The sequence below is a fragment of the Eucalyptus grandis genome, chromosome 8, assembly GCF_016545825.1.
Source record: "Eucalyptus grandis isolate ANBG69807.140 chromosome 8, ASM1654582v1, whole genome shotgun sequence".
Lineage (NCBI taxonomy): Eukaryota > Viridiplantae > Streptophyta > Magnoliopsida > Myrtales > Myrtaceae > Eucalyptus > Eucalyptus grandis.
In genome coordinates, this window is record NC_052619.1 from 6,333,245 (window position 1) to 6,405,333 (window position 72,089).

Consider the following 72,089-nt stretch of genomic DNA (forward strand, 5'->3'; position numbering starts at 1 on the left):
AGAGGCACATTTTGAAGTTGTGACGGAGGTGTCTCAAGTATGGTCTATTGTAGTCTGGGGTGTATAAAAGGATTGCCAATAAGGACTAGTTTCTTTGACTTCAGCCTTAAGCCACTGACCATACACCATACTATCCCTTCAAATTTTGTTGCGTCGTAGGGGATCGTCTTACAGTAGGTGGCATAATGACCTAACTTCTGGCAAGAATAACAAAAGTGGGAGAGATGCTCATAGCTGAAATCAAGCCTAAGTAGCTTCCCATCCATACGAATCAACTTTCCTGATCGTAAAGGGTCCTGCAACTGTAGTTCAACCCTTGCACGAACTGTCCTAGGAGCTGTTCCCTCTTTAGTATCAACTCGGACTTCAATTACCCGACCAATATCTTGTGCAGCTTTTGCTATCATCTTCTCAGTCGTCCATTCCAATGGTAGCCCGAAAATTTGTACCCAAAAGGCACACTTTGAGAAATCATAACAATGTAGGGGAGTAGTTGGCTGCCATGGCTTGAGGATAAAAAGATGGCCTGAAAAAAGCCAAGGACCGCCAGCCAGTACACGCTGTTTGTCAGTAGCCGAATGAAATTTGACTACATAGAATCCATCTTCTCGCTATGAAAAGTCTACTCGCTCAGTTTGCCAAGCCTTTTTTAATGTATTCTGGAAGGCGGGGTAATTTATGGATGGGTTTGACAGAATTCATCCCACTAATGTTAAGCTACATTCTGCCAATTTTTCAGGAGGTAGTTCTTCATCCCAAACATCAAATTTCTTCTCAGTATTAAGTCTACCCAATCTGGAGCAAAGGGCAGCCAAGCGCACAGAGTCGCTATGCTCTTCCGATTCCATCCCACAGTAAGTATATCAAGACAGGAGCTATCAGTAGTCTAAATGAGAGCAGCGTAGTGAGTAAGAAGAAGCCCCCGACACAATACATATAATGCGCCAGATTCTCGAAAGCCCACATGCAGAATCGAAGACTGAAGAAGCAGAATTGTATATTAAAAAACAGAGGACGTGAAACTAACCAAGAGCAATCCGATAGAAGTGGAATCGAAACTCAGGGCCCATCTTCATTTACAATGATCGCGACTAGAATTGTATATTCAAGAACAGTCGAAGGCAGTTCGTGAAGTCAAAACCCATCGTCAATTCCGAAGAAGTCCGTAATCGCTCGAAGAAGGGAGATTTAGTAATAGTAGAAGACAAACCCATGGGTAAGAAAAGGCAGAATTCAGATAGAAAAAAGGATCGTGATGATATGGTTTAGGGTTAGGGTTTTAGCATCCATGGCTAGCAAAACGTAGGAAATTCTCTTCATTTCGAGAGAAAAGGGACTCTTCATTTTCGAGAGGAACAGTTATAGCGTGTCTTAATTGCTCCACACTTTGCATTACAGCATACTTAAACTATCAAAATATGCCAATTTGCCAAAAGGAAGAAGAGAAACTTTCTGTCTTACTTTGTAAATGATATTCAATCTCAGGCACGAGCTCAAGGTTATGCCCAGAAGGAGAAACATAAGATCCAGTTTAAACTCAGAACAGATACAGGCTTGTTCAGCAGAGTTCACTGAATTTGTAAAGAGAATCCATCTTCTGGAGGAGCTCAATACCAAATCTAGCAACTGGCATAATATTGTACAGCAAATGACATACCGACTCTGTTCTCTAGCCCGACTTCAGCTTTCATTAATTAAGGATTCATCTGCATGAAGAACCATACAGCTTTATCTTCATATGAAAAGTCCTGAGTTATTTTACAAGCACACAGATAAAGGCGTCGATGCATTAAATCGAGCATGTGTAAGTGCTTGGTTTCAGCCTTTCTTCGGCATGGCAGCGAGCCTAGTGTACATACTCGCCATGGATTGGTATCCTCTCACGTCACCTGATCGGAGTAGGTTTCCTGCAAACAAAGGCAAGTAAATCATGCTATACGTAACCCTAGCCCCATACTTTTGATATCCTCCATGTGTTGAGCCTTCAACATAATAAGAAATTTATTTAAGTAACAACGAAGATTATATTGACATGACCAAACCATCAAAATCATGCAATACGTAACCCAATCACTACGTTTTACTAGTTTCTTGTGTTGTTCTGTAACCTGAAAAGGACTTGTCTCTTGAACCACATTTAAACACTCAGATTCCCTTGCAGTTGCACCCCATTCTACTCTTCAGCATTTGGACAGGATATCAAGGACACCACCTCAAAAGCTCTAGTTGCCCACACATACACACAACACACTAAATAATGGACTCATTATTTCCTTTTTTCATAGGTAGAGTCTCAGTACTCTATTCACATCAAAGCATCCATTAAATCTGGAACCACCACTGACAAAGCAAACACAACACTGGACAGCTATCTTGCAATAAGCACATCAACATACAAGCTCACAGAATGTCACACAAGTGAACAGATGTTCTCAAGGAGCCTAATTCCCATCAAAGATGATTCCAAGAGCTCAGCAGCAACATGAGCAAGAGAGCTGCCTAGAGAGAAATAAAAGGAAAAGAGAGGCTGGCCTCACCACACATGGTTGAGCAGAGTAAAGAGTTGTATTAAGGACAGCAGTAGAAGAACATGGCTGATTGACGCAACAGTGGATTCATGCAGAGCAGGCAGTCCTGCCCAGGGGCCCCACATTCTCATCTGAAGGATTACTTCAGAAAAATAGGATCTCTTTTCTAACACACTACGACCATTACAAGCAGGACCAGGACATCAGGAAAAAATAATCATCAACTGTTACATTGAACAAGTACAAGCATTTGTTCTTTATTACCATTCTCTGTCACTTCATCGTTGAAATTATCTCTTCTATGCCATATAATATATTGGCCAACCAGAAGGCAATCAACAAACCCCGATAATGCTTGACTGCATGAATAATTAAGATGAATAGCTCTCAAGGTTCCTAACAGATAGAGTTTGAGTTGAAATCGAAGCATTATATCATACCTAATTCATCTAATCCCCAGAATCTCGTGCATAATTGACAAAACAACAGAATGTGTTTATATCAATACTCAATTGAGGCAAAGACATCCAACTGTTATCACTTGTCCCAGCACTACTGTCCTATGTATCTGATCCAACAAATTGACCATTGGAAATAAAGACTGAGTTGAAGTATCGTTTGAGATAGGATTAGGAAACAAAATGTGGAAAAGGAGGAGCATGAAAGATTCCCACTGAAACCTAACACTCTCTCAATACTTGTCAAACGATCACAGAGATCTCACCCTTGTTATTTCCGGAAAAGTTCAATCAAAGACACTCTTGCACCTCCTTCTAAAAGCAGCCTATCAAGAATCCCTGCAAGATGTGAAGGGCACTCCTCTTTGGCACTGATATAACTAGTCTATGTCAATATCAAGGAGGATGGAGTATGATTGTTCTCATATGAACTAAGCTATAAAGTTTTGTTCTTTTCCTTCATATTTCTCTTTTTGGCTGAGGGGAGGAAATACTACTCCAAAAGTGCAACGGCTTCTTGTTCTTGTTGTTATGGTATTCACAGTGTGGGAAGGTGGAGTGAACCCCGTCAAGATTTTTATACTGGGAAAGGTGACTCTACCAACTGTTGGCTCTTAGCCCTGACTCTGCATAGTTTAAATGTAAGTGAGACAACATTCAACTAGATATTATTAAGGAAGCAACACTGCCACATTTTATCATGAAACAGTGAACATGGAAGCATACGAGTATGCACTCCTTGCAAGAGGTGCAAGCAACAAATATTAAACATTACACCAGGTCATTTAGATAATAGGCATTACAAAGACTTTAGACCAGAAAATTTCTAGTTGAGGTTTATGTACTAACGAAAGAATAATAAGTTTTTAGATACAGATGTTATATCTTTAAAAAAAAAAAAAAAAAACTCACTGATACCTGAATCGCAATTTAGTGGGCTGTCAGGCTCAGGGTGGGCCATGAGAGCTATTATAGCCCTGCAAACAGACTGAAGTGTCCAGGCAGGACTCCATGCATTCTTCAGAATATCAAGGCATATCTCCCTGTCTGTATAAAGTAAATTAAAATGTCCATCTATTAGTCAAACAAACACTTACAGCATCTCATACTTATGCATCAGGTATCTCTGTTGACTTTCCCAAGCTAGTAGCTATCAGAAAATCTATTCATGCAGAGATTCTCTGGAAACAGAATTTGGAATAAAACAGGTCAAGATTGGTTCCTGATAAAGTGTCAAAGAAATCTCCAATTCTCAGCTTCTGCACCTCTATCTATTTTTCAAGTGCCAGATAAATCAAAACCCTAAACTACCAACTCGAAACAGAATTTGTGTGCCTTGTTGGCTTCCCTTTTCTTCTTCTTTCGGCACCCTCCCACTCATTATGCCTCTGTTTCATTATGAGTGTATGTTTTGGTGCCATTTTTGTTGAAATTATTGGTTATAGCTTAATATGATTACCTTCACCAAAAAAAAACTCTTTCAAGTTTCTGATTCTGAACATAATAGATATTGACGAGAAGAAACATTGATCGCCAGACAACACAGTAAATCAGTTCACCCTTCGACCTATTAGCATGTACTGCAACTAGTTCCAACCAAGTTATCATCAATAAGCTTTCCTATAAAAAATTTATACCTTGAAGTGCACGTTGGGGTGAAATATCTTAGTCAGGAAACGAACTTGAGGCGGCTGCAGTGGATACTGCTCAGGTATAGCAAAGGCGAGCTGGAAAACACCACCCTCAAAAGGAGTCTCCGATGGTCCCTAATAAAAGAGAGAATCACCATATCTTTTATATGAGCAACAGCACCATTTCCTTGACAATTACCCCCATCAGCCATTTAATCTCACCTTGATAAGAGCAGTCCACTTAAATATGTTTGAGTCATCGCAAACCAACTGAATGTCCGGATCAGCTCCCTTCTCTCGCTGCACCTCTTTGTATTCCTTGAACAGCCTCGCCCTCGATGTCTACAAATACAAGCACATGTCGACATTAGGATCCACAACCAACCTGGGGTCATAAAGAAAAAAGCAGAAAGCAATTCCTCCACGTATATAATTGCAGGAGATCAAATCTGCTGCTTCATGAGATAACCGGCATCGCAAAATGACTTACTCAGTACATAAATATGATAACCTAGTGTAAATTTCACCATAAGAAAGAAAAATTTTCAAGAATGATCACATTCTGGGTTCATCATTTTGAAAACAATAGACTTCACTTCCCATCGTGTGTAAACAGCAGAACAAAGAGCCGGTAGCCGTGAGTAATCAGTAATACCTGCATTTCGATATATCCTCCCAAATTAAGTCTGCTACAGGAAATCTGACTTCCACCAAATTCAACTGAAAAATTGAACAACAGTGAACCAATATATAAAAAAACTCAGGAAGAAACGAAAATCATGCCTCATGCTGTCTAACATTTGGGTATATATCGCGCGCATTCTTGCCACTCCCAAATCACTTCCCTCTCATATCCGGGCAAATTACTCCAAGAATCAAGCACGAAACTGTTCCGCGAGCACAGACCCGCCTACCACCATAACGAAAGCACTCAAAGCCAATCTTTCAAGCATACCCAGCGAACATTTGGGTATATAATTCGTGCATTCTCACCGCTCCTAAATCACTCCCCCCTCCTATCCACGCAAATTTCTCAAGAATCAAGCACGAAAATTTACCGCGAGCACAGACTCACCTACCACCGCAACGAAAGCAATCAAAGCCAATCTTTTAAGCATACCCAGATAGCAAATTTGTTGCTTTTGATCAAATATCGATCGAACGATTTCTGGGTACTGAAGAACCGAACCATAAACGAACAATTCGCGGTCAACAAAGAGATCGGAAAGCTCGTGATCGAAGAAAATATACCTTGTCTTCGACAAATTGCGATTGAAGTCGAAGGGGCTTCTAGCTCGGGACGAGGAGGAGGAGGAGGAGGAGGAGGAGGTCGATGGTCGCAAGGCTATTCCGCAAGGCAATACACGCGAAGTCGAATGACGACTGAGAATCAGAAATGGACTCCCATCTGAAGCTTTTGGTCTCGTGTCTTTCTTGAGTTTTTTTTATTTATTTATTTTTATACATATATATATTTTTTTTTTTATCATATGACTTTTTCCGACCAACAAAAAAAAAAAATTCACACGGCCTTTTCTTTCTGTTTCATAAATAGTTTTCCTTTTTTTTTTGCATCAGTAAAGGTGCATTTCATAATAATTCTTTCGATTCTTTTTTATTCTCGTTTTCTAATAATTTATAAGCATTTTAAGGCATTTTGTAATTATCTAAAATTTTTATTCGGAATAGAATTGCGTTTGGCACAATGCTCAAATTTTTTAATTCGAACTTATTTCTTTTAATTTTTTACTAATTTTATTACTTTTTTGATTCTTTTCTTTCTTTTCTTCTTCAACCTTTGGCTATTGACCTCGTCGAGCATCGCGCCCTCGCAACACCGTCCCTCTTCGATCGAGCCTTGGTTGGGCAAGGAGAGGCAAGGTCAACCTCGCGATGGCCTATCAAGGTTGAGCCCCACCTTCAGCTGGGCGAGCTTGGTCGAGCCTCGTCAGACTAAGCAAGGCTTGTCGGTGGTTGGACGAGCCTCTAGCGAGCTTTCCGGACATCGCCCAACCGATTGTTGATGACTCGGCGATGGTGGATGGCGGCAGTTTGATGACGGTGGCGGTGGAAGAAGAAAAGAGAAGGAAGAAGAACAAGAAGAAAAGAAGAAGAGAAAAGAGAAAAAAAAAGTTGGGTTGGCTTGATTTTGGAATTATTCTCAAGAAGAAAAAAAAATAACTTTTTTTTACTCTTTAATTATATTCCAAATCTATTCTCAGAACAAAAAACTTACTAAACCGATTTCAGTTTCAAATCCATTCCTAGAAACTAAAAAGTAGAGTTAAACACTATTTGACAAGTTGTTAAACACGCCATAAATAATGTTTGAGAAAAATGAAACAGCCTTTGGATTAATACCACAAAAATTTAAGTTGGTACACTTATTATAAATTTATCCCAAATTAAATTTTGATTGCCAAAAATCATCAACTAATATATTTGTGACAAAATTATCTTCTATTAGTTTTTCTTAAATTTTATCATCAAATTAATGAATTAGATGATACATAACAATCAATGGGTATATTTTTACCAAAAAAAAAAAAAAAACAATCGATGGGTATATTAGTTTAGGGTCTTACCCTCCGTTTGTCATACAAATGTATCGATTTTTGGTTTTTTATGATATTAATTTAATTTAACAAAAGTTAATAAATGATAAATTTTTTACTAATGTACCTATTTGGGATTTTTGGTGGAAATTTATTATAGATGTATCAATTTGGAGCTTTTCATGATATTAATCTTTCTTTTTCTCATTAGAATACAATTTTTATTGATATGGATAAAATATATTACTTCAAAGACAAAAAACAAAACCAACATAATACTCTATTCTTGAGATGACTAATAATGCAAAAACCAAGAAGGGGCTGAATTTTTTTTTTTTTAAAGTTAGAACATCTCATAAAACGGCAAAAAAAAAAAAAAAAACAACTTTTGCAAAAGAGACAGTTATATAGGTGCAGAAGTTTTTATACATGGATAATAAAAAAGATAAAGAGATGGATGTTATTGCAAGATAGATTTTATGGTGTCCCCGCCTTCTACTTACAAACACAACCATCTCTTACAGCACTATAATCACCTCTCTTCCAAAATTACAAGAAATACAACCTTCACAGAGAATCGCCATGGAAAAAAAAGATAGTTTTGCATAAGTGAAAGCTATACTTCAGTAATTTCAAACATTTTTTTTTGGGAAAACTATCTTTTTTTTGTTCGAAAACTTCAGTAATTTCAACTGAAAAAAATATCTATACTTCAGTAATTTCCCACTCATTAACATGATTATCCTAAAAGGATTATTTAAAAAAAATATCATTTTGATTAGACATGACTTTTTCATTTCTATTTAGCAAACACAAATAATATATAAAGAGACCGAAGCGTGAGAATATATAAAATTGACTTATCAAACATGTACTCTTACATTAAATTTTGATACCAGACGTGCTTTTGTAAGGATAGGAATAAAAGCTCTTATTTCCACTTATTTAGTTTCAGCTATGGTCATGAACCAGGGCTATGGACGTCGTGACCTCCATTGATTCATTCCGACGGAGATCTGCGATCACGTGAGGCGGCGAACTCCATAGCCACGGCTGTGGGAGGTCGGCTCCATCGATCACGAAGCCATTTTTGGCATTGCCTAGGGCCTGACGGAGCAATCCGCGATCCAGACCAAATCGCACCTGCATTTGGGATGAGTGGAGGCTGATGTCCTGCTTGAAGACCGTGGAACGTCACCGCTACGGCCGCCAAAAGCGTTGGTCTGGCATTGGCCCACCACCAGCATCCTCGTCCTGTGCAGGCGGGCATGTTACTTCGATTTTCATTTCGGCATGATCTATGCGAGGCGAGGATGGGAGTATGTTGGGCTGGAATGCCTCCATTCCCAACTGTATATCCAATGAATTTGAGGGGTTACGGTAATCTCATTAGTGCCAGCCCAGGCTTTCCTTAAAACATTAGCTACGCGGCTCGACTCGAGCACTCCTCCGACAAAACCCTTCCATTCAAAGCCATCTCAGCATCCTCATCATCAACTTGCTCCAAGTCCAAAATGAACCCCACCCGCCCACCCGCCCGTCTCTCCCCCACAACAAAGAAGATCGTCAAGCAGAGACGCTTGGGATGTTAAAGCGAACCTCTGCAGCCATCCTGTAATGAGAAGAAGAAAAGCAAACGGTTCGGCAGAGAATCAACTCCGAAATATCGGGGAACTGTCAATACCGGCAAATGGTTATAATTTCTAGCTTACAGAAAAAAATGTTGAAATTTGGAGATAATACACAAATGGTTGTCGTAATTTCTAGCATATAGAAGCTCAGTTAGTAAAAATCCCTTGACGTTAATCGCGTAGACGTGCTCATGTGGTTTATAATGAAATTCTGGTCTTTCGCATGTTCCTTCTGAAGGATTAGAAATTTAGAGTTGATAAGAAGAAGAAGAACGAATTGGAGTTCATTGAAATCTGTTTCTTAATTTGGCACAAGAGTCCAGCGAAGAAGAAGAGCGAATTGGAGTTCATTGAAATCTGTTTCTTAATTTGGCACAAGAGTCCAGCGTGCACCATTTCTAGTATTCAACTGAAAAACGAAATTCCTACCAAAAGTCAAGGAGCAGCGGTCTAATTCGGTAACCATTCATGATAAACTTCGAGTGGAGATGTGTGTGCACCATTTCTGGTATTCAACTGAAAAAACGAAATTCCTACCAAAAGTCAAGGAGCAGCGGTCTAATTCGGTAACCATTCATGATAAACTTCCAGTGGAGATGTGTGGATCCTATATGATTGTCCTTAGATTCCGAGCTGGTAGCAAAAGTTGCAGGCAGGTCGGTGCAATCTTGTATGTCTAAACAACATTCAGTTTCCGATACCGGATTACTGCATTTTCTTGCCAAAACGTAATTGCTTCTTGGCAACTTCTCAGATCCATACAAAGATGTCTAAATTTTAAACATTTTGAAGCTATTTTTTCGCTAGACATTGTTCACATCCAAGACTGCTCGGTTTCGGTTTGCTGCTTTTATCAGTTTATCAGGGGACTCTTTTGTCCTGATGCATTGCTTGGGGTTTAATTAGCCAAAGCTTGAGCTTCATACTTAATGGATGACTGAACATGTTATTGTTACTTCTCAGTTATTTTATCAGATCAATGGCAGGTTTGGGAGCTTATGGGATGCTACTTGATCAATGAATTTTTGATCTTCAACTCAAGAAAAATTCCTTCCTGCATGACCCTGTTGCGATCGACACATTCTCATGATTAAAACTTCCGTTGCTACTATTTCTAGCCTCCGAAATCACACTTCCATGGGTAATTGTGCGAGTTATCCGTGGAATTCACGAAGAGCATACACAATATTAGTGTGTTGCGACGCTGATCTCCTCTCACCGTAAGAATCGTTTCTAATGGTTCGTCTGTCGAAAATGTATTTGACACGTCGGAGTCGATGCTTATGCCCAGATGCTGAGGTTACACACTGAAACATAGCTGTCTAGATTTGGAGATTTGGTCGGTGTGTGCAGACAAACTCATCTGATTCTTGAATGACGTCGGTCGAAAAATGCTCCTCGAGTCTCAATTCTTTTCTTATCATTGAAAACTCGCGATGCCCCCCAGTCCCTTTTAATTGGTCCAGCAAGAAAATCACATTGTAATCAATTTTTTCAGTCAAACCCGCACTCATGTAGTTCTACACGAGAGACCTCACCTGGAGGCGATTCAAAATATAAGGAGCATGACACAATCTTGAAGTGATCCGAGACATGATAATGTTCTAATTTAATCATACTCCAAAAGGATTTAAAAATTACGAATTAACTAATACAACATCACGATATCAAAGCTTGCAAATCAAGAAGTAGAATTCTGATGGATGAATATTTGAACGAGACATGGACCGGCATATGACATCACATTCGTTGCCAACTTATCTCGCGATCATGTAGGGCAAAACTGAATTGATCAGGCAATCTTGTTATGTCAGTTCCACGAATGTCCAATCTCCTTAAATTCTTCAAATTCTGCATGTCATGAGGTAATTCCGCAATTCCCGTAGATTGTAAATCCAACTCAATCAATGACTCTAACATTATGATTGAATCAGGGATTTGTCTCAACAAGTAGCATCCTTGTAATAACAGGTGTTGTAGATACACAAGGTCTCCCATGGATTTGGGTAACTGTTTAATCCCTAAATAAGATAGGTTCAAATGAGTCAACGCTCTTAACGCTTTAAGGAGGCCCCTAAATTTTGGTAATTCTTCAATCCCCGTATGAGATAGGTCCAGTTGAGTTAACAATGGCATATCCATGAATTTTGGAAATTCTCTAATCCCTGAATGAGATAAGTCCAACTGAGTTAACCTAGAAAGGAAGCCAAATGATTTTGGTAATTTTTCAATCCATGAATTAGATAGGTCCAATTGAGTTAACGACGGAAGAAAACAAATGTCTTCAGGTAATCTTTCAATCCCAGAATGAGATAGGTCTAGCTTAGTTAGCAACTTAAGAATTCTCCTACCTAGTGAAAATTGAGCAAGTCCTTCACAATATGAGGCACACAGAGTCTCCAGTTTTGCCAAACCACCTCTTGGTATTGGAATCTCTTGTATAGCAGTGTCATTTATGAGAAGCGCCCTCAATTCTTTCATTTTGCCTACTCCAGTCGGAAGCTTCTCTAGACTCTTGCAACCTGAGACACTTAGAGTTTGTAGCTCCATCAAACCACATCCCGACATCGGAATCTCTCGTATAGTAGTGTCATTTATGAGAAGCTCCCTCAATTTTTCCATTCTACCTACTCCTGTAGGTAGTTCCCCCAATCCCCCACAACACGAGGCATTTAGAGTCTCCGGCTTCATCAAACCTTTCCCCGACATCGGAATCTCTCGTATGGCAGTGTCATTTATTAAAAGCTCCTTCAATTTTTCCAATCTACCAACTCCAATGGGTAGCTCCTTTACTCTCCTACAACCACTGACATTCAAGGAAACGAGGGACTTGTTGTTCCCAATAGAAGGATGAATCTCTTCTAGATTCTCACATTTTTCAAGAATCAAAATTTCCAAGTTGTTGAAAGCAAAGAAGTCAGGAGTTCTTCTTAAAGATGGACAACTTGAGAGGTCGAGAACTTTAAGCTCCGTTGCCATCTGAAAGAAAGAGAGGTTACCTCTAAGATTAGACGCTGCAATGCTTGATTTTTCAATATCCTTGTTTCTTTAATTTATAAAAAAAAAAAATGTTTCATAACTCGGTTCGCATGCTGTCATTGCGATGATTCTCCATTACTTCACGTTTGTTTTATTTAAATGTTTCTTAAGTAGTAGTGTTTTTCAACGTACCCATTGCATAAAGAATGTTAGTAATACACAAGTGCTAACTATATCTTCTTATTGTATTAGGCATACCTTCCAATTTGACTGAAATAAATATCAACTGGTTAGCACTTACAAAAATAACAGATAGTTCGCCCTCACAAAACTATAATAAAGCAATGCACTTATTTTGAAGTAGTGGGGTCAAATTTTGCTTCTAAAATAATTATCCTGCCTATGATAATTCAAATAGTATTTTGTGCAAAAGCAGTTGTGTTTGTGCGATCGTCACCAAACAATAACTAAGTAGTTGAAACTTTTCATTTCTCATGTAAGAAGATTGACATAGAAATATAACAAGAATTGCCATAGAGACATACTTTTACAAGGAGAAGTTATCTTAGAAGCCATAAACCATTTAGATTAAAAAAATCAGGATGTGAATACTGTAACTATATTTTTAATAGATTAGTTGAAAAAGTATGCCTAATGTTATGCATGATTGGTTGTTAGGATACTATTAATTTAAGATTTTAAGGGGTGAAATTTTTTAGTATATTTAGAGTCTGTTTGGTAACATTTCGTTTCTAGAGAACAATTTCTTTTTAGAAATAGTATTTTTCTATTTCTATTTCGAAACAATTTTTGAGTAAAAAAAATGCGTTTGATAATTACACAAAATTTATATTCTTGAAATAAAAAAGAATAGGAATGCGTTTGGTACAATTTACAAATTTTTTGTAATGTAGAATTTCTTTTTAATTTTTTAAATGTTTTTTCTTTTTTTTTTTTCTTATTATTCCTGCCGCCATTGATTGTCGCTGATTGCTGCGCCTTGGGCCGCAGGGGGTGGCAGAGGGGTCAAGGAGGAAGAAAAGAAAAAAAGAAAAAAATAACTTATTTTTAGAAATTGTTCCCAGGAACAAAAAGCTACTTTCTCTACTTCTTGTTTTTGTTCCAAATATATTCCTCGACCAATTTTCTATTCTGGAGAATAAAAAAATTAGTTGACATTATCAAACAGTTTCTATTCTTTTTTTTTTTTATTCCGTAGAAAAAAAGAATAGAAATTGAGAGAAATAGAAACATTACCAAACGAAGCCTTAGGTGCCTATAAAATCCTCTTATATCTAAAGGAAAATCCTGAATTTGAGGAAGGATATTAATCTTTTCCAAAAGAAAGAAAGGAGAATTTGTGTAATTGACCCTTGGATAACACACGATTATTCATAAGAAATATACCTTCTTTACATCTTACCTTGATTGGACCCCATCCTTCCCAATCCTCTGAAATCTCACTCCCTGACAGATTGAGCACAACTAATTGCTTCAAATGAAAGTTGGCCACAACAAAATTTGAGGGACAACGCTCCCAATGAAGCCATCTAAGTTCACTAAGCGTGTTCTCGAAATCTCCGGTGAAATTTGCACCGCATACTTTAAGGAACCTCAAGTTGGTCAGTCCTTTAAAGTTTTCACTTGTGTAGCTTCTTTTGGAGTCATATTCGTCGAGACAAATGGCCCGAATCATATTAGTGCCCTGCGGATAAGCAATATTGTGGAGCACAAGTTTTAAATGATGAGATGAAGCCAACTGTACATGAGAAAATACATACTAATTTCAATTTGTTGTGATACAATTATAGTGTAGGCTTCTCACTTCAACATTGTGAAATGATAAATTGTGGTTGTATGTTATTTATCCAATCTCTATAAAAATGTGAGGCTCAAAGGGGGTGTTTCCTGACTTTTCCTCCTCCAATTATGCCCTTCGCAATTTCCACCTTTTGAATTCCCTAAAATTACATCCTTTCAAAATTACAATAAAGTGTCTCTCTTCGTGCACACGCTACTTCTAATATCTATCAAACTTACCATTAAATAGGTATCAAAATTAGAATATGCTAATTGTTGAATCCCTCACGCCCATTCTCTTGTTCTGCTGCACCTTTTTGCAATTCTCAATAGCAAAATAAAAACTGGAATGTCATCCCAAAAGGCACCACGTTTGAAATTCCTTTTTTTTTTTTTATTATTTTTTTCTTTCATAAGTGTTTTTCTTTGTACATGGAAGTAAAATTGATCATAGATTATATGTGATAAAATGATTTTCACTCCTCAATTTAATACTATAGATGTTTGATGTTTTCTTTTCATTGCCACGTTGATTTTGTTAAGGTGAGATAGTAGTCATCTAAATGTTTGATCAATTTGCCCATAGATTAAAGAGATCTTGCTTACAGAAAAATTGGATGTGAAATTTGATTAAATTAAATACTTAAGGAACTTAAGTCTTTCGCATTCTTCTTTGTTGTAACCAAATATTTTAGGCGCTCAAATTTGTGTTTTGTTTTAGGTGATGAATTGCACATTGAGCACAAATCGTAAGGCTCATAATATGGAAATTTCTTTGGATGCTCGAATTTTAACTTCAAGCTTTTATTCTTTCAGATGAGACCATACTTAATTTTGCCTCAGAAGTTTCATGTATTTTTCAATAATTTTAAGATACCTTTTTTTTAGTTCTAAGCAATGTTGTATTCGTTGGTTACATTTTCATTTGTGCAAAAAATCTGCTCGCTGAAAAGCATCAGTAGCATGTTATTCAACAAACTTGGTACTTCATCATATTATTTTGCATCTCAATATTTATATTCATTTTTTTTTTAAAATTCAGGATGCTCATGACATTCGGACATGCTTGCTTGATGCTTGAACAAATCATCCATATGTTATGATTGCTTTTAGTTGTGTACTTTTAACCTTTTAGCATGATGAATCATCACAAAAGATTCAGAATCATTGTTAGTTACATGACAATAAAAGTTAAAATTAAAAGTATTGGAATGATTTGCTGGCTTGAATTTACCCACTTTTTACAGATATATCGCATATTAATCTCATTAAAGAAAAATTTGATCTGTTGCTTTTTCACCAATGAATATTGCTTCATAAATATATGGGACGAAGAGCTATCCCTAATTGTGCATTCGATAATAGTAGGATATAAGGATGTCATTAACTATTATTATGAGAATACGTGGTTTTAAAACTTAAGCGATGATCATCTAAAATAAAAATAAAAATAGAAACAACATTATTTCTAATCCTAAAATTGAATGATTAAAATAAAAAGTAATATGAAAATATTATGTTAATATTACTTGATGTAAACATATTGTTATGTTTTTTAGTTTTATTACTAATTATCGTTCTTTTTATAAATTTCTAAAAGATTTGTCAATGTAAGGTTATTTATCTTTAGAATATAAACTTCAACGAAGTAATATTAACATTATATTTCCATATTACTTTTTAGTTCAATAATCCAATTTTAGGATTATAAATAATGTTGTTTCTGATTTTAGGTCATACCTCAAACCACTTGATCTCCACATTAAATAAGTCCATTACTTACTTTTTTTTTCTTTTTTCTTTTTATAGTGATGACTTCTCCCTATAACTGTTTTCTTCTTTATATCGCATGGGAAGAATGTTTAGATTCTCTATTTTTCTAGTGTTGTAGACTGGTGCTATGCACAAGATTTTGCCTCAGACGTACTTAATTTCTTTTTCTAAGCAATGTTTACATTATAATTAATCCATGCGTTTTCTAATGTAATGTAATATCTTATAATTCTAGGATTAATTATAATGTAAATATATGATCAACTTAATTTGATCAGTTTACGTTTTCTATTGTAATGTAATATCTTGTAATTTTGAGGGTTAATTATAATGTAAATATGTGATCAACTTAATTTGATCAGTTTACGTTTTCTACTGTAATGTAATATCTTGTAATTTTGAGGGTTAATTATAATGTAAATATGTGATTAACTTAATTTGATCAGTCCAAGAAGAAAGAACGCATGGATCATAAGAAGAATATGAGATGGTGAGTTGCATGAGTATGTTGCATGATGTATCTGGTTACTCACCAATTATTTCATCAATCATTTGATGTGTGTCAAGTTTCTCTGAAAGTGGTTTGTCAAATATTCTATTTTTGTAATTTTGTCGTTGTGACAATACTATAAGGTAACAATAAATATCAATCATCAATAACTAACAAATTGCTCCTCAATTATGTCCCGTAATCAAGCAAGAACAACAATCAATTTTTGCTGGTAGAAGCGGCAAGTTTTGGGGACTCAAGACTGACAAGATTTTTATCACGAACGAAGAAGAGAAGATGGACTCCCATTCGGCATCTACGACAAGTGGAGAAAACTCTTACCTTGTTGTTGTCAAGCACATGTTGGGCTTCCTCATAAATCCATAACCTGCTGCGCTGCTGAAGCTCCTTTTGATGTTCTAGACGAACAATTTCCCTTCCAAAATCTCTCACATGATCATGCATTATTAGCTTGTCATCTTTGTCAATTTCAATTAGGGACCTACCTTTCAATACTTTAATACCCTCCTTTGGTGAAAAACCACAAGAATCCCACATATAAATTGGATTTTGTTTAGATGATCCAATAAAAAGACATGCTATATCCAAAAATATCTGTTGCTGCTCATAATCCAACAATTCGTAAGTCATATGCAGCACATCTTGATTGTTATTATTATTCACATCGTCCTTTAATTTCATCAATGTATCTTTCCATACTTCTTCTCTTCTTTGGCGGAAGGATGAACCTATAAGTTCAAGAATCAGGGGAATCCTCGGTATACGAAGTACGAAATCATAAGATATATACCGATAAGCCTCGGGAGGAGAATTCTTTCCAAATAAATGTCTACTAAATAAGGTCAATGCTTGACTGTGAGTCAACTCGTTTAGTTCGTGCTTGGGGACTGCATTGGCCTTATCAAGAATACCCATGTTTCGAGTAGTTATTATGACTATACTCCCCACTTTTAACCAACTGCCGTCTCCAACCAAGGCATCTAAGTGAATATTATCATCCATATCATCAAGAATAACGAGAACTTTCTTACTTGTAAATTGAGACATGATGCCGATTCCCTCGCAAATGAGCTCTTCTTGTAAGTACTCAATACCCATGCATAGTGATACTTCTCGAATATTTGGTACAAAGCTTAGATGTTCAAAATCACTATAGAGATTGTTCCATAGGTTCTTTGCAACAGTTGTCTTACCGCTTCCACGCACTCCACGGATTCCGATAATCCTTGTATCATTATATTTAGGATCTATTGAGCTCATAATATGTTCCACATGATCATCAATTCCAACCAACTCCATGGGAAGCTTGAAAGTTGTTTTCAACAAGCTCACAACTCGTGCGACAACTAGTTCAATCAGTGCTCCTTTATTCCTGTCAAATAAAACTGAATTTCAGCTATAGGAGGACAATATTTAAATTATTTTCAAGAAAGATCTATTCATGAGAAATTAAATAATGTTTCGGTGAAAAAAAAAATGTACCCTTTGGCAAATTTCTCTGCTTCCCATCCTCTTAAGGAACCGACTTCGACGAGCGCTTTTCTCCATTCCCCTAGTTCCATTTCTTCCTCCCGACCTTCATGTCTAGAGAAAGCTTGTATAGATCTCCCTTCAACAAGTTGCACTTCCGAGGGACTCACTCCATCAAATATGGGCAACACTATTTGCCCACTGCTTCTCTTGCATTTCAACGTGTGAACAAGCTTGCGAAGGCCCGCTTGGTCGGAAACGAAGTGCGGCGTGAAAATGGGGATCGAGATCTTAGATTGCGAAGGACTGTCGAGAATCCCGTCATCCAAATAGGGCATACTGCAGAACGTGTCAATCGCTGCATCGACGAGGCCTTTACGGAGATCATTGAAGAGCTGCCCGCCCCTACCTATCCGGCTCAAGAACACGTCGTGATCATTTCCTTTCGGTTTTTGCGTTCCGCCTCCATAGTCGCCTCTACGAGGAGAGGTCGATGAGGAAGACGCCCCGTGTATCGGATCTTCTGAAGGAGTGGGTTCTTTTCTTTCCATCTCGAGAGAATTGTCCTACTACAAAGACAGTAATGGAGATTGACAGAGCAGAGCCTCAAAAGAAAGCAGGAAACAGAGAAGATGAATATGGAAATTTGAGATCCGGGAATTGCAGAAATGTCTCTCGGAACTCAATTCGGATCTACGATCAAACATAAATAAAAACTCTAGTTCAACTCGTCAGAAGAAAATAGAGCAGTCGAAACAGTAAACGGAGAAGAGCAAGGAACCGCAGGTTACCTGAGGAGTGCCAAGACAACACAGTCCGCCCCGCTGCTGTGATCTCCACGGATTCTTAGCCTTCCATTTTATATCTTCAACACAAGACTCCTACTAACTAAAAAAAAAAAAGATAGTAATTTCTTCCGCAGCATTATGCGGTAGGTGCCTGGCACGTGCTTTTGATAGAAATTTGAGATCCACCGGACCTTCTTCTTTCTGTTTTTTTGTCAACAGCACACTTGACTTGACTTGCTTTGTTCTGTTAATAATATATATATATATATATATATATAGACACATAGGAAAGAAAACCAAATAGCAATACGGATGCTCCTAGTGGGTAATCATATTCTCCACCAACTAATTTAGTATAAATTAGATTGGGGTAAAGCCTATTCTCTTTTCGCAGGATGCATGTGTAGGGTCCACGTCCGATCCAACTTATGATGTCACGAGGGCCTCTTACTTGCGCAGGTCGACGCCTAACGATGACGGCATGTGTACTGATATAGAGTTGTGAAGAAGAAACTTATTTTATTAGTAAATCAGACGATGATCACCAAACTCATGCGGTTACAGCTGTTTAAGGTTGATTGAAGATTAGACGCGGACATTTTGTCAAAGAGTGGAATCGAGGGAGACTCTGTAGCCTAATTTGAAGAGAGCTACAAGAATAGTAGGATCTTTAATATATCAACAACGGCGGAAGAATTTACAATATATAGTTATTGGATAATCGAGGCAATTAACAATTGATTCATAGTAATTATGGAAGGCTTTGTATGTCCTTGCCTTGGGCAAGTTGGATGATAGTGATCATCTTGTTTGCACAAACACCTAATTGAGTTGTGACCATATGTTAAATCCATCTCATATCGTAAATGAGATGATTCTCTTTTTCCTTTCCATGGACTCACAAGGCATTATTATAGCTGGCCCCACTCGAGAGGGTGAAATCGTGGATTCATACTTGGCAACGCAAGTTAATGCCATTCCATCTCCACGCAAATCTTGAACAGTCCGAACTTTGTGATTGACATCCCGCCATAAAATGTAGACCGTGAAATGTATATCGAGTACTTTGTGCAACTCTGTAAATGAACCTTATGAATATTGACCCCCTCTACTTTTGCTCCCAGGGAGACGACCTGTTTTTATTGAGAGAAAACCAGGGGTTCTTTGATTGAGACTTGAGATCCAGCAGGGCTTCGACTTGACATGCTTTTTCTGAGTACAACACGAAAGGTAAAAAGAAAACTAATAAGCCATACTCACATGCTCCTCGTGCTAGCCGACACGAGTCAATGACAAGTCCACACCTGCGCGGAAGCAGTGCTCCCTTTGTTTTGCTGTCTACGAATCAAACAACTTTGCAAAAGGTGATTAGTTCGGCATTTTCATGATGGGAAAGGCCGCTAAGGGCATATTTGGTAACTTGTCAAATAATAGTTGATCATGTTATTCTATTCCTAAGAATAAATTTGAAACAGAAATTCTTATGATAAATTTTTTGTTTCCGCGAACAAATTTGTTCCTGAGAATAGATTTGGAATAGAATCAGTAAGTAAAAAAAGTTACTTTTTTGTTTTCAGAAACAATTCAAGAATCAAGCCAACCCAATTTTTTTTTTCCTTTTTTTTTTTTTTTTTTTGTATTTCTTCTTCTTTTCTTCTTGTTCTTCTTCCACTGCCGTCACCGCTGTCCACTACCATCGATTGGGCGAGGCCGAGCTTGCCCACTAGCCGACGAGACCCTAATCTCGCCGAGCCACCGCGAGGTTGGTGTCACATGGCCAAGGTGAGGCCAACCTTGCGAGGGCTTGACGAGGTCGAGCCCCATCGGCACTGGTGAGCTTGGCCTCGCCAAATTTTGGCGAGACTCCTATTCCAGCCAAGGTTGGGCCGAGCCTCGCCTAGCTACCGACAAGGCTCGGTCGACGAGGCGCGGCCTCGCAAGGGGCCAACGACGCTCAGTGAGGTCGCTAGCCCTTTGTCAGGTCGATCGTCGGTCATCTCAAGGACGGCGATCGGCCAAAGCTTGAAGAAAAGAGAAAGAAAAGAAAATAATAATAATAATAATAAAATTATTAAAAAATTAAAAGAAAATAGTTTGGATTAGAAATTTTAAGAACGGTGTTAAAGATAATTCTATTAGGAAATGAAATTTTGGACGATTCTACCAAATACCTTTAAATGCATAGAAATTATTCTTGGAAATAAAATAAAAAAAATCATATTTTATCAGAAATTATTTTCGGTAGTGGAATGGTTACAAAGCGCACTCTAAATATAGATAAAAGTCCACAAAAACTGCCAAACAGTGTCTACATAGATGACCCACCTGTGTTGGGGATTCTAGGAAAGAGATGAAATTTCCTGACGAAGACATTGATTTCCCCGATAAGACTCGTGACCCAATGCAGTCGTCTCCAGTAGAAATCCGCTTCCTAGAAACAATGTTCAGACCCTAATCTTCCTCGCGTAGTTTCTATTTTAAAGAGATAGCCAAATATAGAGAAAGCATGAAGGAGACGAATAGGAGAAGAACGAACAGAGGATAAAGTAGCCTTAATGGTGATCTCTTAGTTTCTGTTTTTTCAAAGATGCATCTGGACGAATAGATAAAAGAGACGACAGACACGATAACGGACGCTAACGGCGTACTATACAACCTTAGGATGGGTCCTAGTAATTAAGTATGGAAACATCATAATGCAAAGTTACGTTATGATACATTATCATAATCAAGTGCAAACATGCTGTAAAGCAGAAGTAGGCACCTAAAAATTTTCCGAAGATGAATGAAATGAACACTAGCGTAAGTTCCACAGGAAATGGATGAGCCAAGGAGGAGGCGGGCGCGTGATTTCCTTTGCATTACAGAGAGTGACTTGCTTTTTTCGACTCGCCCAATTTGACTAAAAATCAGCTTTAATCCTGCCTTTTAAGAAAAAATAATAGATAAAGTGAGAGCATCTTACGCTTCTTGTGGACTTTCCATGGATTGTCCTCCTGGGTAGGTTACAAATTGGAATCTAAAAGAAAACCAAATAAATTTGTACCTTTTATAAAAAATAAAAAAAAAAATCACCCAGGATGAAAAGATAGACACGGTTTGTCAAAAAATAGAATGTGACAGAGGTTAAATATATTTTAGCCTAATGCTGATTACATCTATTAAAGGTTGAATCCTTAAAGTTGGCTCGGATAGTTGGATAGTCGGATAGTCAAAGATTATTATCTTTGGGAACTAATCACATGTTCAAATCACCAAAACTGCTCTGAGTCGGGGTCATCTACATGGGCAAATGCTTGAACATAACCGAATCATGAGCCTTGCCAAGTACTCCACGAGCCTTCAAGGAGCCGGGGCTCTACCTTCATGCATATGAGTTATGAAAAGGAAATAGAAAATCGTAGCTCCAGAACAGTTCAGCCCCATCAAATTTCAATTGTTATAAGGATATGAGATTGGATTCTTTGGAACAGAAATCCATCATTTATGGAAGCAATATCAGTGTTAACCGAAGTCCTTTAGCTTTTTCGAAGGTTGAATAATTTTCTTTTAGCTAAACGGTTCAATTCTTTCCAATCGGGAGCTGCAAGAAGCATCAAAGAGGTTTCCTCCTCAAAATTTGTTTCGTTGTCTTTTATAATGTCATGCGAGATAATAATGAAATTCTAATGATATTTAATATTAATGATGGACAAATAAATTCCTTTAATTAGCCAAAAAGAACAAGATATCGTTAGATGACTTAAGTAATTTTCCACTTATTATGATGATCATGAAGGAAAGATAACTTAAAAGATTTAATTTCGATTACTTAAGTAAATCGTTGCTCTTACAATCCGACCAACTGAGAAAGAATCAATAGATTCCTTTTGAGGATGTTCATAGTATAGAAATTTGATAAATTGTGATATGTTATGTAAAACACACCAAACCCATTCTTAATTCCCTTTCTAACAAAAAAAAATTAAGTGAGCTTGACTCTAGCTATTTTCAATGAATTTTTTTCCCTTGAAAATTTGTTATCTGGAATAATAGTTTGTGAAGATATACTTTTCATCTATGGTCGTGTAAGCACCACCACCTCCATGGTCGTGGTGGCCGGGCTCTTCTCCAGCCGATGGATTGATTTTGAGAGAGAGAGAGGGAGCCGCAGCCATGGAAGTCGCAACCCCCACTGGAGATCTGCAGTCCCACGAGGGCACGACCTCCATGACCGCGGGTTCAAATTAAATATTTTTAGGGCCTGTTTGTTAATGTTCTTTGTTTCTATTTATGAACAAAATTTCTGTTTTTTTTTTTTTTTTCCAGGGGAACAAAAAAGAATGCAAACGCGCGTTGTTGCGTTTTTGTTAAATCTATTTTTGTTCCCGAACACATTTGGAACAAAAAGCAAACAAAAAACGTGTTTCTTGTTTTCAACAATTTTTAAGAACAAATTTTTCTCTCCTCTCTTTTTCTTCTTTTTTTTTTCTTTTTCTTTGGCGGTCGTCGGCCTCAACCATGGCCTACGGCGATCGTTGAGGGCGGCGACGCCGTCGAGGGTCGGTGACCTCGCCGAGCGTCGCCGAAGCCCCGAGGCCGAGCGTCACCGCCCTTGGCGAGGCTCGGCCTCGCCCGGCCCCGGCGAGGCCGAGCCTCGCCCAACCACGCGAGGCTCTGGCTTGCACGGGGCCGGCGAGCCTCACCGTGGTTGGGCGAGGCCGACACCGGTCAAAAAAAAAAAAAAGAAAAAGAAAAAGAAAAAAGAAAAAGAAAAAGAAAAAAGAAAGAAAAATAAGAAAAATAAAATAAAAATATTAAAAATTAAAAGAAACAAAAAAGAACACAAATTTATCAAATGTGTTTGTTCATTTTTTAAGACGAAGTTTATCAAACGCGTTTTTATTCAAAATTGCCCCCTAACGTAAACACTTTTTTTCTATTTCTATTTATCGAACAATTTTTAAACGGAAATATTCAAACGCGCTTTAATTCTCTTGCAATCAGATGCCTTACTTCTTCTTTCTTTGCCATAATGTGATTTCTGAATTAGCTATATTTTAAAATATATTTTCCTTGTCTCCACAATTTGTCCTTTTCTTCTTCTTCTTCTTTTTTCTCTTAAAAAAAGATAAGTCGATGTCGTGGATAAAGTTTATGTAATGGAATCTTTAACTGTTCAAAATCCATATATCGATTTTGAAGTCCTTGTTATCCACATATTTTGCTAATCACCTAGAAATCGCACTGTAAAGGGTGTAGAATCTGTACATACTTTTCAGTATGATATTCGGTACTCAATTTTAGGATGAGTTGCACTTTCCAATAAAAGTTTACAACTATTTTGAAGAAATTCTGGTCATTGGCGACAGCGAGAGCCCTCACCACCACCTAACATGTCCTTTTTTTTTTGTTTTTTGGCCTGGACCTATCATGTCCTTTGTTTTAGTGTCTACGAATAAAACGACTTTGCAAAGGTGATTAGTTGGACATCTTCATGATGGGAAGGTCCACTTTTGATAGATACAGGTCCACAAAAGATGCCAGACAGAGCCCACATAGACGACCCTTGCATGTGCTGGGGAATTCGAGGAAAGAGATGGAATTTCCTGACGAAGACAGTGATTTCCCCAACAAGACTCGTGACCCAATGCAGTCGTCTCCGACAGAAATCCGCTTCCTAGTAAACAATGTTCTGAGTCTAATCTTCCTCGCGTAGTTTCTGTTTTAAAGAGATAGCCAAATATAGAGAAAGCATGAAGGGGACGAATAGGAGAAGAACGAACAGAGGATAGAGTAGCCTTAATGGCGATCTCTTAGTTTAACGGATGCTACTGTCGTAATATACAACCTTAGGACGGGTCGTAGTAATCAATTATTGAAATATCACAAAGCAAAGTGACGTTATGATACATTATCGTAATCAAGTGTAAAAATGGTGTAAAACAGAAGTATGCACCTAAAATTTTTCCAAAGATGAATGGAACGAACATTGATGCAAGTTCCACAAGAAATGGAGCCAAGGAGGAGGCGGACGCATGATTTCCGTTGCATTACAGAGAAAATGACTTTGCTTTTTTTGACTCACCCACTTTGATGACTAAAAATCAGTGTTAATCCTGCCTTTTAAGAAAAAAATAGTAATATATGAGAGCGCCTTGCACTTCTTGTGGACCTCCCATGGATTGTGCTCCTGGGTGGGTTAGAAATTGGAATATGAAAGAAAACCAAATAAATTTGTACCTCTCTTATAAACAAAATTGTTTTTTTTCTTTTTTACCAAAGATGAAAAGATAGACAAGGTTCTGATGCCGTGGCTTTTACATCCCGACATCCTTTCACTCATTATGATCTGTCATATTGAGTATATGTTCTGATGCCGTGATCTTTTGTACATTTGGCTCTCCTCATTATATTTATTACCTTTCACCAAAAAAAAAAAAAAAAAGAAATGACTAGACACGGTTTGTCATATAATAAAACGTGATGGAGGTTAAATATATTTTAGCCTAATGCTAATTACGTCTACCATAGGTTCGATCCCTTAAAGTTGGCTCAGATAGTTGGGGAGTCGAATATTATTTTGGGAACTTGAATCACATGTTCAAATTTCATTAATACTGCTACTAATCAAGGTCACCTGCACAAGTATATCAACATATTTATATTGGTAATCACCTACAAATCGCACTTTAAAAGGTGTAGAATCTGCTTTTACTTTTCAGTAAGATATTCAGTGCTCAATTATAGAATGCAATTGCACTTTTCAATAAAAGTTTACAACTGCGTTGAAGAAATTCTGGTCATCAGCGACGGCAAGGAGGCTCACCACCACGTAACATGTCCTTTGTTTTGGTGTCTACGAATCAAACAACTTTGCAAAAGGTGATTAGTCCGGCATCTTCACGATGGGAAAGTCCATTTTTGATAGATACAAGTCCACAAAAGATGCCAAACAGAGCCCACATAGACGACCCACCCATGTGTTGGGGAATTTGAGGAAGAGATGAAATTTCCTGACGAAGACAGATAAGACTCGTGACCGAATGCAGTCCTCTCCTATAGAAATCCGGTCTCTGGGATACAATGCTCATGCGCTAATCTTCCTCGCTTAGTCTGCTTACCCAGCAAAGGATGAATGGGATTCAAGCCTCGAAGTGATGGCCAATATAGAGAAAGCATGAAGGGGATGAAGAGGAGAAGAAGGAATAGATGATAGTAATGGTAATGGTGATCTCTTAGTTTTGTAGAAGATGGCCATGGATAAATAGATAAAAGAGACGACGCGGATGCTAATGGACACAATTGTTCGATGATAGCCTTTGAATTCTTATGTTATGAAATTGTTAAATGTTGAAGGATTAATATCATGAAAAATTATAAGTTGTTACATTTGTGATATAAATAAACTAATTATTTGGATCACAAAAAATCATAAGTTGATAAACACATAACAAATTTACCACAAACTTATATTTGAGTCATCTAAGACCCCAAACTAGTACACAAGTGATACATTTTCTTCTTTATTCATTTCTGTCAATTTTTACTGTGAAACTGTTAAAACACATGATAATAACTTAGTTGATCTAATAAGTTCAGGGGAAAATTCATAATTTACTCTCTATTAATTTCTGTGCAAAAAATTTTTACTGTGAAATTGGGGCTGTAAAACACATGACAATAACTTAGTTGATGTAATAAGTTCATGTGAAAATTCATATCTCTCTCTCTCTCTCTCAACTAGCCCTAATTTGAAAACAAATAGGACTCATTCTATTTCTCTTCCTTAAAGCACTCTTACCTTTCTTTGACTTCCCCTTCATCGAGCACACTCCTTCATTTTTTTCTTCGTGTTCGTGATTATGCATCAAAACTCGTTAGAGTTCACTTTTATCTTTGATAATGTTCTCGTCTTTGATTTTTTTTTTCCTCCGCTTGTTATCACCGAATTAAGATGTTCGAATGTTCGATGGCTTCAATTAAAAGTGGTCTGAATAGAAGCACGTCATCTTTCAACTCTATTGATGAAGTTCATCGGAAGATGATCTAGGGTTTTTCATGCTTCAAGGGAGATAGAGAATAGGCCTTATTTGTTTTCAAATTAGGGCTAACTAAAGAAACAAAGAAAGATTTATGGATTTTCATGTGAACTTGTCACGTCAACTGAGTTATTGTCATGCGTCATCCAATTTAACAACTTCATAATAAAATTTGATGAAAACTAATGAAGATAAAATATGTTACACATGTACTAATTTAAGTGATCCAAAAGTTAGTTTTTGTTAAATTTGTCACGGATATACCAGTTTGAGATTTTTCATAATATTAACCCAATTATAAAAAGCAATAAACTAACAAATGGATAAGAATTAAAAAGAGAAGATAAGTACTACCCAATTTAAAACTCTCGATAACAAAATAAATTAACTAACCAATAATCATTTTAGAAAATAAGACATTCCCCCCTTTGTTCTGTGGAAGAATAATTCCAAGGAAAATATTAAGTATCGATACAAGGCGTGAACCATAAGTAGATATTCTCGAACCTATGGCGAAACAAAGTGTAACAGTTGAGAGGAGGAACCTTGATCTTAAATCTGCAAATTTGATTTCGCTTACATTGCACAAGACTTGTAGGTTCTTTTTAAGGCACTGCGTTATGAATCACGCATTTATCCTAGCCTAGCGAGAGTTTAAGAGCATTACCACGGCTCATCGGAAGCGACCATGACTTCCACACTCATAAGGGCGAATCCCATCAGAAGCGTGCGCAACCACCATTTTCGCTCCACTTGTGCGATGGATACGTTACGAACAGTTAAGTTCAATCTTACTTAATGGCGATCTCTTCGTTACAAACAATTTCTTTTCTGGCTAATGACATGGCACTATAATACTCCGATTCCATAGGAGACAATGCAATGCATGTGAACTTCGTTTTAGAATTTCTTCAAGCCCAACTCGAATAATGCCCAAATGAAGGAGAAGAACCACAGGAAAAGAATGCAAAATGCATCGTATGTCATAAATATCCCATTAATCTATCAAATTTCTAATGAAATGCACCGAGAAAGTTGCTCAATTTTCCTACTGTCTATGCAATATCGGGTCTTGTAGTATTCCATAGCATACATAAGACATCCTGTGATCCTAGAATATTGTTCTTGATCAACCGTCTATCGTTATTTTTCACTAACTCAATAGGACCCTAAGGGACATAAGTCCACATTTGGGAAAACCAAATTTATTAAGCACTAATGTGATTGATTCAAAAATATTTTGTTATCTTTTCTAATGACCTTGATTCCCAAAATCACATTCACAGTTTTGAACTCTAAAACAATTTTTATTGGAAGATGTAGTCTCCTCAAAAATTTTCCGAATTCGATCAAAAACAAGTAAATCATCAACATAAATAGTAACAACAATACAACCGTTATTTGCGACTTTTTGCAAAAACACAAATTTTCAGCTTTATTACTTTTAAAGCCAAAATTTTTAATCCCTCACTTGAACTTTTAAGACTAATTGTCTTGGTATTTGTTTAAGCTCATACAGATATTTATTCAATTTAAAGTTTACCGGAAGTGCCAAAACTTGGCATAAAGAGACACTTTAAGGCCAAAAGTTATAAAAGGTATACTTAAATGTCACTTTTTTTTTGAAAATTAGGACAATTCAATGCTATTAGGTGAAAATATAATTGGAAATCCAACGTGGCATTATTTTAAAATATATTGATTTACGTGGCTCGTTGGAGTTGTTTACTCAGCAATGAATGTGTAAACGATGTCGTTTTGCCCCAAAATCAAGCCCTCATTGATTTGCTATTGCTTCTCCCTTTTTAAAAATTTTATTTTTTAAAATTAATTTAATTAATATTTATACTAAATAATAATTTTGGGGGCTTGTAATTGGGCATTTTAAATTGCCACGTGGATAATTTTTTAAAAATTACCACCTCAGTAAATAAATCTGTCAGAAAATGCCAAGTCAATACTCTAGCCGGAATTTCTCACCGTTAGCACTTTCCAACCAATTCTTCACCGATTTTAGCACTTAAATGTACTTTTTGAAACTTTTGATACTTAAGTGTCCCCCTATACAAAGTTTTAGCACTTCCTATGTGCGCGCCCCGCAAACTTTATCTTCTTGACCAATTTCTATAAAACCTTCCGGTTGATCAATATAAATCTCTTCATCTATATCGCCATTAAGGAAGGCAGTTCTAATGTCCATTTGATGAATTACCAAATTATGTATAGAAGCTAAGCCATCGCTATTGTATTGTCACCAGAGATTAAACATCGAAGTTATCAAGTCCTGTTTTACTATACCTTGTAGCCACTAATCCTCCCTTACGTATGGTACAATCTGGTTTTCATTTATTTTTATTTTTTTTAAAAACCCATGTAGATCCTATAGTTCTAATGTTAGGAGGAACATTAGCTGATGACACGTATTATTTTCCTTAATAGCTTTTATCTCAACATCCATTCCCATTTTCCGCGTATGTAGATCCGGTCTAGACTTAGCATCATTAGAACTCTTTGGATCATCCACTAAATCAATAACATAAGTAAAGAAAAGTCCAGAGACTTTTCCATTCTTCTTCTTCTTCTTTTACTCTGTCCAAGTAACTGTTTCTCTTTATTTGGAAAAGAGGCTTTAAAATGAGAAGGATCTTGTTCAATTCTAACTTGCTTTCCTTTATCTTAAGGAACAATTTCTTTTCCTAATTTTTTTATTTCAAGAGACTTAGTATCTTTTATTGTTAAACGCTAAAAAATTCAGCGTCAGTTGCTTCAAAATTAGTATTAGCATTGAGACTTGAAAATATATATCATTTACTATTAAATGCATAATCCATAGAAAAAAAAGGTCTTTTTTCCGCTTCACGTTGAATTCACTGTTCATCCTCTACATACTGGTCCCTCCAAGCATGTTATCGTCTTCTAGTTCCACAAAACTGTTCACGTTCTACTAGTCCATCCAAGCCTTAAGGAACCTCACAACTTTTTCACCTATCTAGCCTTAGATACTCTTCACATCTAATAACTTATTCAAATTCTATGGAAGCAGAGCACTACCAACCTTTAGATGTACTTGTTCCATACTCCATTGGCATATTCGTCTGTGCATTAACAAGCTAATTCTACACAACCAATATGCATATTAGTAGCATTTGATTATATTGTCATTTTCAAAACTTCATAAAGGAAGTCCTCACAGATCTGGAAGTAGATTATTATTATTGTTATTTTTTGCTTTTCATAACCAGAAAAATGACATTGATTGTTCTTACAGTTTCTTTCTTAGCCACAAAACTGATAATTAGGTTTCAGCGCCTCTGAAATTTTTGTGGAATTTCAATGACAATTGCATCTCATTATATTCATGATGATCCCTTTCATATCATGTGATAAGAGGTGTGTTTTTGAAAATTGTCTCTTAGTAATTGGTATTTTCTTACATCTATTAAATAGTAACGTTTTTTTTTAATTGAAAATCGAGTAATTTGGCGATGTTATCAATGTGCTACTTTTGATAGCTCTAGCTAATTGACATCTATTTTAACTGTATAAGTTACTACTGAAAGTTATCATGGAACAATAAAATAAATAAAGGTTTAAGGAGCATTTAAACTTATAAAATGTTGCTCACTGAAAATGGTGTAAAGTATATATGGACAATGTGGAATAACAAAAAAAAATTCCAAAAAACGTTTTAACAAATTAAAAAGCGAGATTTGTTTTTTCTATAAACGAAGGTAAAAATACTTGAATCCTAGCAGCACTCCATGTGCCGCTTGAATATGTTTATCTTTGTTTTTCAATTATAAACAAGAAAATCATTTAACTTATTTTAAGAAAAACATTCTTATTTTAGAAAAACATTCAACTTATTTTTAGTTATTTATATGTTTCTTAATTACAAGCAACCTTTAATAGCGCCCGATGATATATCTTTATTTAACATCATTTTCGTTAAACGATGGGTTGTCACCATGCATGTTTGGGCACTTATGTACTTGAAATTGGTCAAACCATTGGATTAAAGAACGACGATATTCTAATCGTTAATTTCTTCTTCGCGGGTGAAGTATGTCGTTCCCCATCTCCGTGGGCATTTCCCAAAGCAGCTCAACCACACAGGCCGTTTTTGCAAAATATACCTGACACACTGCACGGCTCTTGTAAACCATAGAGTTTGCGGGTCTCATGCGAAACTCATCAAATCCGATGCTTTATATCATCGAGCACCTATGAAATAAAGCATCACTGTTGCCAGAGCATCTTTAGGTACTTTAATATCTTCAATCAACATATGCAATGTTAATTTCATCTCATATCGTAAATAAGATGACTCTAATCAACTTATCATTTTCCTTTTCACGGTCGCATGAGGCATTATTATAGCTGGCCACTCCTAAGTGGGTGGAATCGTAGGTTTATACTTGGCAACACATGTTCATGCCATTCCATCTTTGCGCAAACCTTGAACGATCCGAACTTAGTGATTGACATCCTGATAAAATGTAGACCATAAAATCCACATCAAGTGCTTTATACAACTCTGTAAATGAACCTTATGAATATTGTCGACCCCCTCTTCTTTTGCTCCCACCGAGGCGACCTGTTTTTATTGAGAGAAAACCAGGGGTTCTTTGATTGAGACTCGAGATCCTGCAGGACTTCGACTGGACTTGCTTTTTTCTAATTTTACCACGAAAGGTGAAAAAGAAAACTACTGAGCCGTGCTCACATGCTCCTCGTGCTTCTCGACATGAGTCACTGACAAGTCCACACCTGCTCAGATGCGGAGCTCACATGGTGATTTTATTGAAATGTCAGATTCAGCACGACTTGACTTGTTGACTTGCCTTTGTTATTAATAAAAAAAGTAGGAAAGAGAACAAACGATCAATGCTCATCCTCACGCGGTGGAATACCAACCCCCAAGCAGACGACACTCTTCTCTCTCTACTGCGCGCCTGCTTGAACAAAGTCTGACTGAGTTCTTGCCATCCACCGGTCCAAGAGCCGTCGTGCTAATTGGATTGCACCTGCAGGAAATTATTGCAGGGAAATTATTGGACGGAACGCTGCACGGGAAATTGTTGCAGGGCTGCACGCTGCGGAAAGGAAATTATTGCAGGGAAATTATTGCACGCCTAATTTTCGCAACATTTATTCGGGAAGGTGCGATAACCGGGGGTAACGGGACTGGCAGTCCGCACGCCTAATTAAGATGACTTGGCCGTAAGGCCGCGCCAGGCCAGCAGTAGGCATTTCATCTGTCCCTACGCCAAAGGGGTACAATATCTATTTTTACTTATCCGGCGATAATCAAGACCGAAACCCTAACATAATATCTATCTTTACCACTGTATATTATATTATATTATTTATAATTATTTTATATATTCCTAATAGCACTGTCTAAAAGTCGTTTATTTTGAGTGGAAGTTCAAGTGAATTAACAAGATGCGAAGTTATATATTCATGGTTTATATTAAGTATTTTGAACTTTTTATGATTTAATTATATTTTACTAGTGAATTTTGGCTACACTTTGCTTTTCAATTTGTGTTAAATGGTAGAAGTTTTTGAAGAATAGAGTGGTACTGCAGTTGTTATGGTAATTTGCTAGTCAAGTGATTTCCCATCCCAAGGCAAATCTCTTACTGGTTCTTCTCCTTAAACCCTTAAATTAAGCTAAATATGTATTGGTATTTTAAGGACCTATTTAAGGTTTGTTTTTTTAAATCTAAAAATCTTTATGTTCCCTACATAGAGGGTCACCGAAAGAGTAATTATTGCACACCTAATTTCCCATCCTAGGCAAATCTCTTGCCTCTTTCTTCTCCTTAAACCTTTTAAAAACCTACTTAAATCTGAATCTATCTTTATGTTCCCTACATATAGGGTCACAAAAATGACAATTATTGCACACCTAATTTCACAACATTTATGAGGGAGTTGCAGGACATCTAGCACACACTTGACTTGATTTGCTTTTTCTATCAACTAAAAAGAACAAAACAAAAGAAAAAGGAATGAAAACTAACGATCATTACTCGTTAGAGTTGTTTGTTATGGTGATTGGATAGGACAATGTCATCACTTTGTTCAATTACATTGTTATATAATATTGCATCATAACCAAATTGTTTTTGTTTTGTTTCCTAAGTAGAATCTATTTTATTAACATCTTTTTTTATGTACCCCCAAATATTAGAAATGGTAAACAAAAGAGACATGACGGTATGTTGGACACAACAGATCAGGAGGATGACAGTTCATTGGTTAGTGTTTTGTTATGGAAGAAATAAACAAGCATATACATATAACAAAGATTATATAGCAAAGATAAAACAAATTAAATTTAGGAAAGGATATGATATGTAATTTCTACACATACTAGAGTGCATTTCTTTTTCCTAACGATTATTTTAATAATTGGTGAGCATGCTTGCTGATTAAATTTCTCCCTAAAAAAATTGAATCTAAGGTTTGATTGGGGCTGAAAACAGTTTATTAGTCATTTTTCTTTATTTACCACATTATATCGTAAGTGGGAGTTCTTGGCGGTGGGTTGCTGTACTAGTTACCCATAAAGTAGCTGGTTAATTATTGTTGTACCCTTGGATTACAAAAAATTACCATTACATCTTAGCAAAAGCTTTAGTTTTTATTTTTATATTAAGTGGATTTAGTTTAACTTTTCTCTGTGGTAGTTTGATTGATTTCTCAGTTCACTCTAATGCCAAATTAAATGGATATTTTATTTAACTTCCAGAAGGTACGTTAATTTAATTTTCTTAGAGATTCTTCAATTCCGTGTCTCCAATTTTTCTTTTTTGAAGTGGGAATAATGCTACATAAACTATACTCAAGTCACACATAAAAGAGGATTTATTTTTCCCCTTTTATGACTTTTAATTTTATTGTAATCTTTCCATTAAGTGAATTGACATTTTAAGAGCAATTTTGCTGAATGAAAATTATGTTATACTAACTGGATAAAAAATTTAAGAGCATTTCTACACAAAATTTAAGACTTTATTGCACTTTTTGTAAGTTTTAAAATTCAATTACACTTCTGTGATAAGTTTTGAGAATTTCAGTACACTTATCCCAAAAAATTTGATGCCAGACGTATTTTTGCGAAAATAGAAATATGGAAATTGAAAATGAAAAGTTTTTATTTCTCGATGGATGGATTTTAAAGCCATGGAGGTGAAAATCCGATGGAGATCTGCAGTCAAAACCAAATGGGTTCAAATGAATATTTTTAGTGTCCCCAATAATTAGTAAGTAATGTTGCTTCTGAATTAGCAATCTTTTTAAAATTGGAATAATAACACAAATATTACATGAACTTTACTCCAATTTGCAATGTGGTCCCTGAACTTTTAATTCATTTAATATAGTCCATGAATTTTTAATTTATTTAATGTGATCTCTAGACTTTTTGTACATGTTCAATATAATTCTTAAACTATATGAAAATATTCAATGTTGTCTTTTTATTCATTTAAGTTCAAAGAAACATTTTTATATAGTTCACTGACTAAATTGAACATACACCAAAAGTTTATGGACCGCATTGAAAAAAAATTAAAAATTCAAGAATAACATTAGACATTGGATTAATGTTTTAAGGATCATATTGAATAAATTAAAAGGTTGAGAACCACATAGCACATCAAGTCAAAGTATATGGACCATTTATGTCAATTTTCCTTTAAAATTCATTTTCCTTGTCCTAGCAATTTGTCCTTTTCTTCTTACGTTGACGCTGTGAGCAAACTTTTAAAGGTATTGCGTTATAGATCATAAAGAAAATGACACAAAGAGTCTATAAACTTTTGCCCAATATGTAATATGGTTCTTAAACTTTTAATTTATTCAAATAGTCCAATGTGTTTCTTGAACTTTTAATTTATTTGTAATCCCGAACTTTAAATGCGTGTTCAATAACGAATTTTATGAAAATATTCAATATTGTCCTTCCATTAATGTACTACGAACAACATTGAACATTTTCTTAAATTTCAAGGATGTATTAAAGGTTTACGGATCACATTGTACATTAGCACAAACCAATAAAAGATAATTCCATCATAAGCATTTGAACCACCATTTTTGCTCCACTTGTGCTATGGGTTCATTAAGAACTATTAAGTTCAATCTCACTTTGTGGCGAAATAATATTAGCCCCACTATTTCCATAGTAATCTGCACAAGAAATGTAATAGTTAACATATCGATCAATTGATTAAATTTTCAAAAAAATTACCCTATTAATTCTAAACTTATTATATGAATGTCAATTTTGTCAAAATTTGTCTTATTGCAAATTTAATCCTAAACCTTTACTCAAAATTTCAATGTAATCATTTTGATCAATTTTGATCGGAGATTGCTAACATGACAGTTCAATTATTACCAGTCATCCTACGTTCACACTGCCATTTTAGAGATTTTTTGGCGAAAATTGACTAGATGACTATTTTAATATGTATAATAGATTTAGGACTAATTGGACAATTTGCCCTTAAATTTTCACTAAACTCTCAACTCGTATGCAATACAAACAAAGAGAAGGCTACAATCAGTGAATCCTTAAATGATTGGTGCTAGTCGCATCTCCTTCAAAGCTTTTGATTGGTTTGCACAAATTGATCTCTTTGTAAGAGGATCAGCCAACATCGACTTGATTGGCATGTACTCAACTACAACTTTTACCTTCCTTCACCGTTTTCCCAATATGGTGATACTTCATATGGCTATGTAAATCGTTGCCTTATTGTCACAATAAATCGTTATAGGACGCAAAGGAGTATGCAGAAACGAGAGTATATCTTAATAATCACTCAGCCCAAATAATTGCTTCTTTTAAAGTTTCGCATTAGTTTGTCAAATACCTTCCAATGAGATGCACCCAAAATTAGAAGTAAATCAACTTATTTTTCCTACCGCATGTGCAACATCGGGTATTGTAGCATTCCTAGCATAAATAAGACATCAGGTTATCTTAGTATAGTGTTCTTGATCAGTTGATTTATCATTATATTAACTCAATAGGACCCAAAGGCACACCACTTGGTTCACCATTAGGAAAACCTAATCTACTAAGCGCTTTTTCCTTAAAATGTGATTGAGTCAAAAACATTTTATTTATTATATTTTCTGATTGGCGATGAAAAGCAAAAGGCCCAGTTCTGACTTGACCTTAATTTCCAAAATCACATCCACAGTACCAATCTTTTGAACTCTAAAACAATTATATATGTAAGATGCAGTCTTCTTAACAATTTACGAATTTGATCCAAAAATAAGTAAATCATCAACATAAAAAGTAATAACAACACAACCATTATTTGTGACTTTTGCAAAAGCACAATTTGCAGCTTTACTGGCTTTAAAACCAAAATATTCAATTTCTCCATTGAACCTTTTATACTATTGTCTAGGTGTTTGTTTGAGTCCACACAAAAATTTATTCAATTTACAAACTTTATCTTCTTGACCAATTTCTATATAGCCCCTATGGATATAAATTTCTCCATCTAAATCACTATTTACAGAGGTAGTTTTAACCTATGTAACACCGACACGGACACGCGACACGCGACACGACACGACACGACATGCCGACACGTTATTTCTCAAAAATAGAGAATTTCGACATGTTCCGACACGTTATATATTAAATATATATTTTTTATATAAATGCAAAAATAAATAAATAATAAAAGAGTATATAATTAATTTATACTAAAAATATTAATCCAACATTTGTTAATATCATTCATTGTTTTAATTTGGCAGAAATTGAACGAGAAATTCAAAAATTGCAAACATGAAAGAGTAAACTTGAAGGAACATGTCTTGTTTTCTTATACTTGTCGGAGATTAATGAGATTTTTATAGTCCTAGACAGAGTTCGGAATTCATGATATAGATTAGCTTGGAGCTACTTTGCAAAACAAGGTTCGAGAAAAATGAAAATCCAAGACAAGAACTCTCAAGTATGACCAAAAGAAAAGGAAATCACTAAATTCGCCACGGAAAATGTGAGAGATAACTCACATGCCGATAACATAGACCAAAAGAGATAACTTGCAATCGATGCTTGGAGAGGCGGAAATAAACAAAAAAAAAATTATAACTTTAAGTATGTGGGGGCAACGGAACGACACGACGAGAAAAAGGACGTTCCATCGTCACTCACGGGAAGATCAGATTTATAAGTGAGAAACTTGAGAGCAAGAATTTTCTTATTTCCCCTTATTTTTGTTATTTTCAATATTTTTTCATATATTTACATTCTGGCCCCTCAAGTATTGAAAATTTTTAAAATTGACCCCGTGCGTGTCGGAATCGCGTGTCGGAATTTGGGACTCGCATGTCGAACGTGTCGAGAAGAATTGACCACGTGTCGGATTTTCCGACACTCGTTGACAGCGTGTCGGAATGTGTCGGAGCGTGTCGGACACGTGTCGGAGTGTCGAGACACGACACGAAGACTTACGGAGAGTGTCGGTGCTTCTTAGGTTTTAACGTCCATTCGATGAATTACCAAATTACTTTTGAACCTAAAGCCATCATTTTTCTAATTGTTGTAAGCCTTGTTACCAGAGAATAAACATCAAAGTAGTCAAGTCCTCCTTTTTCACAATACCTTTTAGCCACGAATCCTGCCTTACGTATAGTTCTATTGCTAGGAGGAAGATTAGTTGATGACCCTGTATTATTTCGCTTGATAGATTTTATCTCATCATCCAATGCCATCTTCCATATGTGTGCATCCGTTGTAGACTTGTTTTTCTTTGATTGAGGAAGATTCTTTAGAAAAGAAGGATATTGTTCAATTATAACTTGTTTTCCTTTATCCAAAGAGAAACTTTAATTTCCTAATATTTTGTCTATTCAAGATACTAAGGGCACGTTTGGTAACGATTATGTTCTCGGAACAAATTTTGATCGAAATGATTATTTTTGATTCGTTTAGAACCGATTCCGAGTAAAAGAACGCGTTTGGTAACTATACAAAATTTCGATTCGGAATAGAATTGCGTTTGTACCGTGTTCATTGATTATGTTCCAAATCAATTTATTTTAATTTTTAAATAATTTTTATAATTTTTATAATTTTTTTCCTTTTTTTCTTTTTTCTCCTATTCTAATTCTTCTTTAGGCCGGTTCCGGCCTCGGCGAGGCTGGCCCTTGTCGGCTTGGCCTCGCCGGCAGCCGGGCGAGGCCCGCCCCCGGCCACCGACGAGGTTGGGCGACCCTCGCCGATGGCTAGGCTTGCCTCCGGCGAGCTTGCCGGACCTTGCCCTAACTCGGCGAGCCTCTAGCGAGCTCACTTTGGACCCGATCGCCGAGCGAGCGGGCGACGGCGGCGACGGTGGCGACCGGGCAGCGATGGACGGCGACAGCGGGCGGCGATCGCGGGATGGCGGTCGATGAAGAAAAAGAAAAGAGAAGAAGAAAAGTTTTGATTCTCAATTTTGTTCCCGGAACAAGAATCAATTTTTTTATTTTTTTATTCTTGATTCTCATCCCGGCGATGCAGGGAACAAAAAATCATAATTTGGCACCGTTGGGATGGTTACCAAACATGCCCTAAGTATCTGTTATTGTTAAACGTTCAAAAATTAAGGCGTCAATTGCTTCAAAATAGGATTAGTACCAAGATTAGAAAATCTACATGCTTTACTATTTAATGCATAACTTAAAAAAAAAAAAAAAAAAAAAAGTCTTTTCACCCTTCACGTTAAATTGACTGTTGACCTTCTACATGCTACTTCCTCCAAGCATGTTGTCAGGCTTCTAGTTCCACAAAACTAATCACCTTCTACTAGTCCATCCAAGCCTTAAAGAACCTCTACGACTTGTTCACCCATCTAGCCTCAGATACTCTTCATGTCTTATATCTTATTCACCTTTTATGAAAGTAGAGCAATAATAACCTTTAGATGTACATATCTGTTCCACGCTCCAGTCTCCATCTACATATTTGTTTACGTGTCGATAAGTTGATTCTATATAATCAATATGCATATTAGTCGTCTATGATTATTTGTCATTTTCAAAACTTCATAAGGGAATTTCTCACAAATCTAGAATATTCTATTTATTTATTTATTTATTTGCTTTTCATAATCAGGAAAATGATGTTGATTGTTCTTACAGTTTCTTTCTTAGCCACAAAACTGATAATTAGGTTTCAGAGCTTTGAAACTTTTGTGCAATTTTAATGACAATTGCATCTCATTATATCCATGATGATCCCGTTCATATCATGTGATAAGAGGTGAGTTTTTAAAAATTTTCTTTTAGTAATTGGTATTTGCTTACCTCTATTAAGTAGTAACGTTACTATTATTATTTTTTATATTGAAAATCGAGTAATTTGGCAATGTTATCAATATGCTACTTTTGTTAGCTCTAGCTAATTGACATCTATTAACTATGAGTTGCAAGTGAAAGTTATCATGGAACAATAAAATAGATAAAGGTTTAAGGAGCATTTAAACATTGAAAATGTTGCTCCCTAGAAATAGTGTTAAATAAATATGGATAATGTGGCATAAAAGAATCTAAAAAAAAACGTTTTAATAAATTAAAAGCGAGATTTTTTTTTTTAATAAACGAAGGTAAAAATACTTGAATCCTAGCAGCACTCTATGTGCCGTTTGAATATGTTTATTTATTTATTTTTTCAATCATAAACAAGAAAATCATTCAACTTATTTTTAGTTTTAAATGTTTCTTAACTAAAAACAGCTTGTAATCGCCTGGTAATATATCTTTATTTAACATGATTTTCATTAAACGATGGGTTGTTTGTCACCATGCATATCTGGGCACTTGCGTACTTGAAATTTGGCTACACCACTGGACTAAAAAAAAAGTCGAGATTCTAATCGTTAGTTTCTCCTTCACGGGTAAAGTACGTCGTTTCTCATCTTCGCATCATGGGCCGTTTTTGCGTCATACACCCGATGCAGCCCCAGCACATGTTAACCATAGGGCATGCGAGCCTCATACGAGACTCACCGAATCTGATGCTTTGCCATTATTGGGCGCAGGCGACAATTTCCCTTGAGCATCGGCGTTGCCAGAGAATCTTTAGGTACTTTAATGTCTTCACTCCGTTTACGCAATGGTCTCATCCAAACGCTCTCACGATCTTCGTACCCGTGAATCGTTATGAAGTCATTCTCCTCGCACCTGGTCGTGAAAACAAAAACGAGAAGAAAAGGGCACCTCTGCAATGAAGTCAGTCTCTACTCTGATCATGGGAGAATCACCGCTCATCTTGAAGTGAATGTCGTGGGTCAATCTGGAAGGTCTATCTAGCCACAATCACGAGAGTTTTAAGTACCATTGATGGAAAACAACACCAATGTTTCTTTCCAGGGCAATTTAAAAATATATATATATATAGACAGCGGCCCCAGGAAAGGTCTTGTACCGTAAACTTTGCCAAGTATTGCTAAATCCAAGATTACATAAAATCTAAGAAAACGACGGAGATTCACTTTCGGCGAAAGCATCCTACAAATATAACGATGATACCAAGTACAGGATAATACGAACACCACTAAAAGCCAAGCAATTTACATTTCACAAAATGGAGATCAGAACAGCAAGACGTAGTTTCCCCTACTGATACTGAAGAAGAGTTCCTCTAATGTACACACACCTATACAAACTCACTCATCCAATCTTCACAGACAAGTACATCTTCTGAAGATAAGAGAGCCCATTGTGACGACGGCATGCTCAAAATCAAAAGCCAGTCATCCTGCTAGATCAAAAATCCAAGTATCGTCCTGACAAATTCTTCTCTCAGCACACTCAAATTCTCATAAAATCTGCTGTAGCACCGACTCTAACTACGAAATTCTATAAGAATTATATCAACTTAATGATGCGCACTTATTAACAGTTCTGCCCCGATAAGAGATAAAAGGTCGAGGAGATTTCCTTTTCTTTCCCCTTTACAAAGAATGTACATGATCTCAATGCCAAACAAGTAGTGTCAATACACGGCCACAAACAGAAGAAACTGCCAAATATGTATAACAGAAAATTTTGAAATAAGAAAATCAAAAGAAATCAGCTTAACAAGCAAAACATTGTTGGCAAATACTACTGCTACATGCTACCAGCTCTGCCTGGAGTAGATTTTGCAGACGATTTCACTTTAGCCATATCAACGAGATCTCCAAATAGCTTGTCCTCTGGCTTCGAAGGCTTCATGGGCAGCACATATGATGAAGTGGACACCTGGTATGAAGAGTTCCTTAAGCTACTGTCATCTCTAACCGATAGCCCATACATCCGCTGGTCAAGGTACTGAGCACCTTGTTGGCCATAGCCATAGGCTGCCACCTGGCTGCCATACATTTGCTGGGGATATAAATAAGCCATCTGACCTACTTGCATTGGCTGAGGAACCATCCCATATAAGGACCTCCTTGGATGGGCTGAGGTGGTAAGTCCTACCATTTGGTTTATGGGAACAACCTGGCTATTCAGCAATGGCATGTGGCCACCTGCGACTGGTTGCAAGTACATGCCCATCGCTTGCTCATTCCCATTGGATAAGGTGCCTGGAGATGCAATCCATTCAGTGCAGGTTGTGCATGCAGGACGACCACCTGTGAACCTTGCATTTGTTGGGGTACTGAGTGCCCATCACCTGACTGTTTTCCACTGACTGAGCTTCCCAAGGGGGTGGTGGTAAGTGAATCACTAGTTTGAGCACCTGCGAAACACCACAAAGCTGTAGGCTCAACAGATTGTAAGATTGTTTGTTAGGAGTTCAGCTATGTCCACAAAGAAGAGGTCAACGCCGCCAAAAGGACTTAAGTCTCATAGCAACTCAGTAATCTGAAAAGAATACCAAGCATGCCCCTAGTACATGCCAAATAAGGTTGTACAGTACAAGCCAACCGACGAAATACGCATCACCAAGAAAGTAATGTCAGGTACTGATGAAGAAGCAGAAGTGCACCATAGACAGGAGAGGGAGGCTGTTGCTGCTGCACAATATGGCCATTCCAAACAGGAACAGAGCTTTGAGAATAAGGTGATTGATCATGCTCGTTGATCCGTGTTTGGCATGTTGCCATTAGCATAAACCCCAAGTTGTGGAGCTTGCAGATTCTGCTGCTGTTGGAATTGAGGAGTAGAAGGATTGCTTTGTGTAGTTGGATAGCCACTCTGGGTATTGATAGTATTGGGCTTGTTGTTACTGTCCAAAACACATCGAAAAAGAACAAGTGCATTCTGCTGTGACTGAGATGCAGTTGACTGTGGGTGTCCAACAGGCACTAGTGCTAGTGAAGTCTCTGCCTTTAGGAGAGCTGTAGTCCTCTCCACTGAGAAGGTCCGTTTTTGGATCAAGTTTAGCTGGACCCTGTACCGTCACTTGATGTTGATCTGCAGAAAATCCCACTTCTTATAGCTCAATTGGCCAGAAACTGGTGTTCAATAGTTAAAAATTTAAATCAAGATCATCACCGATCCTCTAATAGTAAATTACTGGTACTTTTAGGTAAAAATGCACATATGTACATGATTTTCAGTTTTACTTCCCTCTCCTGGGTGTTTGCTGAGCTTGGAACTTATTTTGTATCTTATTATTAGTCTATTAAGGATATAACATGCCAATTATCAATAAGTGATTATATAGTATCACATCCACAAGAACAAGTATAATATTCATATTAACTTTCATAAGATAGCACAAAAATATAACAAAATTCAGTTATTAAATATAATATTTATACAAAGTCCGTAATTTAAATGGTTTTATTCTACCACGTAAATCTTTTTCCATTAGAATAGAATTTGCATGAAGTCGTGATAACTTCATTTTACATTCTATTATAGTAAATCCGAATTCTTATGTATACTCATGCTTATCCTGTATCAAATAAATTTCTTTCTGTATAACACTAACAGAACCGATCTTTATGTAAATCTCAAGTAATAAGTGGAGAGAGACAGCAGGTGTTTAACCCAAAAATGGCTGCTCTCTTGTCAATCTAGACTAGCTTTTTAAGTATGATCCTAGCGATCCTATGAGCAAATTGGGAGACATAGAAACACTCGGAACTCAAGAACTGAATGCACAATGTTGGACAGCAATCACCCAAAGTTTAATCAGCCTTTTAGACACAAAGTTTCAAGAGCAAATATTTGAGATCTTAGATCAATTTAAGCCACAAGATAAATGTTTAGTGCAGCATGCTTCAATCATTTTGTACTTGCATGTATATAATGAGCACATGTACAAGATGCATTGGTACATTTCTCCCTTTCTCTCCTTTCTTCTTCTCTCAAGACCTAAATCACATCAATAGTACTACTAAGGATCTGCCTGGTAAAGCTGTGGGCCTGTGTCTGCATTGTAGCACATGTGGTGGTTGTGCTGTGAAGCACTGTAACTTCTATGTTTGGAATATATCCTTACAGCCGCAACACCTCAAAAATGGGCAAGGCAGTTTTCTCGAAACTGTTATAACTGCTGCAATTTTGAGGGCACTACAGCAGTAAAGAGTTTGACAAACAGTCCATAAAAGCTGCAGACACACCTTTTTCACAGCCAAATCTGCTGTGAAAAAAGTTGCACCAGACAAGGTCTTGACAACTGGAGGATCAAAGACAGATGATAGAATTTCACTACGTTTGTTTGCGGAAAATAAATGATTTGGAAAACATTTTCACCAATAGCTTGTTTCGCTTAAAATAATTAGTCAGAAAATGTTCTCATTGTCAACAACAATTTGTGTCTAAACATTTTAAGTGAATGATGAAAAATTTTTCAACCGTTCCTTTAAAGCAATATAAATGGTCATTTCAGCAAAAATTTTCCAAACCAGTCATTTTCATGAAACAAATGGTAGCGCCGATGTATAAATATCCACCAAGTTTTACCAAACAGCAGAAAATTAGCGAAAAATATCCATATCAACTTATCATAAAGTAGCACTGTTCAGTTCACAGACTTCAGCTGAACTTCATAATTTGCCACAGAACAAGTATTTGGGGTTTATATATTGCAATCATGACTAATGAACCAGTTACCTTTCATCAGGCTTTGTGTTGTTATCTGCAGTATCAAGTAGAGGACCTTTGACATCTGTCATGGTGCCAGAAGGTCCCGGCGGGGTTTTCTCAGCCTGAACTGAACTTCCAGAAGCAATGACTTCATGCTTGGCAAGTACACGCTGCAAGTCATCATTCAAAGCTAATCCTTGATGTAGAAGTGATTGTCCCTGGATTACAAGATCAAATTGGAACTAATAAGCCATCCCTTCTTATGAGATTTAGCATGTGCATTTCTGATGACTACTAGGAAGGGTTCCACACCTATGAGTTATGGATTTACCCTGGAGAAAGAGAGAGAGAGTGGGGATATAAACTCACTTAACTTGAACCCGACATAAAGAAAATAATGTTAACTTTGAACCTCCTTCAAGTTTGGCAACCCCAATTTTTCTTTTAAATTTCATTTCAATTCAGGAAGATCAACTGTTGATAGACTCCTTGCAATTGTGCTTTATTTATAATTCTCATCTTCTTAGCTGCACCAAAATTCATTCTTTCACTGGCTGTGAACAATTCCTGTCAGATGAGTGGGGAGCTTCTTTTTATTTAATCTTTTATTTCCTCCCATGAGTAATCAGACAAGATATCTCACAGTTAGCCTTTCAAAGGGCCTAATTCCCATCAAAGATGATTCCAAGAGCTCAGTGGCAACATGAGCAAGAGAGCTGCCTAGAGAGAAATAAAAGGAAACGAGAGGTTTGCCTCACCACACATGGTCGAGCAGAGTGAAGAGTTGTATTAAGGACAGCAGTAGAAGAACATGACCAAACACAACAGTGGATTCATGCAGAGCAGGCAGTCTGCCCAAGAGGCCCCCCATTCTCATCTGAAGGATTCCCTCAGGAAGACATGATCTCTCTTCTAATACTACGACCATTACAAGCAGGACCAGGACATTAGGAAAAAGTAACCATCAACTGTTACATTGAACAAGTACAAGCATTTGTTCTTTATTACCATTCTCTAGTACTTCATTGTTGAAATTATCTCTTTGATGCCATATAATATATTGGCCCATAGAAGGCAATCAACAAACCCGAGAATGCTTGACTGCATGAATGATTAAGATGAATAGCTCTCAAGGTTCTTAACAGATAGAGTTTGAGTTGAAATCGAAGCATCATATCATACCTAATTCATCTAATCCCCAGAATCTCATGCGTAGTGTGGAAACGACAGAATGTGTTTATGAATACTCAATCGAGGCAAAGACATCCAACTATTATCATAATCGCAGCACTACTGTCTATATATCCGATCCAACAAACTGACCATTGGAAATAAAGATTTGAGATGAAGTATCGTTTGAGATAGGATTAGGAAACAAAATGTGGAAAAGGAGCATGAAAGATTCCCACTGAAATCTTACGCTCTCTCTCAATACTTGTCAAACGATTACAAAGGTCTCACCCTTGTTATTTCCAGAAAAAGTTCAATCAAAGACTCTTGCACCTCGTTCTAAAAGCAACCTATCAAGAATCCCCGCAAGATGTCAAAAGGGCACTCCTCTTCGGCACTGATACAACTAGTCTATGTCAATATCAAGAGGAGGATGGAGTATGATTGTGTTCTCATATGAACTACACTATAAAGTTTGCTCTTTTCCTGTAACCAGGTGGTATAGAGGGAATTTCATTTTCTCTTTTTGGCTGAGGGGGAGGAAATATTACTCCATAAAGTGCAATGGCTTCTTGTTCTTGTTGTTATGGTATTCACAAGGTGGGAAAGGTGGAGGAATCCCGAATCAAGATTTTATACCAAGAAAGGTGACTCTACCAACTTTTGGTTCTTGGCCCTGACTCTGCATAGTTTAAATGTAAGTGAGACAACATTCAACTAGATACTATTAAAGGCGACACTGCCACATTTTATCATGAAACAGTGAACACGCAAGCATACGATATGCACTCCTTGCAAGAAGGTGCAAGCAACAAATATTAAACACCAGGTCACTTAGATAATAGGCGTTACAAAGTTTAGTGGAAATTTCTGGTTGAGGTTTATGTACTAATGAAAGAATAATGAGTTTTAGATACAGATGTTATATTTAAAAAAAAAAAAAAAAAAAAAAAAAACTTATTGATACCTGAATCACAATTTAGTGGGCTGTCAGGCTCAGGGTGGGCCATGAAGAGCTATTATAGCCCTGCAAACAGACTGAAGTGTCAGGCAGGACTCCATGCATTCTTTCAGAATATCAAGGCATATCTCCCTGTCTGTATAAAGTATAAATTAAAATGTCAATCTATTAGTCAAACAAACATTTACAGCATCTCATATTTATGCATCAGGTATCTGTTGACTTTCCCAAGCTAGTAGTTATCAGAAAATGTATTCATGCAGAGATTCTCTGGAAACAGAATTTGGAAAAAAAAGGATCAAGACTGTTTCCTGACAAAGTGTCAAAGAAGTCTCCAATTCTCAGCTTCTGCACCTCTATCTATTTTCAAGTGCCAAATAAAACAAAACCCTAAAACTAGCAACTCTTTCAAGTTTCTGATTCTGAACATAATAAGTATTGACAAGAAGAAACATTGATCACCAAACGACACAGTAAATCAGTTCACCCTTCGACCTATTAGCATGCACTGCAACTAGTTCCAACTAAGTTATCATCAATAAGCATTCCTATACAAAAAAAATTATACCTTGAGTGCACATTGGGGTGAAATATCTTAGTCAGGAAACGAACTTGAGGTGGCTGCAGTGGATGCTGCTCAGGTATAGCAAATGCGAGCTGGAAAGCACCACCCTCAAAGGGGTTTCCGATGGTCCCTAATGAAAAGAGAATCACCATATCTTTTACATGAGCAACAGCACCATTACCTCGGCAATTACCTCCATCAGCTATTCAATCTCACCTTGATAAGAGCAGTCCACTTAAATATGTTCGAGTCATCGCAAACCAACTGAATGTCCGGATCAGCTCCCTTCTCTCGCTGCACCTCTTTGTATTCCTTGAACAGCCTCACCTCGATGTCTACAAATACAAGCACCGTTGACATTAGAATCCACAACCAACCTGGGGGTCATAAAAAAGAAAAGAGAAAGCAATTCCTCTACGTATATAATTGCAGGAGATCAAATCTGCTACTTCATGGGATAACCGGCATCGCAAAATGATTTACTCAGTACATAAATATGATAACCTAGTGTAAATTTCGCCATAAGAAAGAAAAATTTTAAGAATGATCACATTCTGGGTGCATAATTTGAAAACAATAGACTTCACTCCCCATGCATGTAAACAGCGGAACAAAGAGCTGGTAACTGTAAGTAATCAGTAATACCTGCATTGCGATATATCCTCCCGAATTAAAAGGCTGCTAGAGGAAATCTGACTTCCACCAAATTCAGCTGAAAAATTGAACAACAGTGAACCAATATATCAAAAGCTCAAAGAAAAAAAGAAAATCATGCCTTATGCTGTCTAACATTTGGGTATATATCTTGCGCATTCTACTCCCAAATCATCTCTCTCATATCCGGGCAAATTACTCAAGTCAAGCACGAAACTGTACCCTCGAGCACAGACCAGCCTACCACCATAACAAAAGCACTCAAAGCCAATCTTTCAAGCATACCCAGCGAACATTTGGGTATATAATTCGTGCATTCTCACCACTCCCCAAATCACTCCCCCTCTCATATCCGGGCAAATTTCTCAAGAATCAAGCACGAAAATGTATATAATTCGTGCATTCTCACCACTCCCAAATCCTCCCTATCATATCCGGGCAAATTTCTCAGAATCAAGCACGAAAATGTATATAATTCGTGCATTCTCACCACTCCCAAATCACTCCCCTATCATATCCGGGCAAATTTCTCAAGAATCAAGCACGAAAATGTACCGCGAGCACAGACTCACCTACCAACGCAACGAAAGCAATCAAAGCCAATCTGTTAAGCATACCCAGATGAAAAATTTATTTGCTTTTGAGTCAAATATCGATCGAACGATTTCTGGGTATCAAAGAACCGAACCAGAACGAACAATTCGCAGTCAGCGGCAAAGGAAATCGGAAGCTCGTGATCGAAGAGAATATACCTCGTCTTCGACAAATTACGATTGAAGTCGAAGGGGCTAGCTCGGGACGAGGTCGATGGTGGCAAAGCGATTCCGCAAGACAATACGCGAACTCGAATGACGACTGAGAATCAGAAATGGATTCCCATCTGAAGATTTTAGTCTCGTGTCCTTCTTGAGTTTTTTTAATCATATGGCTTTTCCACCAAAAGAAAAAACAAATCACATGGCCTTTTCTTTTCACATAACGTCAGGTTTCATAAATAGTAGTTTTTTTTTAGTCGGTAAATAGTTTTCTTGTTTTCAAAAAAAGAAAAAGGAAATAATTTTGGATTAATGCCACAAAATTGATACACTTATTTATAAATTTATCTCAAATTAAATTTTTGATTGCCAAAAAGACCTTCAACTATTACATATGTGACAAATTCATCTTCTATGAGTTTTTATTAAATTTTATTGTCAAATTAATAAGTTAAATGCCATATAACAATTGATTGGTGTATTAATGTAGGAGTCTTATTCTCTATTTGTTATACGGGCGTACCAATTTTTGTTTTTTCGTGATATTAATTTAATTTAATGAAAATTAATGGAGGATAAATTTATTGTCATTGTACCAATTTAGGATTTTTTAATAATCAAAAAATTATTTGGAATAAATTTGTTATAAATATATCAATTTGGAGTTTTTGTAGTATTGATCTTTTTTTGTTTTTGTGTCGATATACAATTCTTATTAGTATGGATAAAATAGATTACTCCAACGACAAAACAAAACCAACATAATCCTCTATTCTTGAGATGACTACTAATGTAAAACTCAAGAAGGGGCTGAATTTTAAAGAATTATAACATCTCATAAAAGGGAGAAAATTAGCTTTGCAAAAGAAACATAGATCTTTTTCTTTTAGCATGATATCGGATTCTGAGCTATCCGTCGCGAGTCTTTTAATCATGACGTCCCAATGCATATTGTCACCGTTCGCCTAATGTTTGGGAATCTAGGTACTCGACGCGTCTAGGATCTACGCTTAAAATCGATGACTAGACATTATCTAATGGTGTTGGACTGGTGAAAATTGTGGGTATTTGAATTTCCAGATGAAAAGCAAAGGGCGTTGTTCAAAATATCAAATGAATGGATGGTTGAAAATGGGTTTTTTATGATTAATCATGCTTTGCTTCTTCATTGGCAGTATCTTAGAAATCATGGTAGACATTTTGGTTGGGAGTGCTCTTGGGGATTGGGAAGATTCATTTAAAAACTTTCTTTTGTATAGGTCAATGTAAGAATTTCATGGAGAAATTAAATATAACAAAACGCATGGGCTAATAAAAATTATGGTTCTCTGATTAGTTGACCTTTAACTTGCGGATATATATATATATATATATTCTAGATGGCTCAAATGGGTTTACTTTAAAAAAAAAAAAAAAACAGCATTGGTCAAAAGAAAACAGAAGAAAGATTTGGGATAAAACGTGATTTTTCCTAATCACCTCGGAAATTTTTCCAGAGTAATTTCCAAATTACTCGAGGATCACGCTATTCATCTACTCTAGGGTGACAATTTTATGTCGTGCTGCCTCCCCTACCTAGGACAGTTAAAGCATGCAATCGATAAGCCCTACATAGTACAGTTAAAACGTGCAATCAATAAGCTTTGGGTTCAGGACGGGTTGAATTTTCTTGCCTCGGAGCGGAGATGGATGGGATCACCCTCATCCCTCGCCCCTACCTCGCTTTTCTATGTTCGAATTTAGAGTTTTCTAATACTAATCTAGTGCTATAATGAGAATTTAACTGAAATTGTCCATGCGCCATGGCTCACACCCGGAATAAGGGTTTCGTCCTTTTCCACTATAGCAAGGCTTTCGTTTTTTAACCTGAAATTATTGTGGGGGCGGGGCAAGTGGGGCGGGGAAATCCGCATACCCATTAGGGCTGGGGAGGAGGCACGTGAGTGTGTGCTACATGGGAAGCAAGCCGAGAATGAGGAATCTCTAATGGTAATGGGGTGGGCAGGGGGGATCCAACCCCGACGGCCGCCCTGCCCTGTTGCCATTCCTAATCAGCTCGATCAATCACGAGGTTAAGGAACTTAGAGCGCATCTTTTTATGGGTCAAAAATGATAGAACACGAGATAAAGTTAGTGGGAAATTAGGTTGACAAGAGAACATGATCTTTTGGGAGCATCTTCAAAAATCTCCTGTGAAAGTAGGTCCCGCAGACGTTGAAGTTTCTTGACATGATGAAGACAAAGGCTTAAAGTTTTCTTGACAGGTGGGGCCCTTAAAGGACGCAAGTTGGCTTAGGAGAGTGAGAAGAGAGAGAGAGAGAGTCGTAACTCCAACTCTTTAAGAGGGGCTTAAACTCGGTTGATGTGGAATAATGTCTCATACATTTGCAATTTAAGGCTGTATTTATTTCACAAAAAAATGAATATTTTGAAAAATATGTATATATATATTTTTTAAATGATCACTTACACGAAAAACATCTTTATCGTTTACGAAAATATTTAGATACAAACTATTATTGATGATAAAAAAAAAAAACAGTTATTGATTGACTTATTATTTCAAGTGATACAAACGCCTCTTCTAAAAAATATATTTTCCAAATGATTCATTTTTTAGCGAAACAAACCAAGGCTGAAGGAAACAAATATTTCCTATCAGATCTCGAGTAAGGCACACCATCCTAAAACAGGAAAAAGATGGAGTTCATGGTCGCAGATTTTATTTTCTGGTTAACTAACACGAAACCTTTCTATCGTCACACGAGTCCGATTAAATTCTCCTTGGTAAATCATTTGTTTCACCAGCTGGTCCAATAATCTATTAGGAGTAGTAGTAGTAGTAGTCTGCCTACCCAATTATGCGAGATAGCCGGTTCGGCCACCGTTTGGGCTACTTTTAGAAGAGGATAGCTCTGCCCCATCAATGTCAACATAATGGTTGTAGCCCTCTACGTCTTTCTACGTTCCGATGGAAATTGCATCCAAAGTTAATTCGTTTTCAATTGATTTTCAGACTTTCTTGATGACTCTTCCCCCCGTGGTATTAATTAGGGAACGAATTTCTGGTCAGGTTGTTCATTCGAAAGTCTGCCATCTCGTGTAAAGAGAGAAATTTCCTGACTTTTGGCACGCTGACGGTGCATACAGTAACGGGCTTGATAACATCAAAATTTATTGTACAAGTATTAATTCAGTCATAAAATTTTTTATTTGACTAACGTACTCTTAAATCTTTTGATGATTTTTAATATATTCCATCCGGCTAAATTTGATTAAGAAATTTGGACTTATGGAGATATAATAAGTGTCGACTATTCCACGTTGCATGACCGGTAATAACGTGGATCATCAGCAATTATTATAAAAAAAATGATAACAAAATCAAAACCCTAACTAACACCGCTTCCCTTCTTGGTCGTTCACTGAAGGCCTCGGAGCGATATCGTCCGAATCATGTGTAAACCCTAAATTCGATCAACCGGGGGAAACTTTTCCCTTAAATTCGATCCCTTCTCGCCAATTCCCATGACTAAATTCTTCAACTTTACGATGAACGTTGAAACCCAGATAGGATTTTCAAGCCTCCTCTGTTCCTCAGCTTGTCCCTACTTAATCCTAATCTCTTCCTCTCTCTCCCAGTCTGGCAGCGGAAGCTTGGCCAATTGCCAGTTGACCTACGTTGCATGCTTTTGATCGTGCACGATCGCGTCTTGTCGAGGAACTGAGCCTCGATGGCGTCGACGCACATCAAGGCCATATAGAAGTTGCCATCAAAGAGGTAGAGACTAGCCCTGGAGTAGAGATCCAAGAGGCCGATGCAGGAGCCGACGGCAAGATTATGTCGACAGAGACGTCGCCAGCCTCGAGGTAGGCATCAAGGGAGTTGAGGGGAGAGAGAGAGAGAGAGAGAGAGAGAGAGAGAGAGATGGACTGGAGGGTGGAGAAGGAGCGCGGACTTGAGGGAGTCGGCATTCGAAAGGAGGGATCAGAGGTTGTCGATGGCGAGGATGGAAGTCCTAGCGGCGGGCCTTGTAGACGTCCTCGATCTCGGACTCCCTTGTGTAGGCGAAGTGGCGGAGGCGGTGGAGGAGGGTGGTGGGCTTTCCGGCGGCGAAGGCCTTGCGGATGAGGGGTCCGAGGTCCTCGTGGTTGCAGACGGCGGGGGAGAGAGAAGATCTGATCCTTGTTGCCGGTGGAGTCTCCGCCATCTGCAGCTGCGGTGGGCCTGCGCCGTAGCTTGGTGGCGGGTTGCATCTTCTACTTCAACGCGATGTCTGAGAGTCTCTCTCTTCTGTGGAAGATGACGAACCCAAATCTGGGTTTAATGTTGAAGATGAAGAGTACAAGAAAAAAAAAATTAGAAAATTTAAAAATATTTGAAAACCACGTCATTTTAAGTAGAGGTGATCCATGTTGGATGGTTGGCCGTGGCTTAACTGGCACTTTAGCAAAATAGGCTATACTGCAAAATGATGAAGAGGTATAGGATTATATTGATTAATTCGAAAATTACATCCATTCAATAGATTTTGGAGTTTTTGATAATTTTCTCGATTTTAATAGGTTGACTAAGTAACTATAACTCAAACTAAACATTTTGCATGTAACACGTGTAATACCTTATGATAATGCTACGATGGAGTAGTTGCATGCTTATCGCCTCGCCCATCCTTAACAATAATATGACCCGCAACAAAAACAATTTATCCATAACTATAAGACAATATCTAGGTCATACATAAGGGTGAGCATTTGAACTAGACTAAATCGACTAGTTTTGAGTGACTCCCGATTCCTAAAATGTGGAACTGGTGAAAATCGGTTTGATTCTCAGTTTTAGGTGTGGATAGAACCACTGGATCAAATCGATAATTTTTTTTATTTATAATTCTTATTATTACAAAACATTGGGGGGCTGTATGTGTAATTTCTTACTCTCATAACCCTAATTGCCTATCCTCATTTTTGTCCTTAAGCCTCACGCTGAGTCCCTCTCTTTCCTGCCCATTCTTAGTCCCTCTCTCTTGACGTTCGACACCTCCCCCTGTCACTCTCGCTCGATGCCTTCCTCTTGCTTGACGCCATCTCGAGCCTTCGACTCTGGCTTCACAACTAAAATAGAGTATCGTGCGAAAGGAGCATATAAAGTGGGCCCTTGGAGTCCATATTGCAATGCTAAAATGCCTTAGTGGTCACGCCGTTGCTTTTCTTGTTCTTACTTTCCATCTAGAGTCAATCGAGAAGACCCAAGATGAGATTCTCTTTCTTCCTCTCTCAACTCTCTAAGCACCAGTCATGCAGGGAATAGACAAAAAAAGGGAAAAAAACAAAGAAATTAAGCATCTCTGGTTCTTGGACCCATCCTCCGATTTTAGGACTAGGTGGGCCTTTTCCCAATTTCACAAATTGGGAACCAACCCACCTTGAAACCGATCACTCCTAATGACACGCTGTTAGTTAGGAACATGTGTTTGAACATGAGTACGTATACATGAGTATCGGTTATTTCACTGAATCTCTTCTCAATCATAGAGAGGGCCTAGTTTTATTGAGGGCCTTCACCTTGACCTATTGATGCTTGGTGCAAATTTTCAACAAATGTATGCTATATTTGTAAAGTTTCTTATCAACTTTTGCAACTCACTACCCCTAAAATGGATGTTGCAAATACTTTTATCTCACCCCCCAAATGTGTCTCTATATTTGGCACTAACCATTCTTGATACTAAGTTATTTACTTCTGATATCCTCATCAAAGTTACAATCTTCACAAAAATGTCACATTTTAGTTTTGGATTAAATATTTAATTACTATGGTTATTTCAATTACTATATCAATAAGCTTGAAGTACTTAAACTTATGAGAGCCTTTTTCCTATTCTATAGGAGAAAGAAAGTCAAAAAAATTTTAAGTAACGATTGTGTGACCACTTTTGCATCAAATCATTTGAATGTAAATCTTAACCGACAACATGTTCTAGTATGAAAAAGCATGTCAGAGAATAATTATATAAATATATTATTATATATACATTGGCAAGTCGACAAAAAAGTTAAAACTAAATTGGCTAAATTGAAAATTTTAGGACTGAATTAGGTGCCATACATTAAGTTTATGATTTTTGGGTAATTTTTGCAAAGGTATAAAGGCATCACTAGAGAGTAATTTCTCGATGTAGTGAGAAAATATCCATAGGAAACGCATCCCATGTGAGTAATAAGTAATTTTTTCATATGAGAAGTAACTATTCACAAGAAAAAGTATTAATAAATATCACGTAATTATATTAAGTATATTTTCAAGAACGGTTGGGAACTTTTTATATTAAATAGTAACTATTAAGGAGTCAACATGCCGTAATTTCTCTAAGTGGTCAATAACCTTTAACACCATTGAAGGGACTTCCCATGATTGTACAATCACTAGCTTCTTCAGGTGCTGGGAAATTTCTCATAAGGAAAAGTAAATCAATCTTGATAAATAACGTCAGCCGTGGTTAGCATCTTTTTGAACTGGAAAAGTAATTATCGGTGAAAAGATGCATTGAATGATAATTTTTCATAAGCCGGGGACATGGGGGCAAATGTCGGGTTACTTGAAAGCTCATGAAGTACCTTACAAGCATCATAAATCGGTTAAATTCAAATTATGCTGGTGGCCTTGACCTAGAGCAACTTGCACGCATTTTGCAACATTTGATATAACCAACGGTTTCTGAGCTATAAATCCAAAAGCCGGAACGAGATTTAATGATTTTCCCATGTCGCTTATAACTTTTCACCAAGTAAACTAACTTTCTAATCAAGACAAACGAAATCTTTCATATTAGTTAGTTCCAGAATTTTCATAGTAGGTAACTTTTTCACAGGCCCGGTACTTGTTTATTAAGATAATTAGAGGAATCAGTCAATAAAACTATCCACGAATTCCTTTTTTTTCTTTTGATTTTCCCCCCATTTTAGCCTAAAACCCTAAGCCTCCCAAAAGGCAAAAGCAAGAACTAATTCATATTCACATTATTATTTTCCTTTAGTCTTGTCCCAAACCATTTGCACACTTCCCAGCTCCGATAATAACGTTACATGCTCTACTCACTGTCTCGTCAGAAAAGGAAAAAAAGAACAAAGAGACACTTACCAGTCTTGCATTATTTTCCTCACCACCTAATCTATATATTTCCCTATTATTTATATACATAATATATATTAAACATAAGGAATAATAACAGCAGGAATGGGCTGGAAATCAGAACAATAATTTTCCACCTGTAATGCCTTGGATAAGGAGGACAATCATTATCCCACACCAATTTCCTGAATTTTATTTTATTTAATTCTTCGAAATATCTTGACGTTGCTCAAGTTTCGTTCTCGAACAATATCGGAGGAGCTGAGATTCATTTATGAAAGCGATGTGATATTTTTCTTTCTGTTTTCGCGGGGTGTTAGATTTGATTGTACCATTCGAATGTTTATTTCCTAGTTGCTGCATTTTACTCTAAACCATTCTTAATAAGCCGATGATAACTAAAATCCTTCTTCTCGATGCACTTTTTTTTCGGTGCAGGGCACTATGACATCATCCGAGTTAGAGCAAGAGATTTAAACGAACGTATTATTTATTGGCTTGTCAATGCGTGCAATTGACTTTGAGTTTCAAATTCAAGAAATTCGTGATAATTTGTTTGGTACGACGCATTAGATATATCGTGCAATGGCTGTGCTAACTCTGAGATGATGTAACTCGTGCATTTGATAATGCATGTTTTGAACTGTAAGACATTGGAGTTAGATTACCATAGCTAGGGTTTTCTTTATTTTGGGTTGTGTTTAAAAGAAAGATGAGAGAGAGCGTTGATCACCTAGGTCACTTCATTCAATCTTAATTTATTGAGAATGGGTTGAGGATTAAGGACTCAGAGTGTGTGATAATATTGGGCTTGCATTTCATTGTTCCGGCCCAGTGTTTTCACAAATCCTCATTTGCTCTTGGGCCTAATTACGTAAAAAACGAATGTCTAATTTGCATGTTCCCAAAAGTCTTTTGGGTCCTAGGTCTTTTGTGATTTCATGTCATTTGTAAAGAGAGAAAAGGTAAACTTGTTTTATAAATACCATGTAAAAGTTGCGCGCTCTAGATCTACACAAACTTTTGGATTACATTAGTCTTCAATATAGTGCCGTTAGCGACTACTCTGGGCTGCTGTCAGAAAAACTATTTCGATATTTAGAATATTGATTATACATGATGTAGCATGCATTGAAACTAAAAACCTCCCTTCTTTGGTTGTATGAGTGTATTAGATACTCGTTACCAAAATCACAACACATAACAACGGCAATTAATTAACTGTTGATGGTAATCAACGTCACGCAACGATTTATGCACTTAAACTTGACAAACAAGTACTCTCAATTAATCAAGTTAAATTCCCAGGACTACGTTTTACAACCATCTAGGATTGAACGACGATGAACGGAAATCAAGCAACAATGATGGACACTAACTCCATACTAATTAACTTTTCTAAATTGTACATAAAATCAAAACGTGAAAGATTATATTTATCAATAGTTATTTTTCGTGAAATGAAAATAATGGAATATTCATAGAATATTTACAGATAAAGTTAGGTATGCCGAGATAAGGCCAAAGAAATAATATGCTAAATGATTTGATAGGCTATTTGAGTGGGTATTTAATTAAGCGAGTGGTGATAAAAATTCCAATTTCAATATGTCGCCCTTGCGGGAGATATACTAATATTGCAATTCGAATATTAAGTGGCTTTTCTCTTCACTTCAACGACAATTGTCGATCGTCCTTGCGTTCCCATGTTTTGTACTTGCTTTCTCAGTTGACTTTTCACTGCATATAGGATCCTTTGTCCTACCATGTCTGTAGTTTCACATCATTTGTCTTTGCATGACGTCATTCTCTCAGTGCTTAACACTATTAAAGCCAACCAGATGTATTTTATATATATGAGTATGTATATGTATTTCATTTAATTCTAATGGGTGACGTCACCGTGGTCAACTCTGAATCAAAATTATGAGTGTTGCATTCCATAGTGATGCGATAATCAGAAATTCAATGATGCCCTCAACCTAAGTTAGACAATTAATCTATCATATTTATTATATACTATAAACTATCGAAACCCCATGCCTTATTACCACTTGTCTTTTAACAATTTTTTAAAATTAGATTTGGAACATGAAATGATTTTACTGGTAGCCGAGATATTCAATTGCTATCGTGGCTTCTTGTGTACCACTACCATGTTTGGCACATAAACGAAAATTTGAGGGATTAATAAATTTCGTCAATCTGATAGGGTGGGATACATGGCTGCTTTTCATCGAATCTAATAGAAAGGTAAATGGTGCGTGGCGTATACATAATTAGATGGAGAATTAGGTTTGGATAAAGATATGGTTCTTCTTTTATTCATTTGATTTTTTTTTTTTAATTTGTAAAGAAAAAACTTTGTCATAAACCCACCAATACATCTGTTCCCAATTGGTTGCTTAGCTATGGTGTGTGGTAGTGTCTTCATCAATAATTGATCTACACAATATAATCCACCCACTGAAACTCTCCCTATACTTAGTGGCCTCTTGGCTTTTCCTCTCATTTTTATACACAGTTACAAAGAATTTCTTTGCTCTCCACTCAATGTGATGTCTCCATTATAAATGTTAGTTGGCTGCCTTCTTTCTTTCTTGATTTTCTCTTCTTCGCGAACCCCTTTTCGATTGGGCCCAAGGCGTCGGCTTGGGATAAACTGTCGCTCTCGATGTGCATGTATAGCTGAAATCATCTCTAACTAGAAATAGTACACTCAGATCGGTCATTTCTTGATCACAAGATCGGAGCCCCAAGATTCAAGAACCAGATAAGTCTAACGGAGATAAAGAGGGGGTTTTGGAGTGAAGTACCACCACAAAGATGAGCGTAGTAATGATTTGAGATGATTTAATGTGTCTCCATGATGCTCGGGCAAAGTTGACTCAAGAATATAGAAGACTCGAGGTTGTCGTTTTTTCTCCAAGAGCGATGCCATGCACGATAGGAGAAGCCAATTGCGAATTGGCATTGAATGGATGGAACAGATGAGGATTGTAGCCTTCTTTAGAGAGGACCCAGAAGAGAGAATGTGATGAATCTCTAGTATTTTAACTTGTAATAGTACACACCTCTAGGGTTCTAGTCCTAGGAGAACTATGCTTAGAATGCTGTGGAATCAAAGGGATTTAGCTGGAGTCCATTGCACATGAGCCGATAAGTGGTCTTTCTTTTTGGGTAAAAAGAGAATCTCCAATATCGCTCTTCCTTGTCCTCAACATTTTCTGAATTTAGTATGCGAATAATCTGGTAAGAAGAAGACGTGGGGTGGTTCCTCTTTTGAACGATGCACGTGATTGGATGGGGCCCCTGGGCCTAGTTGATTGTGGTGCAGCTCATTACACACTTTGTATAGTGGGGGATATTTATTAGGGTATAGGAAACAAGTGTATCGGTGTGTTTAATGGTACATAAGCAAATTTCTTATTCTAGCAAGTGGGCAAGGACCCATTCTGACCAAATGGTCAACAAGCTTCTGAAGCGAAGTATATTCCAACTTAAGAGGTGTTGATTAATCAAAAAAAAAAAGAGAGTCTAATCAGATGAAATATTTGCAGCGGACGACGGCTGTCTAACCATAGATGGCGGCCGACGATGGTCGCAGCCACCTCCAACGACGATTATGGCCACCCCCTAAGAGAGCTGGGGCAAGTTGTGGAGGCACAACATTGATGGTGGCAAGCCACCAGTAGTGATGGTGGATACGAGTTGTGGGATAACATAAACAGTTGTGATGGCCAATGGTGATGGCGCGGCCTGTCATCGACGGTGTAGATCAAGGAAGGAAGAGGAGAAGAAGGAATCCAAATTCTTTTAATTTTTTTTTAAAACTGATTTTTAGTTCAGTTGGTTTTAAATGTCTTTTTTCAACCCGTTACTAATTTGGCAATCCATGTGAGTGAAATACACATGATATGGTCCTCCACTCGACGGATGGACCAGATTTTGTTAGTTTTGAAAAAGTCCACGACCATGTCAAATCAAAGTAAATTTCGAGGGACGAGATAATGAGCAAAAGTTTAGGGATTAATAACAGTACTGCTTGAAACTTTGTTTTGGTAATGTCTGATTAATTAGAACTCAAAGTGTTTCAAATGTTTTACCTTAGGTAAAATTCAAATTGTGGAAATCATAAGATTTAAAAACATTGATAGGTAAAAATCGCCAAAAACTTAAAGTGAACCGATTTGAAAGTGGAAGCGGAGTTTTTTCCATAGAAGCGTAGTTTACTGACCCCTACTTTATTGACCCTAAATTTCGAATAGAAATAATTCTGATTTTGTACTAAGAGCAATTTAGATCGGTCCAAAGCTCAGGGAAGGCTGGTATTGATGCAAGCAAAAAGAATATATATCTTGTAAAATTGTGGGTCTAAAAAAATTGATTAATACCGTCGAAAATCTTAAATTATGTTCACCATGATATTAATATTTGACTTTTTTGCGCAAAAACTATTAAACTATGTCCATTGTGACCCGACACCTCAAATTTTTTGTATTACCAAAACCCCCAAACTTGCATTAGCATGGGGATAATTATCAAAAAATTCTAAACCTATTATACGTATGTTAATTTAATTCTAAACTTTTCGATTTGACCAATTTAGTCCTAAAAATTTTGACGATTTGTCAATTTATTCTTTTTGGCCAATTACGATGGGAAATTGCTAATGTGGATGCCAGCTGTCCTATGGCATGGCCAACATAGACATGGACAATTGTTTTGATTTTTAAATAATTTTTTAAATAATTTTTCTTTTTCTTCCCTTTTATTTTATTTTCTTTATATTTTTTTAGTGGTAGGCAAGGGCTTGTTGTGCTGAAAGAAAAAGGAAAAAAGAAAGAGTAAAAAAAAACTAAAAAATAAGAGAAATTATTAAAAAATTGTTTGCGTTAGCGTCAACGATGCCTTATAAGACGATTGACATTCATGTTAGCGATTTCAAATCAAAATAGTCCAAAGAATTACATTGGTAAATTATCAAAATATTTAAACTAAAATAGCCAAATTAAAATGTTTAAAACTAAATTGACATTTTTACAATATATTTAGGATTTTTTTTTATTAATTTTCCCTACCAGTGTGACAAAGTACCTTCCATCTATCACCAAAAACCCCAAACTTTAGATAATAAAAATTCCTAGTGATTTTAACAAAAATTACCTCCCTCATTGGTACAAATCTTAGGGTACCTGTGACACTAAAAAGGTTTGAGGCATTGGTGGTAGACAAAGGCTATTTGTTACATCTATACAAGTTTGGGAATTTTAATGACATAAAAAAGAAGTTTAGGATAATAATATTTTTGCCACACACAAAAATCAAGCTGCTGGAGTCTTTGACACTAAAGATGGTGTTGAATTCCGAATGTAAAGCACAAATTTTTAGAAAATCCAAAGTGTAATTATAAAAAGAAATGGTGAAAGGTACTGATATAAGTAAAGTCGATGACTGTTTTTCTTGTAATTTTCCCCAAAAATTATGCCAGAGCAATAGCCATACAAATTGCGAAGCTAGCAGCAAAAAAAATAAATCATATCTCAAAAAAGATCAACGAAAATGTTTAGCTTAATTTTTTTGTTGTCTAATTTTGTTTAATTTGGTTGGGTCTCACTTTTGTGACAATGTGACAATGTTCTGTTAATGAAAACCCAAGAACTAAAGCCCTCAGAAATATACAATGCCATTAGTCCGTCAACTAGGTTGAATAATTGGCCAAAGATAGATTGAATGGGATTCGTGGCAGAGGGAAAAAAGATAAATTATACAGGAAATAAAGTTGACAAGTGGGAGCAAGTTATCGTCATGTCACCCCTTAGGTTATACGGATGACGACTTTATTCCTGATTAAAATCGAGAAATGAAAATTATTGCGATGCACAAATTATATTATATTATAGTGGGCTAGCCAAATTGATAAGACTTGAAATGAAATTGCATCTCAAGAAACCCTCGTCAGGGTTATCGAGTAGAAACCCTTGCATCTTTAGGTGCCTTTTATCATCCTAATTATTAGGAATACCATGACATCGTATAAAGGGTTAGACGAATACTCTAGGAGGTCGGACAATTAAAATTGGAAAAAAGTAATGTACTTAACTATCCTTTATACATGCTAACCACTTGTAGTAGCAATAGATATGAGAGGCTTTTCAATTCCACTTTCTAGCATGATAGTTTCGTAAAAGGACAATGACTCTACTAAGATATTTCCCTCAATTATCTGCATTTTCTTTTGTTATATTAAAACTCAAATACTAAAAAGGTATGTACTTACCTATCCTTTATATTAGAGGCTTTTCAATTCCACTTTCTAGCATGATAGTTCGTAAAAGAACAATGACTCTACTAAGATATATCCTGATGGCCGGTCCCTATATCTCGGAGGAGACTAGTCCAGCAACTCACCGCTAGGGCCCCTTACTTAAATCACTAACAATTGCGGGTTTCAAACTCTGGACCTCTGCGATGAGGGAGAGTTTCTCAACCAACGCAATTATTCATGGATGGGTATCTGTATTTTCTTTTGTTATATTAAAACTCAAATATTATTTATATATCTATTATTTTATTTAATTAATTTAATTCTTTTTTATTTGAGAAAAATAATATTTATATCATGAATATAAGAATTCTATCTGCCTCATTCCACCTTCCCCATGAAAGATTTTTATTCAAGTTATATCTCTCTTATATTAAATCTTATCCTATTTTAGGCAAATTTTGTCTTATCCCAACTTTTATTAGATTACCAAACGTAACCTTAAGATTTTGTAACATTTGATAGGGCTTCCTTTTTAAGTTCGAATGATTTTGATGGTACATTTGGGCTTCTTACGTTTGATTCTCCTCGATAGTATGGTAATCACTTTTTTTCAACAAAAAATAAACAGAAGTTTATGACAAAAGAAAAAACTGATTCAAGCTCAGTTTACCCGCAAACCAGTGGTAGAATCGATGGTTCATCGCCTCTAACCGGGAATCAAATGGGTTCAAGCCGGTTCTCGACTTTGTTACCCATGAACCCACCTAATTCACCCATGAGCTGGCCTGGAATCGACTGGTGAACATCCCTACGAGGTATTCGAACCCCCCACCCCCAAAAAAAAAAAAAAAAAAAAATCCTTATCAAGTAGCCGAGTCTTCATGCGCACGTTATTGGATTATAGGAAAATGATATATGCCTCATAAATGTAGTCGTTAGACACTACCTTTCTTCCTTTTGTTTTCTTTGGCTCGATCACAACTCATTCATTCCATTGCTAACTTTTGAGCCAAAAAAAACAAATTTCCATTACAAACAACGACGATTAAAGCCTAGTGGGGTCTCTATATTACTTTCGTTCCATAACGCCTCATTGCTATTGGCGAGTCGTGCCCAAAGCAAAGGTCAGTTGTGCACGCGTTTCTCTCCTCGTCTTCGAAATGATACATGATGATACATGCAAAATACAATTTGCTAATCTCTCCATCTCATAGCTGTAAAGAGCAGTGAGTGATGCAGCTCATCCTCAGAGGCCACCAGTTGATTTTCTTTTCCTCGTTCCCTTTTGATTTTACATATTGTGAGGATACAACTTGCATGTAGGGGTCTAGTATTTAATTTTGACACAGACTATGTATGTACTCAATAGAACCAACGTAAATACACTTGGGCAATGTCTGATGATCCGTTTATGTGTAGGAATTATAGGGACGTCTTGGACTTTATGCGGTCTTTGACAAGTACAGCATGATCATAGGTATCTGAATATAGAGTTGAAAATGAAATATAGCCTTGGAAGGCCAAAGGCCAAAGAGGACGGTTTCAAGGGTAAGGGTATTCTCTTTTCCCATCTTAGCTCGTTAATGGAGGGTGAGGATAAGCAGTGACGACCTTATTCGACCTTATTAACAATGGCCGCTTTGGGAGAAACGTGCACACCCCACCCCCCTCTGCTTCCCACACTCTCTCTCTTTCTTTCTTCCTCTCTCATTAGGACTCGATTCAATGATTGTGGAATTAACCGAGGCAAGAGGGTTTAGATAACGTGCCGCCCATGTTTTGATACTAACATGGTGGAGCATGAATGAATTTCAATGGCGCATCGTACACGAGAAGTATCGCTGAGTCATACATGTAAAACTAGGACTTGTTTATTGGTTGTTGTAATGATTAACATTACAATATCCATGTTAAATGTGATTGGATGAGCGTGCATTAGGATGAACAACCTCTTAAAAAGTCTTTGTTACGCTTGCCTTTATATTGAGAGATAAATCCTCAAAACTTGATATGCAATGGGGCAAATGCAACAGTACCTTAAGTGAGTTAAATGTGGGTATTACAATATGGTATCATGACAAATTATTTTAGTAGTTGTGTGGTTCATGGACAGCCCACGTGAAAGTATGTGGGGTAATGAACAAGTCCAATAAGTATGAGAAGTAATTGCGGAGGTCAAAGATCTAGGATTAAAGTGGGGCTCCTCCTATGAGGCTTCAAGGACAGTGAAGGTGGCAAGAGTGATTCGGATTACACTTCGAACAAAGGGAGATTTTTGCTTAATTATATGTATTGAACTCAATAGCTCACAATAGGCCCCCTTTGGTGTAAGACTCGGATTAAAGATGGAACACCAATTCTAAACATGCCTAAATGAGAACATTCTGTGAATGGTTAAGCTACATGAATCAGGCGAGATCGCACTTATAGAAAGGACAGACCATGAGACTCAACATGTCATGAATGAATGTAGACAATATTAATGCCCGATTCAATCACACTTGTAAACTTTGCGGAATTTTGAATATATCGTGTTCGAAACAATAGTAGGACAGGATGGAATAGGAAATTATAGTGGATGCTACCACTATTTGTGGTTAAAATTTAAAGAAAAATCTTATTAAATTAAAAATGTGCAATTATGTGAAATATTATATGACAAATAGGAGAAGTACGACTCCAATTTTTTATTTTTTATTTTTCGTGGTCAAATTCCATCCTATCCTTGTGGTGTATGGCATTCTGCTTACCTAATGAGCTCTGGCCAACAGCAACCTCCAATGTTGGAACAACCGGTAGTTATCCGATTTGTAGATACACAAATCAATATACTAATCCGAAATATTACACATGATTCGTCGTCTAAATCTGTTGTCCAATCCCAAGGGCCATGTTTAACTAAATTCCAACTTTTTTCACGACTTGCCTTTTTCTTGAAAAGGCAGAATCCAACATGACCTGAAACACCATGAAAGCAGGATAAAATAAGGAAAAAAGGGCCAATAGTCTTCGGGAAACAGATGTCGTGTAACGCACAACACAATTGACACATTACACGTAACTGGGATTTGGGATTGGTGGCCAGCAGACGCGCATGGCACAAAACAAGATTTCTATATTCGAGGAATTGATTGTCTTGATTAGGACATAAATTGGGAACCGACCTAAATAAAGGTTTATAGAGAGGCTTTTCTCATTTGGGGTGCGTTTTAGGTCGAATTCAAACGTCGTCTTCATGATAATCCATCCATTGTTTGGTTGACATTGCTAAAATAATTCTATCTACGTGGAAGGATGGTCACTAAATCATGTTTATCGTTGTTGATATATATAGAATCGATAGATTAGTAAACGTATAACAACCATATAGCAATGCAAGTGGCACGTGTCGAAATTAAACAAGCAAAATGACCTTTTTTGTTTTCCTTATCACTCCCTTATAAGTTATATATCATTCAAAGGACAGTCTTATTTCGATTTAATTTAGAGAGATAAGAAAATTAAAGATTTTGTTGAACAAAACAATGTATTTTTTTGAGTTTTTTTTTTGGTTATGTAATATTTTATCTTACAATTCTAAACAATGGACTTATGAATAAAGACATGTGATATTGTATCATTTATGAAGTTCATATCCCAAAAGAATATATAGAAAGAGAACTTTTGAACATAGTCTCTCATATATGTTATCTTCAAATGAGTCATATATACAATAGCGCAAATAATATACATAAAATTAAAAATTTTGAGCATAGCTTTTATCAACTCGTGATAAATGATTTATTACATACATGTAGAGAATCTAATGATTATTTAAATTGACTATGGCACATGGTATGTATCTTAGCCCTGTCGGATTTGGTTAAAGTGCATTAAGAGAGATCATTATAACCCAAGACAGTTAATACCAAAAACACGCCTGATATACAAAGTCAAAACAAAACCAAGGCTGCATTTATTTAGTAGAAAATGAATGATTTGGACAATATTTTCCTAAAAATTATTATTTATGTCTCTTAAAATATATATTTTTTGGTCGTATGTCTCTTAAAATAATTAGCTATTGCAATTTTTTTCATTATTGACAACAATTCATATCTAAAATTTTTCGCATATAATGAAATATTTTTTCCTTCATTTATTTTCATAAGCCATATAAGGGATTGATCTTAGGAGATGATTTTCAAATCATTCAGGTCACACGAGATACATGCAGCCTAACATCGAGAACAATTCATAAACATTCTCTCAATCTCTAGCGGGTTCAAACCTGAAATTTCAAAGTTGATTTGCTGACCAAGCCCACTAAAACTGTCGGGAGAATAATAAAAACCATAATAAAACAAGTCTGGATTAAACGAAATTCCTACAAAAAGAAAATAGTAAGATAAAAGATACCATGAAAAGCATGTTACGGTACGTATAGGGAATTTATTGGGCACAAACAAGTCTCACTTAAAGTTAAATTAGTCACTCCATATCACCCCACTATCATCTCCACAAATCACTATCCGGCATGAAACTCCTAACCCACTTTGAGATTTTTCATCACCATCCACATAACCAATCGATCATTTAATTAATTAAACTAGCGAACTAACTGATTAATTGATTTAATTAATTAATTAATCATGGGTGCACATCCACGATCTCCTGTGCAACAGAGATAATGGATTACACACCATCCCCTCTTACAAAGCCACATGATGTCTCCTAAAAACGATTTTCATTTAAGAAAATCCTTAAACAATTTCAGAAAACTTTATCACAAATTTTTTTTGAGAAAAATAAAATCTGCAAAGAATTAAAAAAGAAGAAGAAGTTTAGATGACGCACGTCTGACTAGAGAAAACAAGACGGACCACCTTAAAAATGAGTGATTAAGCTAATTTAGTTAAGTGGTCGAGTGGAAGTTGCACTAACTTTGTTTATTCTTGGACTATAAAGTGAAATTAAATGGAAAGATGACCAAGAAAGGGCTTTCCTCATTCTCTGTTAGATCTGCCGGGGGGGAAATTTGTTGTCTGATTTATGGGATTATTTATGTTAAGCACCTAGATTTTGGGGCTTTACCTAACCTTTTTAACTTGATTTTTTGCCGTATAATTTTTCAGAGTTTATTGACTGGTCTCTCTCGACAAAATGTCAAAGAGGGGTTAAGCAAGAAAATAGAGGACAACAGGTCAAATTGTTCGTACAATGTTGCCGTCATTTCTTAATGGATAATCGAGGAACACATTCCATTCCTAAGTTTCGACCGAGGAATTCGTCGGCAACTGATTTAAAGGGGGCAAAAACCCGTATTTCAAAGCATTGATTGCATGCGACTCAAGTCAGCTACAATTTCCGTTTGGTGCACATTATCGAATTCTTTGAAATAAAATCAAACTCTAGTCCTCTTGCTTAGATACATAAAAATTTAATGAAATCATAACCAATTATTCTAAAGGATTATTAAATAAAGGTATGATTAATACCTGTATCAATAGCTGATATTAGGTGGAAAATCATATTTTAAATATCGAACGCATGGCCAATATGGTGTTACCTCAACCAATTATAATAAATTCTCGACTAAGTATAATATATGCTCGGTGCACATTCCAATCAATTTTGTGGTCAAATTCTTTAAAAAAATTCCATTTTATTGACTTATTTCTTTGTGGGTGTCGCTGTTGAATGGTACGATGGTCCAAAAAATTTGGCTCTTGCCTCTCTGAAAGGGCCAGATCTGCCCCCAACTTTGGGGTTATCTTCAGATTCCATCTTTTTGCTCTCATGTTTTCATGTAGTTCCAAATTGTCGAGTTGAGACATTTATTCTGCGCTCTCTTTTCGCTCAACGACGACCTGTCTGTCCTTAGTGAGAGCAACTCTAATTCGCGGGACAATTTTCTGTCGAATCAAGAAAGAGAATAGTGTGATGGATAACATAAATCAATGGGCGTAGTTTCTCTTTAATTAGATTACGTCGATCTCAAATCAATGTGATCTCTACAAACCAATTGAATCTTCACATGAAAGTTAATAAAAGAGAAAAACTCGAATCCATTGAGTTATGATCTAATTAGATAATCGATAAAAATGAACGAAATATTCAGACCTCTATAAAATTCTCAATAATTTTGAAAATAGTTTAAGAATGTACATTGCGTCATCTCGAGTTTATGTAATGGCCAATTTTTTTTCACTATTCGACAAGAAATTATCGGCTGCAGTAGATGTAGTAGGCCAAGTGTATCGCATTCATTGGATGGATCACATCGAATGAGCCTCCGCAGCTCCGAACGCACCTAATAATCTTCTCCATCCAACACCTTTTCTTCCAAATACTGTGTCCGAATGACAATGGAATAGTGCACAACTCTTGTTCCCCTTCTTTGTATATTACAAAATGTTTACTCCAAATTTCTTATTTCAAAAACTTAGAATGAGTTTGGTAACATTTTGTTTAGAAATAATTTTTTTCATTTTTATTTCTGAAAAAAGAATTTTTTTTTTTTTTACTTTTTGTTTTTGTTTTAAATCTATTCTTTGGTTGATTTTCTATTTTGAGGAATAAAAAAATTAGTTGAAGTTATCAAATAGATTTTTTTTTTTTTTTTTTTTTTTTTGGGGGGAATATAAACAGGCCCTCATGAGCTTTTCTTGTATTTGGTAATTGGAAGACTAGGAAAATCGTGCTGAGGACTCCTCAAAAGGCAAGTGTTCAACTCAGGAAAAAGACCTCTGTCTCGTGCTGCACCTGCCAAGGACTCAACTGAAGTTTCTTTCCAACATGATTAAACTAATTAAGTTAGGAGCGATTCAGATAATCACATGCCACTGACACCAAGGCCATCGACTCCGCAGATCCCACTCAACCCCACCAGCGCGTTCCTCGTCCCGTCGACTTCACTGCGGGATCAAGGCCCAACAGGGCAAGGATCAGATCCCCCCGATTCCCACGTTGGCAGAAGGGAAAATGGTGAAAACAGATGCCACTGTAGATTCTCTCGAAAACACAGTGAGCGAGTGTATATTCTGGCGAGGAATCTGTACACGTGTTCTGGCTCTGGTACACCGAAAGAGCATCCACCACCCCCTGTTTTCTTAATCTTTTCTGCCATTTTATTGCACTACTGCCATCTGCAACTTTCTGAAGGGACCACAAAGATGATGCAACGCGAGAATTATAGAAGCTCGAATTGCCCCCATCTCGATCGACCCTGAACAGCAAACTCTTTACTTATCTCTCGTTCTAGAACAATACACTCCGAATACCAATAAGAAAGGGCGGACGTGACTTCAAGATAGAACTTGATACTGGACCAATGGCAACCAGTTAGGTTCCAAGTTTTAAAATATGTAGGGTGGGTTTCAATTTCCAATAAATGACAAATCAGTTTCAATGAAACTTGGAACTGTTTACCCACTATCTACAAGTACCCTTTTGCTATTTAAACCTAAACCGATTTGTTGAAGTCAAAGCAAAGTTATGGACCGTCAACAACTAGATAAAGCCACCAAGTCCTTGTTTGTTGCGGCACACTTAAAAACTCTAGAAAATTAGGTAACTTCAGTCCTTTTTTCATGTCAAAATAAGAAGTTAAAAAAAAAAAAAAGGTTAAGCTAAAAATAAAACCAAAAAAGAAGAAGAAATTGACCGATTTTCGAGTAGATACTGGAGCCTATAACAAAGTAAGTCCCAGATTGTAGGATATGCGGGGTAGGTCATAGGTTTCAAAAAGTAAAAGAACATGTTCCGACAGATAGATTGCGAGTTTCAGGAGGAATTTGAATGGAATTTAAAGCCGTTCACCCTAGTAAGGAATTATATATAGATAGAGCAGACCTTTGCCGTAGTTAGCTATTTTTATTGCTTTTGTTTTTTGGGTAAATAGTTGCACATTTGGACGTACGTGGTATAATGGCTTACAACTATACATGAACCTAATCTATGTTCGGACAGTTCTGCGCAAGAGGCGCATTTAGGTTGTGCCGAAGCATGGTGGCTCAGGGCGTAGGCTTTCATCACTTGTTATCTTTCCCACACTTCCATTTGATATTTCTTCACATACATGATGATCCTCAAAAGCCTATAACCTTAGTTCAACGTCTGCCACTTCCCATCCTTGACGTCAAGCGAGTTGCTGAATATGAACCACACCCAAAGATAAAATGACGGCGACTCAAGTTAATTACGGAGATATGCCTTTTGGTTTGCGGCTAGGTGGCGATTCTAAACCGGTCGGAGAAAGATGAGAATATAGAAGGGTTTTCTTGATCCCAGAGGGCATGGAGTTTAGTCCCAAGCATGTGTATTAGCCATCAAGAAACTCGATGCGGAAGTTGTTATGTCTCCTTGGAAGGTTGAGAGAGCGCTGAACTCGTCGATAAATCTCGTGTGACTAAACTTTGACTTGCCTGATTAATTTCATGAGCTTAATACTAAAACGGAGTACTCGTCTTTTCCGGTAGATGTTGGCTCTATAGACGCCTCCCTCATTTAGAAGAGAATGAAACGTGGAAATAGTAATAGAAAATGAACCAAATTAGCAATTCCCCATTAAGAAGAAAGACATCATATAGTTTGATTACCACGATCTAGCAAAGTTAATGTCCAAATGTATTCCATCAATTTCTCATAAAAACTTCGACAGATAGAAAATATTCAAGAAAAATTGTTTAGTTCAAACTCAATTCTTCAAGAAAATATTCAAGAGGATAATGTCCAAATATCTTCATTATTATTTTATTATCATAAAATATCTATGATTATAACTTTGATTCTATGCGTTTAAACACCTATGGTTATTACTACGATTCTATTATCATTATTGTTATCATTATTACTACTACTATCACCACAGAAACGACACTAAATAATGGGGTCCGGCGTGAATTATCCAATTTACGTGATTATCTCATTTTGGGAAAGTGGTTGGTGCTTTAAGCTATAGTACATCTCCCTTTTGACAGGAATATTCTCTTAATCGATTCCCGTTTGCATTTTCTAAGGCTCGACCACTTTTGGGGTATCCCACTCGATGGAAAAAGAAGCTGAAGGAAAAAGTATTTGCTCGAACAACCACATCCTCACCTTCAATAATTGTAAGCTAAATCGATTGACGCAGTGGAGATTTCAATCATTAAATCCACCTTGGCATGAATGACAGTTGCTGAAAGGTCGATGCTGATATTACCTATAATGAAAAGGCATTTCACTAACTTTCATTAGATATTAGATTACTCTAGGGATCATTTTTATAGAGGAGAGGGTTCGATTCTTGTCCCTGAATTTGTACTCTCTTGCGATCAAAATCTTGTAAATGAAAATTTTCTGATTCAGTTAAAGCAAACTTGCGCTAATCAAATCCATCTAACTCAATCCAGTCACTTGGCGTTGGGAGCGCATGGCAGAGATTGAATACATTCACTTGGGAGATTGCAAATGGAGAGCCTAACTTTGAGCCTATTAATATATCTAGTTGAATCCACCTTCACTAAAAAAATTTAACTAATGAGTTTTGAGTCAATTAGAATAAATTGACTATTCCACACCATTCCAATTCTCTTATGGCGGACTTTTTTTAACACAAATCACATGTGTATCTCAACAATATCAAGCGCTCCGACCCTTAGAGCTAAGTTGTTCCTCAATGCCAAGAAAAGTCTAGTGTCTTTCGCATTAGCTTATAATTGATGATGGCAACAGGTTTTTCCAACATCATATTCTTGTCAGCCCGATGTGCAAAGGTTTCCGGTTAATTGGGTTTATACCCGTCGGGACTTGATAAGAAAAGTTATGCAAATTGAAGGACTAAATCATGCATATTAGGAATTCAAGAGCTTGATCGGAAAAAAATGTGCAGACTCTGCCGAAAGTCTTTCCATTTCGTAATTCTCTCTTTCATACCAAAGCACTTGAATCCCATGAGATCTAGAAAATTATGAGATAAATCTAAAATTGATCCCCATATGGCATATGATTTAGCAGTTAAAAGTCAATTTAAAGTGGAATTGAGCCATGTTACGTGGCAGGAGAGGATGCGCAGGAACTAGCTTATCGTCATGTATCAATCACATCATCATAGTAACTAACCCTATTAGAACCTTTAACCAGGCGCACGATATTTTCCTTTTTGCACTAGTAGCAACTAATCACAGGCTTTTGGTAGGGATAATATATTTGGAAAGCGTGACAATTAGCAGAGAGATTAATAATTTTGTAATACGAGCCCTCACATGGAGAGCAACTAATCCCATTGTTCCAAAAAAGACCAATAACCATTGGGAGAGCAAGTAAGGTACAACATATTGTATATGCCCGAATTCATCCCAAGAAATTCGTAAGCACGGGCGTGTGAAGCAGCGATGCCTAATTATCTAAATTATCGAGATTGCTCAAATAATAAGCGTGTCCATCCATTTTGTTCGGACCTGAATTAGAAGTAAGGGCTTCGGTCCCCACCTCAAGAGTAGGGACTTGTGGCTACTTAATAATAAAAAGTTTAAGACTGAATTAGTATTTATATAAATATATTAGATACTTTTTTGATAATTTTTCCGTCTAGAACTGATTTGATACAATTAAAAGATTTAACATTGAATTGGCCATCGCACAATAGGTTTAAGATTTTTTGGATAATTTTTTCCATTTTAAACCTAAGAATATACATGGTGATTTCCTAATTTCCAAATTAATTCTTGGTATATGGATCGTTATATTCACACTAGGTTTAAGGATTTTTTGGTAATTTTCCCACAATTTGATGATTTGTCAATTTAGTCCTCTCCAAAAATCGCTATCATAGATGTTAGTCGTCCTACATAGCATAGCTATCATTGATGTTTTTAATTTTTGCAATTTGTATTAATTTTAATTATTTTTTATTTTATTTTTCTTTTCTTTTATTTTCCTCTTTTTTCTTTTTTCTTGACAAGGCCAAGGACTTGCCAGCCAATGGGTGAGAGCCAAGCCCTTGACAGATTGGGCGAGGGCATCGCCAACCCTTGCCCGGCATTGTTATGGTCGGCAAGAGCTTTGCTACCCTTGCCTAGTTGTTGTTGGCTCTTTGGAAAAAAAAAAAAAAGGAAAAAGAAAAGGAAAGAAGAGAAAAGTCAATAAAAAAATTTAGAAAATTTGCAAAAATTGTCAACAATGCGCTGATGTTGGCCATGCCACAAACAATCGGTGTCTACATGAGTGATTTTTTTATTATCAAAATTGATTGAAATCATTAAATTAGTAAATTGTTAAAAAATTTAAAAGTAAATTGGTATAATTAAAAAGTTTAGAAGCGAACGATTGCCGTACAATAATTTTAAAATTATTTGGACAAGTATCCCATCTATGACATGATGAAAATTAGGCATGTGTGCAACGAGTGACAAAAGATCCTT

General features: G+C 36.6%; 2 protein-coding genes and 2 pseudogenes across 2 annotated transcripts; all 4 read right to left on the reverse strand.

Annotated features, from left to right (window-relative positions):
- Positions 1-1,439: 1,439 nt before the first annotated feature.
- On the reverse strand, positions 1,440-47,341 carry LOC104445403 (protein PEROXIN-4). The gene is made up of 7 exons (XM_039300955.1): positions 47,303-47,341; positions 5,273-5,337; positions 4,840-4,959; positions 4,624-4,752; positions 4,121-4,129; positions 3,905-4,025; positions 1,440-1,907 (listed from the first exon to the last, which is right to left on the reverse strand). Exons 2-7 carry the CDS (start codon positions 5,276-5,278, stop codon positions 1,819-1,821), a joined length of 474 nt encoding a protein of 157 aa, XP_039156889.1. The 5' UTR covers positions 5,279-5,337; positions 47,303-47,341; the 3' UTR covers positions 1,440-1,818.
- Positions 8,173-17,887, reverse strand: LOC120286159 (disease resistance protein RPV1-like). The gene is made up of 5 exons (XM_039299539.1): positions 17,349-17,887; positions 16,188-17,238; positions 13,206-13,487; positions 11,155-11,782; positions 8,173-8,522 (listed from the first exon to the last, which is right to left on the reverse strand). The coding sequence occupies exons 1-5, from the start codon at positions 17,885-17,887 to the stop codon at positions 8,173-8,175; spliced, it is 2,850 nt and encodes a 949-aa protein (XP_039155473.1).
- On the reverse strand, positions 40,165-42,549 carry LOC120286929 (annotated as a pseudogene).
- On the reverse strand, positions 42,610-53,994 carry LOC120286930 (annotated as a pseudogene).
- Positions 53,995-72,089: the final 18,095 nt, after the last annotated feature.

Excerpts from the sequence above, each read along its gene's own strand:
- LOC120286159 (XM_039299539.1), bottom strand. The coding sequence starts at position 17,887 with ATGGAAAGAAAAGAACCCACTCCTTCAGAAGATCCGATACACGGGGCG. Across the intron at positions 13,488-16,187 it reads ATGTGCTTGACAACAACAAG|GGCACTAATATGATTCGGGC; the intron begins GTAAGAGTTTTC and ends GCTTATCCGCAG. Across the intron at positions 11,783-13,205 it reads AAGGATGGGGTCCAATCAAG|ATGGCAACGGAGCTTAAAGT; the intron begins GTAAGATGTAAA and ends TCTTTCTTTCAG.
- LOC104445403 (XM_039300955.1), bottom strand. Across the intron at positions 4,753-4,839 it reads AGTGGACTGCTCTTATCAAG|GGACCATCGGAGACTCCTTT; the intron begins GTGAGATTAAAT and ends CTCTTTTATTAG. Across the intron at positions 1,908-3,904 it reads CCCACTAAATTGCGATTCAG|GAAACCTACTCCGATCAGGT; the intron begins GTATCAGTGAGT and ends CTTTGTTTGCAG.